Source organism: Tachypleus tridentatus, chromosome 8, assembly GCF_004210375.1.
Source record: "Tachypleus tridentatus isolate NWPU-2018 chromosome 8, ASM421037v1, whole genome shotgun sequence".
NCBI classification, from domain to species: Eukaryota; Metazoa; Arthropoda; class Merostomata; order Xiphosura; family Limulidae; genus Tachypleus; species Tachypleus tridentatus.
The window spans coordinates 25,756,687-25,828,775 of record NC_134832.1 but is presented as its reverse complement, the minus strand read 5'-3'; the positions used below and the strand labels follow the sequence as shown (position 1 = coordinate 25,828,775).

At 32.0% G+C, this 72,089-nt stretch overlaps 1 long non-coding RNA gene across 7 annotated transcripts; it reads right to left on the bottom strand.

Moving 5' to 3' along the window:
* Positions 1–15,733: 15,733 nt before the first annotated feature.
* On the bottom strand, positions 15,734–41,244 carry LOC143258713 (uncharacterized). Of its 7 annotated transcripts, none has more exons than XR_013032540.1 (4): positions 40,895–41,244; positions 34,038–34,153; positions 20,262–25,364; positions 15,734–17,004 (listed from the first exon to the last, which is right to left on the bottom strand). It is a non-coding gene; the product is annotated as an uncharacterized LOC143258713 (long non-coding RNA). The 7 variants fall into 7 exon arrangements; XR_013032539.1 differs by lacking the exon at positions 15,734–17,004 and having other exon boundaries at positions 19,595–23,228; positions 24,281–25,364; positions 40,895–41,243; XR_013032543.1 differs by lacking the exon at positions 15,734–17,004 and having other exon boundaries at positions 19,595–22,188; positions 24,281–25,364; positions 40,895–41,243.
* Between the last annotated feature and the right edge of the window lie 30,845 nt (positions 41,245–72,089).

Genomic DNA, 72,089 nt, shown 5'->3' with positions numbered 1-72,089 from the left:
TAACAGACTAGAAGGAAGGCAACTGGCTAATACCACTCATGGTCAATTCTTAAGCTATCCTTTACCTATGAAAAGAGGTATTAACAATCACATTATAACACTTTCACAGCTGAGGGAATTATCATGCTTGGTAATGGAATTTGAACCTATGAGTTTAACACCATAAGCACCAGACTAAAAAGCTAAGCATTAAGTATTTTTGTAAAAAAAAAAAAAAGGTAGAGGGTCATCTACCTCAGTATAGCTATACAAATATGACATATACATATTTATCATCCACATATTATATATAAGCACAGTGGTTACTGATGACAAGCTGTCTTATTTGTATTTTTCTTGAAAAAGACCATACTAAGATTGAAGTAGCACTTCCTCAGCCCCCCCCTTTTCAAAACTTATTTTTAGTAAAAGTACTGTAGTGTTGAAATACTGAAATTTCTTTTAAATAAAAAAAATCACCTATAAATAATAATGGTGGTAATTTATTTACTTAGCAATATTTCAATTAAACATTCCTTTTTTAAGTGAGAAACAAGCCTGTTAGTTAATGACAATTAAAGAACATTTTGATATGAAAATTTTTAAACAAGCCTACTTTCTCTACTTTATCACATTTGCATTTTTTACTTATACATTAATATAAATATATTATAAAACTAATCTGATAATTAAAATAAATGTTTTAAGTGCAAGAGCAATATTATACACTTGTAGACGTAAGATGTGTATTATTTGTCAAAATCTGACCTAATTTTATTGTGAAAGATCTAATTTAACAGATAATTAAATGTATAAGAAGCTTCAACATTTTTATGAAAGAATTATAGCAGCAAATATCTGATAAAATTGAATAATAAAGTTATAGAAATAATTATATTTATACGTCATTTACGTGGATCATGGTATCATGTTAAAAACTGCTTGCATGACAACACCCTGTACAACTTTTTGAACAAAAAAAAAATAGGCCCTGTTGTGCAAATGATTAAGAGTAAAGAAAGGTTGGCACTTACTTAAAAATTAAGTGATGTATATATATAAGACAAAAATAACAGGTTATATTAAACAAAAATGAAATTATGTAACAATCTGTTTTAAGCAATTAATTCTTTCATTTCAGTATTTCTGCTGGTATGATTATATCACTTCTATTGTGCTGATTCAGCATATTTTTTCTTATTTTTCCAAATCTTCTTAAATATTTACAACTAACAGACTATAAGTTTCATTCAGTGCTTTGTATTTCACTAATTTCATCTCTGCTTGATGTTGACCCTGGAAAAATAAAATTTCAGTGAGTTATTTCTAAAATCTGGATGCTTTATGTATATATTCAGAAGCCTTGATATGGGGATGAAATACAAAACATAAAAAATACAAGTACTAAATATCTGTGTTAAAAATGGGAGTCAATCCTCATAATGTTTACCTAACATGATTTCTCATTTACAAATACATATTACAGTCTATAAGAACTTAAGTTTATTTTATAACAAGTTTAAACCATAAGCAGAAAAGTTAAGGGTATATAATAAGATTAAACTTTATTGAACAATTTCTATAAACCCTGTATTTAAAAACATCATTACATAAAAAATGCCTGAAATACAGTGGCGGCATGGGGGGTGCTTGAGGCAAACCCCCCTCAGCCCCCCAAATACTGTTACCTACATATTTTCATAAAATATGGAAAATACAATCGTCGTTGTTGCTTACCAATTAACATCAAAGAGACATAAATCTGTAGAACTCAACATCTTCATTAAGATGAAAGACAGTTAACCTGATAGCAACGTTACTTTTCCTCAGTGTATTAACTTCACATGGGATAATTTGTTTCTGCTGTGTAAACTATGTCTTTATGTTATATTTCTTTTGATTTGTAGCTTTACTCTTAATGGTATATTAAATGTTAAATCTAAGCTAATCTTGATTTTCTTTATTATTATGTATTACCTTGGATGGAATTTAGGTGAGCTTCCTCTTTTACATATATGCATATTTTCATAAACAGATTATTCCTAATTTCTAATAATGAATTATTAATCAGAGTACGAGTTTTCAATGCAAACTGGATTGAAAACGCAGTTCAAAATAGCACACCTTTCTGAAATGTACCTTGGTATTTACATTATTATAATTTACCATCTATACTTTATAGTGATGGCATTTTGGGAAGCCCCTCCACAGTTTACCTCAGCCCCCCCAACAAAAATATCCTGGTGCTGAAATAAGCCACCAAAAAGAAATAGCGAACACTGTAATGACAAATTAAGAGGTTCTTCCTTATTTGAAGAAAAACTAATCAAATAACCATATAATTCTACTTTGAATACAAAAAAATAAAACCCACACATCATTAACCTCTCTTGAAATATATATTGATAAAGTGCTACAAAACTGTAATATTTAAATGAACTTAAAAAATTTGTTAACTTGTAGCAATTGAAAATTCAGTTACCTGATAAAAATGAAGTATACGATTGTTTGAAAGAAAAGTTTCTAAATCAAAACACCTTACAATTACATTTTGCCAGTAAGTGCAGCAAAGTTAAAAAAAAAAGTTTAAAAAGAAGTGTGATGTGTTGTTCATGTGACATGTAGGTAAGTTAGAATGATGATGACTGGGGTTAAAAATTTTACATTAAAACAAGTTTGGGGCTTCACCATACTGTCACAGTCCATATCACCATGTCTGATCATACTCTATCTCAAAACTGTGCATCCACATTTGCAGGGTAGCTTCTAGTGCAAAATACTCAAAAACATGGCTGTTAGGTTTAAAGAAGAACATCGTTCCTTTCATGCTTTTCATAATCCACCTAGTCTACAAGAGCAATGGTTTCCTAGTAAATACATAAGAGCTGCAACTAGCAAATTAATCAGTATGTCTTCACATTGAACAGATACCCATTTCATTTTCCAGGACCTTGAGATATCTGACTGTTAACTAAGTTGCAAACTATTCCTGGAACATGTAGATGGCTTTTGCTATTGACTACTGTGTTCATGGATACTCAACTGTTACAAGATAATTCATTTTGCTTACAACAGCTGACGTTTGACTTGTTACAGGTCTTTATTTTATTTATTTTTTTTATATTGATGGTACTGGTACTCCAACTTGACCCATATTCCTTTTCTTACCAATGCCATTAAGTATAACAGATGTCTCGTTTTGGAAAATTCAAAATCCTCAATCTCAATCTTTATGACCCAAGTGTATGAATATTTTGTTTTGGGAAGGGGTATTATATATCCTTTTGAAAATCAAACAATTTTCTGATAACATCACACCACCTACAAAATGCCAAACACCACCAAGATGTATTGTTTGCACATTCTAATCTACTGTAACTTTATACTGGCTGAATAAATTTGTTGATATGCATATTTAAAATCAGTTTCCTACAACATATTCAACCACCTATATTCACATAAGTGTGAATGTGCACTTGTGTATATATATATATATATATATAGTACAAAACCATTCTAAAGATTTCTACATAAGTGGTTAACCAGACACTCATAAAAAAACAGAGTACCTAAAATCAATCCACTAAGATTACAAAATTTTAGGTACACAATAAACTTAGAATATCAAAATCTTCAAATGCTACTTGTGGCAAGAAAAGATTGAGCATCTTTTGATAAAGTCACATCTACAGTCTTAGAAGTATTTCTACAAAGGTTGATTATATTCCACTGAAATTTCATGTAATGATGTGATTACACATTTGTCAAATACAAATATATATTTAAGTTCTAAAAAAAAAGAACACATAACTAAGATTATTAAAAAAAAGTCTGTGATAAGCTATTAATAAATTCATAAACTAAAAATAAAATACATGATTTTACTAGATGAACAATAATACACAATGAATCCAGCAGGTCAAAATTGAAAAACAAAAATAGTATGCATAAACACAACCTATGAACAGTTACAATAAGCAACTTGCTCTTGAGAATATATTATAATGTTAACCGTTTTTACTCATTATTTTCTTGGTCATCAATGATGTTTTCCTCAGCTGTCTACTCTGTAAACTTTTCAATGATTATATTCAGGTCAGTTAACTACAGAATATATTTGTACATTCCTCAGTACATTCTTGTAGTATTTCTTTTTTTTGTGAAAATATTAAAGTACAGGCTGTAGTCATATTATTAGGATTAAAAAAATATTGAAGCATGCTCTAGACTTCAGTTACAGTCTGTCATCCAAATATTTAAAAGCTAAAATCAAACAAAATTATGAAAACAATTTACTTTTAATTCTAAAAAGGATAAAAGAAGTAATGTTAAGTAACTTAATAGAACTCTAAATAAAAATACTTCAATATATAGTACAACATTAAAAAAAATTACATTTCACAGTAATAGAAATAATCCACACACAATAATTACAAACACTAACAGTAACAGAAATTAAGTGGTGAATCTATTAATAGTACAAAATTACCAAAGGAAATGCAAAAAAGAGAATTGAATAAACTGCATAATAAACTAGTATTTTGTAATTTTAACCTGCTGCTTCATGAAGAGCCTTAAAATTTGTTTCTATGCTGCTACACAATTCATCAATACACAATATTGTAATATATTCCAAATGTCCTGTATTATTCCCAACAGTTCAGACAAGTAATTTGATTGTCTTTTATCTTTTCTGTTTTCATAAAAGCACATATGATTTCAACAGTCCTGTGTGCTTGGGATCACTGCTTACTGAAAGATGAGCCATGTTCTTGAGAGAAAAACATAATGAGTCATTATCTGTCTGTACTTGTAAACAATGCTATCAATTTTATGTAGATCACCAATATTGTCATTTCAATATATCCTCAAATTTGTACTGATTCCACTCCATGCTTTACTGTAAATCTTGTACATTGAACAAACTGTCAATGATTATTACCAATCAATATAAACTGGGATTCACATTACATCTCCAGCTTTGCTCATTTCCCTTGTTTTTATTTACCTCTTCTCAGCAGTGTTTTTTTTCAAATAGCTATTCATCAACTGAAACCACTTTATACTATTCTGTAACTTACTGTTCACAAGGTAACATTCACACCTATATTTACAGCCTTACTGTTTTGAATGACACTTTCACATCAATCCTAGATCTGTACCTGATAATCATGTATCTTGAAAAGAACATAACCAAAACACTTAAAATCACTCTCAGAATGTTGTGGATTTCTACCTTGATTACTTATTAAAATTAAAGTTTAATGTAATATCTCTACAAACAAACATACTGATTCTAATCAAATAAAGTCTTGTTAAATGTTTTGCATGAATTATCCTTGATAAACTAAATCTTTAAGTACATATTTGTGAGACATTTAAGTCATTACACAATTGAGTTCAAACTTCTATACAATCTAGAATAGTATGACTGCTTATACTATTAAAATCTTTAAATTGGAATGTCACTTTTAATTATGACAATCAATAGGAATGTAAACTAACACCAAGTATCATTACTCTTGTGTTGTTTATTTACACACAATAAAAGATGGTGTCATATAATAGTATTGCATATTATAGTTCACCATATCAATAATTATTTCAAACACTTAAGTCCTCAAAATACAGTATGCTCCACTCATATAAAAAAAATCCTGTAATTTACTTGAATAAATTTCTTCTCCAATTTTAAGTTCTATTGTTTTGTAGAAAAGTAACTCACTTTCTTTGACACATCCAGTGCATTACATTTCTGATGTATTATGAGATGTTTAAGGTAAAAATGATCCTTACAACTGGAAAAAATTAACATTCTGAGGAGATACCGTTAAACACTTCTGATAACCTTCAAGTTGAGCACTAAACAAAAGTATGACATCAATTACATTTTCAATCATGTATGCCATATGCAAACTTAATATAACAGGGATAAAAATATATAATAAATTGTTCTAACACTATAATGATAAAGACGTGAATATTGATAACCATGCTCTTTATGAACATCCTCACAGCTTGAATTAAAACTTTGCAAATTTTCTGCAACATCAATATGATATGGACAATTACTTTTAATTAATGCTTTCACTAGTGGTAATTAGACTCATAACAAGACAACTACTAAAGACTGTTGAATTTTAAAAAATGTAAACTATGAAAGAGTGCAGCATCAACAAATGTTCCAAATTTCATACTGATAAAGTTGTCATGTTATTAAGTTGGTGCCTCAAGGGAAAACTAAATTTTCAGAAAATAGCCATGAAAGTAAATGTAAGTTTTTATTAAATATTTGCATTTATTTCATTTAACACTTTTCTCAGCATATACATTTGCCTAGTTTTACCTTAAAAATCATGAACTCATTTTATTTGGTTTGTAATATACCAATTTCCTTTCTTTATGTTTTATTTCCTTTTTTTAATTTGTCACAGATTAGTCTTGCTTTTTTTCTTTTTCTTTTACAGCAAGGATAAATGTTATTTCCTTTATTTTATAATTCTTATATTTATTAGTCATATGCAAAGTTTTTAAAGACACTAACATTACATTCCCAATCATTGATCTCAGTATTTATGCTAACAAATCAATACTTTCTATGTATTTTAATGTGCATCAAAATAGGCAAAAGATTTTGTATGAAAATATATTAAACTTTTTTTAGTATTTAACCAAAATATACATGACACTCATTATGTAAAATGAATGATGTTTTGGTTTCAAATTTCCATGAGCACAAACAATTTAATAAAAATAAAACTGGATGTGGACTTAAAAATAAAAAAACTCTCAAAATCAAAATGGAAATCATCTGTATCACTAATTAGATACACTTTTCTTGTATTTCTACTTAAGCACTTACAAAGTTTAGAATGCAATGTTTTATCAGTTGAATATTATCTTTATTGACAATATATTCTACAAGCAATTAAATAATTGCATTATAGATATTTCTACAATAATTTAAAGCTTACTACTATAATTTTCCTACTGTTTTAGCACAACAATTACATAAACAACACATTTTTGCATGTATTGAATGATAGCAAACTGTTTAACTCCAAATTACCTGCCAAGTTATGATCAAAAGTTGAAAAAAAAAAGTTGCTCAATGAAAAAACAAAGCACAAGTTCTTCTGAAAAAATAATCAGACACATACATACATAGTTACTTCACACTTAATAAAATAAAATACTGTGAGTAAATAAACTCTAGATGAGAAGCAAGTTATTAGTAAATTCTGTAAAACACATGGTAGTATATGCAATATCTTTTAACTTAAAAAATATTGCAATCAACTATTAAAACCAAAAAAATTGTTTAAAATTTTTGTTAGTTCTTCAACCATCTAAATTCTTTTTTGAACCAAATCTAATATAATATTACTCTTCAAATCTGTTTTTACCTTACTTTTAGGTTTACAGTTCACTAGAGGTTTGCACAGGCACTTTTAAGCCCTGGTACCAGTTGTATTTTTATGTACTACTAGAGTGTCTTTCTACCACAGTTGGATCATTTACTTACTTAATGGTTTAAAGATAATGTGCAAACTACAAAAAGAATACAAGTGTAAGCATAGGTCTTTAGCCAGCACAATAAAGTTCACAAATGCTTTGCATTAATATTGGAGTTCTTTAACTGACAGAATATTAACTTTTGAGTAAACAAGAACAGATAATAGTAAGTACACTACAATTCTAACAAAAGTAGCAATACACATTGCATTTGATGCAACAGTTGCAAGTTTTTTAACTAACTTTACTAAAGTGAACATAAAACACTAACAGCAAAATATGTCCAGAACACTACAAAAGAATCCCACAATATGGAGTGCATGTTATATTAATAGTTTTATTCCATCTGAGGTGACTTTTATTATTATTTATGTCACTTTCAATACTCAAAAGGCTATTCAAATCTACAGATCTGAAATGTATACATTCAGCATTTAACTACATATCATTCAGTTGAGATACTAATATGCATGATCAATATAATGCAAGTTTCTATTACTAACCAAAAGTAACATAGGTTCCTTGTTCTAGATTTTCTACCAATGCCACACATTTTATATCTCACACTATAGAAGGAAACTTGTAATGTTTTTGACCACAAACATTTTCCACCAAGTTTTTTCCAAAAATAATCACTAATGTTACACTGCAAACTATACTTTATTATCAACTATACATTTTGTACATGTTACTGTAAAAGTAATATCAGAAGAATTTTACAAAACATACTGTGTACAAAATCATGTATAACATGTATAATACTATATACATGAAGATGAAAATTAATATTCTTGGGCTAAAACTGTAAAATCTTCTCTCTCAAATATGTGTAAAATAAAAATTCTATTACATTTTCTAATTAAACAGAATCAAATTTATAAAATATAACCTGTCTTTGTTATTTTCAAAACTTTCTAGAAGTATTTGGTAAATAAGCATGGTTAAGTGAATTCTTCCCATTTGTAACAAACCATTTATTTTTGCTTTTATGACATTCCAAGTTGTTGTTTCTGGTAGGCTTTTATCTTTGCTGCTGAATATTCCAATTCAACAGATGAATTTATCATGACATTTCAAATAATCTTTTTTAGTAAACACATACTTTAAAGCATGTCACATTTAGATGAAAAAATACATTTAAGCACTGAAAAGTATTTAAAAAAAAAAAGTGAAACCCTGTCACAGATGTTTAAGTGCTAACAAACAGAACTGGAATGATTTAGCAGACACAGAAATTGCTAGTAACAATTAAAATAAATGATGGAAAAAATTCACCATTTTAATCTCTTAGAAATATAAATCTAGGATTTTTTTTCACCAACATGTTTATTTTCTGATGTATTCAGATATATCTCCTTGTTTATACAAAAAAATAAACAAACTATGTTGGTTACCTTGTCTTTACATTTCTTAAAACAGAAATAAAGGAAAGAAAAAAGAAGTTAAAAACAAGAAACATGTCAGAATAAATCTTTTCTGATTAAAAATTAAACTATTGAGGTCATCATAAACCTGGCTTAAAAGTTATAATAATAAAATAAACTTAACACAGCTCCATATACTGAATCAAAGAGCATCTACAACCTCTAAAAATGAATACTGCATTCTAACCACAAGTTTCATTGCTGGAATAATTTTTAAGGTGCAAATACATTATTTAAATATATAATAAAAGTTTTTGTCAAATACCTTGCACGCTTCTATACACTACAATGCACTCATTAATATATATACCAATATAGCCGACTGATTAGTGGTTCAGTAATAAATAAACCAGAAGATAACATTTTTTTTCAAAATTGTTTAAATATAGTTACAATTAACACATAAATATGATTTTAAAATTTGTGCTTCAAAATAATTTAGTGACAAAAAAAATTAAGAACCAGAGGAAACCCCATCATCAGACTTCAAGTGTAATAATTCAGAATTAAGTTCCTTTTTTAATACGAGGGCTGTTCAAAAAATACGCGGACTGTTTGAATTGCGCAGCTCCAGTTGGTTCCAGGGGAATCCGCTTGGTGTTGCTAGGTTTGCACAGATCAGCTGATTACGACGCCATTTCCCGATTGCAGATATCTTCATTTGTGTATTAGCTACGCGGTTTTAAGTGAAGTGCGATTTTTTCGTTTGGCAGATTTCAGAATGAATGACCTGAAGGAGCAACGACTTGCTGTGAAATTTTGTGTTAAACTTGGAACATCTGCGATTGAAACTTTTGCTATGCTTAACACGGCTTATGGTGATGTTGCTATGAAGCATACGGCATGTTTCAAGTGGCATGAATGTTTTAAGGATGGTCGACAGTCCATTGAAGATGATGAGCGTCCTGGACGTCCTTCCACGTCGACAAAATCAACACCCTGGTGCGGGCAAATCGACGTCTGACTGTCAGGGAGCTTGCTGAAGAGTGTGGGATATCAGTTAGATCTTGTTACGAGATTTTGACCAAAAAATTGAAGATGCACCTCGTTGCTGCGAAATTCAGCCCTCAGAACTCGTGAGTTTTTGGCCAAACACTCGATCACTGTTCTTCCCCACCCCTTACTTACCTGACCTTGCTCCTTGCGATTTTTTCTTGTTCCCCAAACTCAAAAGACCCTTGAAAGGAAAAAGATTTGAGACGATTCCCGAGATTAAGGCAAATGCGACGAAGGAGCTGTAGGACATTACAAAAGTAGCGTACCAGGACTGTTTCAACAAGTGGAAACACTATTGGGATAAGTGTGTGCATTGGGGAGGAGAGTACTTTGAAGGGGTTCCAGACCTGTAACTTCTAAATACAGTACATTTTGTTTTATGACATCTGTCCGCGTATTTTTTTAACAGACCTCGTAGTTGTATAGGAACATATGTCAATCATGAAAATTACACAATTGCATTATTTAACGTTTATGAGAATGAAAGAGTTACAAGACTGGTTATTCCAGACAATTAAATATTCTTCCACATATTAATAACTGATTATGACAATATTGGGGATTTAAATGTTGCTTCTATAGTTATGTAGTTACTCAAATACTTTATAACCAACAAAAACAAACTAATAACTCATTTTATTTACTAAGAAAATACATACTTAGCTGAAAGTAAAAAACTAGTATTTTTTTATTATTATTTTACAAATACTGTTATGGTACAAACACTTTTTACAAGCTGATAAAGTATGATCATGATTATCTGTGATGAAAAAACCCTGATGATGACCAAAGAAGGTCAAAACATTGTTCACTCCTCTACTTGTGCTTTCACTTCCCATACCAGCTGTTTTTAAATATATAATGATCATGATTAACTATACTTGTGAAAATACACTATGTTAGGTATATTACAGTTTTAACACCATATTCTTAATATAGTTTCTTAGGGATTTTCAGTAATTAGAAGAGTGTAAATTAATAGTATTCCAACAACACTATATTTTTCATATCCAGAATCAACACTGTGTGATTAACATATGATAAACATCATGGTGGTCAGAATACTATTTATATGAATTATTTATTTCCACAAGAAGTGTTATAGTGAATGTCTACAACAGGCTAGCAAAGCATGTCATGAGTTTTCAGTTTCTTTTTACATAAAAGAAGACACTTCATCTATGATAATACAGTATTTTGGACTGATTAATGCTAGTCATATGGACCTAAAGTAACATGAGAAAGACAAACTAATTGAAAATATTTTGTAAATGGTCAGCTTGGGTTATAATCCAGCAATTTCAAAGCTTATATCTTTATGCCTAGAATGTGGTTATTAAAGTTTATATTTCTTAATAAAATTATTATTTATAATTGCCTTTAGATTTAAAAAAATCATAGCATTCATTCATAAACAAAGCAAATGTTTTTAAACAATTTTTAAAGGGTTGGTACTTATACATGCATTTTGAACCTAACAAGAAAAATATATTTCTTCTCATGAGAATTCTAACATCTAACCAATAACAAACTGATTCTGTAACAAGCTGAAAAGAGCTGCAGATGTACAAAAAATTATAACTAAAAATATTTACCACAACAAAGTTGAATTGATCTTTATATGCATTAGTTGATGCCTTATTTGGAATGCTAGAGACTCCCACTGTGTAGATCTCAGAATACCTCAAAGTTTTTATAATAATTAATAGCCCAAGCAAATCAAAATACTGACATCTAATGTTTTTTTTATACTTTATGGAAGTGCAGAAAATTTTTTGTTGTTTTTTTCTATACATTTATCAAAACAAATGGGGAAGTCTGGACTTTTTGCCCTACATCTGCAACTGCAGGAATACAGTTACTGAATCTGGTAAAAACAGTCAGACCCACTAGAACGTTCACCTAGATTTGCTCCTACCTATACAAAATTAAGGAATACAGTTACACAATTATAAATTAGAAACATAACACAATGTAAAAACATATCAAACTGATACTTTATTTAACATTTAAATAGCCAAAGAATTGGCAGCAGATGCTGTCAACTGGTTGCTTATTTTCAAATCAGCAGTTCAAAATTAAAGGCCCTAAAATCAGAAAACACCATCCCCTCTGAAAACTCACCAGGTCATGCTGGTCAAAACATAAATCAACTTGAATTAAACAAGAACTTATAATGCTGAAAGAGGATTTCAATACCCCATAGTGGAAAGACAGTTTATAATGAAACTTTATACTTAACAACAAATAAATATGATGGAAATATTTTTATTACTTGGATGATTGAAATAATTGAAAGTAATAACAGTTAAAAACTAATTTTGTTTGGTTGATTATTTTCAGATGTAATTTAGATTAATTTACTGTTGAAATAATAGAAAAGAGTAATAACCAGGAACATTTAACTCTGTTTAAACTTTTATGAACATAAATAAAATAATGACCTATATCTTGCTAAATATTTTATTACAGTTTTTTCAGGAGCTATGATTTTCCTACAAGTTCACTGATCCAGTTGAATCTAAATTGGAACACTGTTAACAATAAATCAAACACCATATTTAGAAAGTTCAGATCATGTTAAAGTAATATCAAATATTTTTGAAATTAAATCAATGAAAGAAATCAAACCAACAATGCTAAATAAATAACATGTATGAATCAGAACCTGTTAAAATCACTGGATTTAGAAGAGGATACTTTACATGTATAAAATACATCTTTTTACTTATATCTGTAAATATTATTTCACCTTATATCAATAATTTTGGATGTCACTTGCATGTTCAGATATTCAATTAAGTTCAGGTCACTAAGTTTCTCCTATGTACGGACTGGAACATGTCTCAAGTTATTTCATAAAAAAATGTTTTTACTATGACATTCACCATGTAATCCATATTTAGTGATTTTACAGCTATTTTTCATGCATCATGTTTCTTGTATGTGGAACTTGTTACTATTAATGATTTAAGAGATACCTGGTTTTGTGCTATTTTAATAGATAAGTGTGCTCTAATTATTCTCTTTAGTTTTGTGGTGATATCACATATATAGAATCATCCAAGTAGCCTCAGATTTCAATGTTTTTATTGCTGTTTCTATGGTTCAAGAGAACATTTATTTTTATTCTTTTCTGCCTATCAAAATTTTGTATTATATTTTATATAAATTCTCACTGATAAATATTTCTTTTCATTAGGAGAGTCATTGATTACCTCTAACCTCTTCTCCCATACTTCTTTGTTGTTACAGAATTTATCAATTCTATAGAATTAGCCAACAACTACACTTTTTTTTTAACTGCAAGGAAATGATGTTAATTGAAATGCAAACAGAGTTTCAGTAGGTGACTTGCTAAAAATACCAGTAATGATTCCCCCCCTTCTTCAGATAAATTGTAGTACCTAGAAACAGTAAGTTTCTACCTGGTATGGCATATGCAGGTGTAAATGTTTAAGAATGGACAATAGTATTCAAAAACTCATGGAAATTTAAAAAAAACTAAATTCATGTTCAAATATGCCATCTGTGGATCTGTACCCAACTGATGGGCCTACATTCCAACCTCTTTTCCAAGAACTATGTGCTTTTAGTTCAGGCATATGCACAAATATTACAACTAAAACTACATCTGCAATATTACCCAAAGTTATTCCTCTGGTCTGTTTTAAAAATTCCCAGTTAGGTCTTACATACACCAACATGTCAGTGTTTCAACAAATTCTGAATGGTACAGCTTTAATGTGGAAGGCATTGCAACAGATCCATAAATAATTTTAGCCTCAATGCATAACTTCATAAACATAGAATTAAGGTGGTATATATCCAAATCCTGAAATGTGAACAAAGAATGCAGTATACAGACACAACCTGACTTAAACTTATACTGTTATCTGCTATTATCTATTTACCCCCTGAACTAAATTTTATCCCTATTGTCAATCCAGATGACAATGAAAACTTGTAAAATGGCAGTGTAATACCAAATAAATAGAACTTATTTTTTTTTTAAGTCAAAGGTGGCTCTGTATATACATTATGTCAATTATAAAATAATAATTGTGTGGCATTTCACTTTATTCCCATAATTATTGCTCTTCTCACAGCTGCTTGTATCATTAATGGATTAAACTTGCATTTCTTTTTAAAACTGCATTAATTCAAGGAGAACCCCTTAAGTGTTAAACTAAAACTAAATCTTTCAGTAATAGGATAAAATGTTTCAATTAATGAACCACTCAAAATGAGTCAGACTACAAATGGATTTATCTAACCAAACTGAAACCTCAGGCAGGGAAAGGAAAGCACCAGATAAACCTATCTCAACTGTCATCTACCTACTTTAAACTGTGTTTTCACTTGAACAAACTAAACATAACTGTATATTAATGTTGATTTCTAATGTTTACAGTTCCCTTATAACTGTGAAAACACTTTCTGTAAGCTTAAACATAACACTAAAGCAATATTAATAACAAAGCAAAAATGCACAATCAAGTATCAACACAATGCCATTCTTCAATTCCACAATTTTAAAAAAAACAATTAGATTGAATGAATTAATGATCAAACAATGAAATGGCCAAACCTCAATTACTGTGAACTAATTGCAAATGCAAAGGAAATCTTTAGTTAATATAATTTACAAACAAAATGTTCCTTGCATAATGCAAAAAACACACAAGATACTTTACTTCCAATGACCTAAAACTCACAAATATAAAGAGGAAAGCTATGTTCAGCCTCAGAAGCAAATTTCTTTCCATCTACTTTAAGATCAATCATAATTAATCCACATGAATTTTTTTAACACATTGTCACTAGGTATATATGTCACAATTGGTATGCACGTAAGCAAACAATACCAACTGAATTGCACAATAAGTTATCTAATTTAATACATATACATATATATATATATTTACAGAGAAAACTGTTTTATATGAATAAAATTCTCAATTTAGTTCCTGTACAATACATAAAAAATGTATTACTTTTAATAATTGACAATGACTAACACTGTTCTTGTTGCACAAAACATATATAACCTCTTTAAACCCTATTAAAAAATTCTCCTAAAACATTTTTCTAAATATTTTTGTTTGAATTAACATTAACAAATTACAACTTTACATCTGATTTTGTACACTAATCACCAGATAAAACAATCATATACTAAGATCTCCTAAAGTACCATAAAAATAAGCAAGGGGTTACAATTTTAAATGAGCAATAAAGGCACATCCTTATTCAATTACAGTAATCTGTTCCCATCACATTCTTCCACAGTGTTCCTTCTCTTTTCATACTACACATTAACCTATGTTGTTGCAACACCTCTGGCCGACAGTAATCCTTATGACAATATTCACAGATGAATCTTTCCCTAACTAAACCTGGTGGCCTCTTCTTGCAGTGGTATAGCTGATGTCGCTCTGCATGACTTTTGTGAATAAATGTTTTTTGGCACCAGTGACAAAGAAATCGAGTGTTTGTTCTCATCATACCTAGTAGATAAGAAAAGGTCTGAAATTACAACAAAAAATAAATAAAGTATTTTCTCTCACCATACTTAGTAGATAGGAAAAGATCTGAAATTATAAAATAAAAACTAAAGTATTTGAAATAATTTTTCTGAACAGCTAAAGAAATGTAGATCACTATTACTCTTCTACTGTATAGAAAAACGAAAAGAAAAAAATAATGTAATCATCATTAAATTACTATTTTAGCCATAAGATAATGTAACATTTGGTTCTGATGTCTGTAAATAAACGTGCAAAGACTTGTGAAAATGGGTCAGTTAACAACTCTTATTAAAACATATATTCTTTATTTTTTCACAGAGTAAGACAGCACAAAATCACCAATAAATTAGTTACATAAACTCCCCATTTGGTCAAGACTTAAAAAAATATCTAATATCAAAAACTTTGCTTGTAGAAAGTTTTAATTAGTATCACACTTTGTGCAAGAAAACTTAACAAAAATTTATCACAGCTAACAGAAATCTTCTGTAATAATGTTGAAAACAAGAAAATAACTGTTCTATATTCTTATAATCCAATTCAAATGCAACAAAAGCATTTTTTGCTTGTCAAAAACACATACCTACTTTGACCTACTATAACTAATATTAGTATATCAATTTTTTCCAATATAAACTTGTATACATATAATCACTCATTTGTATGAAAATATATTGTTAATATGAAAGTCTAAATAATCTACAAAATAAGTCAACTAAATATTTGTTGAATCACATGGGTTGTTGTATTCCAGTAACAAATATGTCTCAATTATGCAGGAGTACAACAAAGTCATTAACAAAAATTGCAGCTTTCTGACAACTAGAAGTCTAATGATAAAAACAACAACTAAGTACGTTTCATATAAAAACAAGAAATTAAGGGAAGATTTTTGAAAGAAAAATTACTGTGTACATCAACTGTCTCAAAAGTCACAATAATTATTTTTACCCAAACATTTTCTCTTGTTTATATCTTAGATACAAAACAAAATGTTAAATATGTAACTACAAAATGCCATGTAACAAGTCATAAATACTTTTATAATTTAAAACAATTACTTAAATTTTAAAAAATGATGAAAATAGGTATTCCATGATAAATACATATACATAGCTTTCACAAAAATATCCAAGCCTATACAGAAACTAAAGTTAAGATAAACACAACAACCTTAATAGGCATAGACTATTAAGCAAAGAATAAATTAACAGGTGATTAACACTGCTATATTTAACATATTTCATTGTAAAGTTTGTACAAACTCTGAATTAACTATTTTTCTATACGAACAAGTTATTTTACCTAACTTTCAGTTGTTATTGACTTTGAAACCATCACAATATTTCTACATTTTAATGGTACATAATTTTATGTTGTTCCAACAATTCAGGTCTACAGTATTCTTTCTTTCAAAGTTCACAAACAAACTGCTTTTGAAAATTGGTTGGTCTCATTTTACAGTGATAAAACTGGTGTCACTCTGCATGACTTTTGGGAAAAAAACATCTTTTGACACCAGTATCACTGAAATCAACATGCTGTCCTTTTTGAGGCATCTAGCAGAAATACAAAAATTTAATATATTAATATACATAAAACAAAAATACTCAAATATTTTTATCAACAAACAAAGCTCCTTAAATTATTGTAACATGAAAACATGAATAACAAAATGTCCAACTACTTTAACAACTAAATTTTCTGCTTCCAAGTAAACCATTTTTGTATACCATGTTATTTGCAAACATGAGGAAAAAGTCCTACAACTTCCTGATAGTAAGGAAACTAACAATTTCTAATTAAAAGTAATAAATTAAAAGGAAGGCAGTAATTCATCACCACCAACTACCAACTCTTTTACCAACAAATAGCAGAACTGACTATCACATAACATCCCAACAGGTGAAAAAGAGAGCATGTTTTGTGTGACAGAAATTGAAACCCATGACACTCTGGTTACACGTCGAGCACCCTAACTCCTGACCGTGCTTGGCCTGTTGCCTGAACATTAACACCTGAAAACTGTCATCATTACCACATTCACTGCAAGGCAGATTTACCCAGAACTCTCACTCAAATTAAAGGGATTTCTTTTTTTGTGAAATAAATGCAGTCACACCTAATAAACACATTCCAGTCTTTAAATAAAAATAACAGTAAGAGCAGAAGCAAGAAAGTAAATAAATTTGGTATGAACATGTCGTTTGAATTGCCTAAACTATACAAGTGTGTCAAAAATTTCAGTGAGCAATAAAACCATTTGAAATAATTGTTTTGATAAAAATTAATTTGTAAAACTCAAATTTGTTAAAATATTGTGAGAAAAATTGCTCATTCAAATGTGTTACTTATTTTTGTGAAATTTATGCTGTATTTAAAGCTCATTCTCTACTTAAAAAAAGGATACCAACATTCAACTAACTCTACTTGCATAATTACTAATTACTTAGTAATAACAATCCTTTTTTTAGTAGGAAAATTTGTTAATACAAATTCATTTTTTTTTTAGAAAAGTCAAAACCACATAAGCAGTATCTAAGTGTTTGAGGCTGCTTTCAGCAAATGCGTAAACTTATACGAACCACAAACAACCATTAAATGTCAGTGGCCAACACAGTTAAAGAAATACTGAACCATGTCTGCCATATATGGTTGACATGGCACATAGTGAGTTTTGCCAAACTGTTTATTTCAATATTAACAAATGAGAATACAGTCAATATGCTTTCAAAATTCTACACTCAGTTTAATAAGGAAACTCAAAAACTAGCATACACTATAGTTAAAATACTGACCACATTAACAGAAAATAAATAACCAATCATTTAAAGGTGTAGTTTTTGAAAACAGGTAGTCCATTATATTTCAATCCTGAAACTGCTCAGGTTATTAAGTTTCTTGAATTGCCTCAGATTTTAATTCAAGTTGTAAAAAGAAACAGTGTGTAATATATTTAAAGGATACTTTAAAATTCTTGATAAAACAGTAGTAGTATGCCACTTGATGATTAATATAGTGATATAACGGGTGCTCATCTACTTCTCTGTCGGTTAACAATCATAAATTCCAACCCTCACAACCAGTTTAAAATCTATCCTTATTCAGATCTTTATAATCTTCCTGTAATTGATCTACTTGTAGAATTAAGTTTTTGTTAATTAAAAGCCAATAGATCATAATCATGTACTCATCCTTTTCCTCAAATAAGAGAGTGAATGTGCCAACAACTAAAAACTCATAGTACTTTGTCTCTCTCTTCTCCTGGAAAAAGGCAGCAAGTCCATCTCAATCGAAAGCACACATACTTGTTCAAATTGGTATGAATTAAAAATTTTTCTTTCCTATAATTATTGAAATACTCAGTGACATATAAAGTTTTGGCATACCATGCTTTAACAACTGTTTGCATTTAGACATCAAATAAGACTTCCCTTTGTCTTTGTCCTATGTGTATGAATGCATTAAATCTATTATTTTTACCACAAAAGTAGCAAAAAAGAATAAAAATTGTTTTTCTTGATTTGAAGAATGTTCATAAATTATAGCACAAAACAATGTAATTTTTTCATTCATGTCATATTGTATTTAATCCCCTGCTCTACAATAATTTGTGGCCTTTTCTTTCATATCTTTCTCATTAGGCTTCTTTTTTTTTTTTTAAGTATCCCCAGTGCCCACTTCCAAAAATCCTATTTTTTAACCCCCTCATAATCAGAAGTGTCACTGATACTCTGATTTTTTCCTCTTCATACAGTGGAACTTAAAATACAAGGTGAAAAAAAGAAAAAGAAAGGAGTGACCAAACACTCACTCCCACCCATATTTTAAAACTAAGAATGATGGAGTATCAATATATTTTTATGAGCTTAGAACATTTTTTAAACAAATATTTAAAAACTGCTCATAGTATTTTGACTATTAATGCACTTTTGCATAGTTGTACCACAAAATATTAATCCTCATTTCTAAGATGTATAATTTTTTTTATATTTGCAAATCCATTTCATACCTCACCTATAAACTTTCAGCCATTAAACACCCTAACATCAATTTGTATGAAGGTTTTCTGATGTGTTCATACATAAGTGGCATTTTTAATGCAATTATTGTATTTATTAAATATGAAAAAGACAAATCACATAGATAAAGCATCATAAATATTTTATTCATTTAACACAAATACAATTCAATAACTCTGAAATATGAGTCATGCACTGTATACAGAGTAAAATTTTGCTCAAGGTTGCAAATAAAAATTTAAAACCTATCATTTTTCAGTTTCATTTATGGTCAACCAACTAAAAAATTTCTACATAAATAAAAAAAAACAAGTCAAATGTATTAGCTTACTGTAATTACTTGTTTTAAATCTATTTATTCATAAGAACAAAGAGAAATACTTAAATAAAGTTAAACTGGTTCTCATTTGAATTAAAGAATTTAAGGTATTCACTAGAAGATTGTTTCTAATACTGTTTAAATTTGATGATATAATTAAGAAGCATGGGCTAAAAAATTTTAAATGACCACTAGTTTTCTTTATATATTTAAGATGGAAAAATGACAAGGTTCAATATGTATGCTATCAGCAGAAAGAATTTGTTATTTTTAAAATATCAATTGGTACAATAGTTACCTTCCCTGTTAAAGTTAAGGTTGAGGTAGCATTTCTTCAAGCATGTGCACTATCAGAAAGACAAATCTACACAGTTTTCCATATTAAAGTTAGATAATACACAAGTTCAAATATTTAACCAAATAACATGTCTACTGCTATATTTAATATACAACACTACACTGATAAGGCACCTACCACAATAGTTGATGAAGGTTCCAGTAGTGACAACTTGGTGCTTTCAAATCTTGCATGTTGTAAACATTATGTTCTGTCAAATGTTTCCTCACTCATTAGTTTTATCACCACAGGTTTGGTTACAAAATATGTATTTGACATTCACTTTGAAACTAATTTGCTTCTTGACTGCAATTACATTCTTTTTTTTTTTGTAAACATTGTTTCAATCACCCAGTCTGCTCTACAAAGTTAAAACATTAATGTATTTATTTGCTTCTTTTTATAATACTTGAGCATTACTGTAAATTTTCAAACTGTTCAGTAAAACATAGTGTAATAATCTAGAATTCTAAAAAGGATAATTTGAAATATAGTTTACAAATGAATGGGTTTGAACTATGACTTTGGATTTACTGGTTGAATGAAATATTCATATTTTTCTATAAATAGTTTACAAATGAATGGGTTTGAACTATGACTTTGGATTTACTGGTTGAATGAAATATTCATATTTTTCTATATATAGTTTACAAATGAATGGGTTTGAACTATGACTTTGGATTTACTGGTTGAATGAAATATTCATATTTTTCTATACAATTCTCAACCATTTATAATATTCTATACAATTTTCAATCATCTATACTCCTTTGTTGAATTCTCAATGAACCGTATTTATTTCTGGCATATTCTAATCAATTCTTAGAATGGAGATTTTTTTTTAATATATAGCATGTTCTTTTCATGTAACCAATCAGTGTTCCAAGTCAACAGATTTTCCTTTCTCACAGTTCAAGCTTACAACATATTTGAAGATCACATTGAATGACTGGAAACTTTTTGAAGTAAAAGAACAAATACAAACTGGCACAACTTCAAGAGAAAAAAAAAGACATTAAACTTTCTCTTTATATAAAACAAATGCAATTTGCCTATACAGTGGTAATAAAAATTTCACTTTTTTACAAAGCAATAAAAAGAAAAATGCAATACAAAACTATTAGAGAAAGTATTAATAGCAATTTAACATTCCATAATAAATAAGGGAAAAATCTTGAAACTTGTTTTGTGATGTGAAACTTAAATTACTTAGTTTAACAAAATAATTAGAAATGAGGATTGAGCCTTCAAAATGTTAAAAATTATTCATTACAAAAAATGGAAAAATTTAACTCATACCTGTGCACAGCTTTTTATTTACCAAGACTTATAACTTCATATATGCCACACACACCAAAACAAAAATACACAACTACAACCAGTTAATTTTTTTATAGTAATTCATAAAATTCTCTTCAATATTTTATTTACATTCTTTAGATTATTCCATCCATTAATCATTAAATACATAATACTAACAAACTAAACTATAAATAAATCTAAAAAGAAATAAGATCATTATATTAGCAACCAAATACTCTTATAAACTAATGTTGGTAACACTTATGAACTCACATGAGAATTTAGACATCTCTACTGATGTATGATTATACTGTTGAGATCTCGTAGCATTTCTCTTAAATAGTAATGTTAGTGTGGTATGTGAAATATAGCAGGTATTTCTTTTCCTTTAAGTTTAAAAATGTGAATACTATTTGTTAAAGAAAAACAATTGTGTAAAGATTTTATTGATGTTTATTCATGCTGAACTGAAAAAAGTTACTTACCATACAATTACCATAAAATTTCATGACATCTATTTTATTTCTTTTATTTAAAGTATTTTTAGTGTAACTCACTTACACGTTAGAAACTAAACCTTATGGTTTTGTTTACCTTAGAATATTAGAGACTAAGTTAATAAGAAAAATTCTGGTGCAGTGCCCAAAGATCTGTTTTCAAGCATTTATAATTGACTTGTTTTATGTACAACTGGAGTCTTATAAAATGTACATTACACTTTTTTAATGGCATAAGAGATGACATTTCAAAATGGACAGAGGACCTATAAAGAAAGAGAAAAGATACAATAGTTGTATTGTGCTCTTAAACACAATAAGAGAATAGTAAGGGTGATGCAATAATGCAAGAAGAGTTTACCTACTCAGAACAACCAAAGCAATAGTATCAACTACAAAGATGCTGTACTTAAATTAATCAGCAGTTAGATTCTTAGTATGGTTGTTTTACATATATAACCAGACAGGTGTGGTGAAGACAAGCTATATATGCAATGATGACTTCTAGTGGGTGGACACCATAAATAACAAATCCACGAATGTGGCAAGATGAAAAGTGATCTTTGCAGATGGGAAATACACTGTAGATTCAATAAACATATGAAGCGTGCATGACCAGTTGCAAGCGTAGGATCGTGTATTGCAATGAACCATGTATGCAGAGCTCTTAAGTGGTGATAGAACTAGTGGTCTCAAAATGGACTTCAAATAATCTTAAGAGTGACAGTCACCATGAAGTGCTATGCACTTATGTGGTTTTTCTTAACACATTATCATCAAAACACACAACCTTGTTTGCTGCTCAAAGGAAAAGCTAACTACAAAGAAATTTTAGGCATTGTTCTATATCTTGCTTCAAAGATATAACTGGCAATCTTCTGGAAATTGATAAGTGTTGGTTCTTATTAATTACTTTACCAAGTGAGCTGAAGCCTGCCACATGACTAATACTTCAGTTGGTTCAATCATTTATATAGTATCTTAACAATGTAAGCATGATTCAGAATATGAAGATTTCCAGAGTTTTAGAATAGGTCAAAATGCAAAAGTTGCAGGGTTGTGCTGAGTGATGTGTGATAAAGAAAAACATTTCACTATATCATCCTAAATATGATGATTTGGCTGAACAAGTTATATAGAATATCAAGTGTATAATTGCAAAATTTATAATTCCTGAACAAATATAATGTAATGAACACCTACCACTCACCAAAACGACATACAGTGAAACAGAGCAATTTAGATGAATAGCCAATATGACATTAGAAATTGCATAAATTTGCCAAATGGTACACGCTTCTCATTTCTGAAAAAGTTTAAAATGTAAGGAACAATGTATAATTACACAAGAATGTATTCTTCACAATGTTTAAATAAAATCTACTTTATATATTTAAACATTATCATAAGAGAGAGACAATAATACTCATTTTATTAGTGAAAATGTACTATAACTGACTCAATACATTAAAATGTTTTTACTATTTCCATCTTTAAATTTATAATATCAATCAACATACTGTGAAGTGATAGATCTTCCACACTAAATGAAACTTATGCCTTTGTTGCTAGTTTCTTTCAGAAGGTTCTTTATTCTTTTCTGCTTATATTTATAAACTCTAATTACTCTGAGGCATTACACTTCCTACTTCTGTATTTTAAATAAATATCTTATCTTTCAACTAAACTAATTAAGAAAACACTTCACTAAAACACAAAATCAATAAATTAAAAGAAAAAATACCAAAAACTCAAGTGATTTTGAACAGTTAATTATTATTCTTCAGGAGAATAAAGAGTGGTGATTAATAAGAGCAGTGTAATACACAAAGGTATTTATCCCACATAAACTGGATGTTCCAAATGAGTTTAACTTGAAGACAAGCCAATCATAACTCAAGACATTGCAGTTAGATATTGGTAAAATGTAATGCTTATCCCCTGTAACTAAAATGGCATCACAAAACAAGGCTTAATTATTTCAGCTTACAAAGCCATTAAAATTTAAAGGAAATGTTAGTCAGAATATTTAGCTACAATTCATAATAATTCCTTACCATCTGATAAAACAGACAGGAATATCCAAACCAAATTTACTATTATGTAGTTTAAACTAACTTACTTGAAATAAAAACATTAAAAAAGTAAAAAAGACTGCAAAGGGAAGATGTAAAGTACAAGATACAAGATTTCTAACACAAGCGTTAAATGAAAACTAACTGTAGAGAACAATTAAACTCTCACTCAACTAGATATTTCAAATTATGACAAACTTACTGATGTATCATAATGTCTGATTTAGAGAACAAACCTTACATTATCTCAGTAATTACTATCAGTAACAAAAAATGCACTTACATGTGGAACTGGAAGTTTTTTTTAGCTTGGATTCAGTAAAATCAGGTGGTACTATGAGTTAGTTTAGGTTTTAGGTTTTTTGGCACCTCTCTCTCTGGTGTGAGATTGCAGTCATATAGTTTGAAAGAAAAACATAACTAACAAAAAAATTATTAGCTGGAATTATATGCCAGTCCATACACTGAAAAGATGTTGGCAGAGAAATTAAGGATTTCCACTAATTGTTGGTTATGAGGTCTAAATAACATATCTCACAGAGCATACAAATGACAGTATCTGCAAAGACGTAAATTATTTGGGGTGAAGTAAAAATGGAAGTAATTCAAACTATATACCTATGTTTGATTTGACAAATTACACACAATTACTTTATCTACTTTGTCTTCAACATTGTTTGGGACCCTTGCAAACAGAAAATATACCATGAAACTGTTAAAAGCTACAAGTAAATTAGCATTTTGTGACAAAATGACAGTCCTTATAACTAACATTCTCCCTTTCTTCAATAAATAAATTAAAATTCACACATAAAATGCCTCTAATATACTGTAAAATACATAAAATCAATAATATAATAAAACACATTGTAAACATTTTATTTTCACAAGCCTCAAGAACTCAGGGTTTCACAGTAAGTCACTGTTCATTTGAAAAAAAAATAAAAATAGTACAATTATTTCAAACTGAAAGAACTTTTCATTAAAATACTTTGGTTCTGAATATGAAGAAATTACAGATACTAAAATAAAATTATAAAATCATTACACAATGATTATACAAAGGTCCTACTTTTGACTGAGACATACAGTTCTTGACATACAAATGTTATACATGGTTCACAATTCAATTAATAGCTTCTAGGCACTTGAACACCTGCTTCAGATTTTTTTGTTTTTTAATCACCAAACTTTCTTTTACCCTTGATTGATACTCACTTTCCCTTGAAGTGGCAACAAAGAATGGAGATGTTTTGGCAACAACTATTCTACACATTAAAATATTCTGAGACTTCCCATTTCTGCTTTCTGGATGTTTTCTTATAAGTTCGTAAGATGATGGTACAGTGGATCCAAAGCATAAATGGCTTTGGAAAAGTTAAAAAAGAGAATGTTTAATCTTAAAACACTGCCAACACTATTAAATACACTACTTGCCTTTGATCTCATGTTTTCTTGCTGTTGGTTGCTGAAGTTTAAGCCTACTTTTTATAAATGATCATACACTAGTAAACATTTTTTTTAATATACTTGAACTATGCACCTAAGATTACAAAGCAAATACTGTCCTATAACTATTATGATTTAAGTGCCTTTCTAACTACAATGAGATGGGCTTGATTGAATTCTCCTTGCCGCTCAATCTGAACACCAAGAAATAAACTTTTGAATTGAAGATAAAACTAGCATTACTTTGTACTGAAAACAACATAGTGTTGCCCGTCATTTGACAAATGAAAATATTGCCTTTCTATTGGTTATAAATAACATAAAAAAACAACACAAAATGTTTTACAATTTGTGAAAAATTGATGTGACAGATGAGCACACCAAGCAGATGTGATTTTCTATTTTATGATTTTTTATATAACAATATCTATACTATGAGTGATTGCATTAAATTCTGCACTTTAGAGTGTGATGGTAAATCAATTAGAAAATGGGAAAGCCTACAAAACAAACATCACAATTGTCATATTAGATTAAAGGTTTTTAAACATTTCCTTAGAAAATAAAAAACTTAAAACTTATGTTAAAATTTAATTAACTAATTTCATTTGGATGCCATGTTTACTTGTACAAATTGAACTTAGAATAGTTTAATTAGATTTTGAACATAACTGTAAAAAAATCACAAGGTACTTGATTTGACCTAAATGTAAGCAAGGGGGTTAAGCAAAATAGATACAATTCAGGTGTTTTACAAAATAGAAATTAAAGTGTTAATACAGAATTTCCCTCATATTATGATTAACAATAAATTAACAGATGTTTAAGTCATCTACAAGCACCATTTGTTTTGGTTTTTAATAAGCTGTATTTCATTTTACTCATAAAACATTTAACATTTTGCTAATTAATTATCCAACCTTTTAATTCACAAAATAGTATAGGGAAAACAAAATATTCTGATACAAGAAAGGATGAGAAGATGAACAATAAAAAATATTGATATTTGATAATAACCAATTCTTAAATCACTTAATCTATCAACATTGGATTTGTTGTTGTTTGAGTCATGAATTATAGTTGTTCATATCTAAATAAATTACATCAACATTAAAAGCATTATATTTTTGTTTGTACTGCTAGTTATAGTTATTTAATTGGAGCCTTTGTTGAACATGTGAACAAGGCTCTGATGAAACCTTCAACAAGAGTAAATTTAACATAGTGAATACCAATAAATTTATTTGATCAGAGCATTAAACAATTTGTTTCACATTCTTTAAAATTGAACAATATGCCAATATCCAAATAGTTATTTCCCTATGTTACTTAGTCATAGATTAGGTAAAATACATAAAAGTACTTCATTTATGTTCTGTTTAATAATGTGTGATATATATTGAATATATATATTTCACTTAAACACTGAATATGTTAAGTTGTTAGCCTCAAATAGTTGGTAATTTGAAAAAGATGACAATCAAAGACTAAAAGCCTAATCCTGTATTTAATATTATTATCTGCAAGTATGACAACATATTTGTTTCTGAAACCCCTTTGTATTGTTTTAGCTTTTAAGTCACACTATTAACATAATTTTTGTTTATACTTATAGCTAATTTAATTCAAATTAAAAACCTTTTCTAGATTTACATATATTTTTTTCAATCATCGTTAGTTGTATAAAATAAATTCCAAAAACAGAAAATATCTAATTTTTCAACAATACAATAAATTTAGCTTAAAAATTTTACACCTTTAACAGGAATTACTATATTCCAAGTACCAAAAACAGGAAATGTTAGGGTGAAAAAAGTGTCACATGCTGAGAATCAAAAGAAAAAAGCCAAGCTTCAACTATAATTAAGAAATCAATCAGGATATCTGAATTAGTACTGAAAAAAATATCAAGAATTGGGTAAAACTAGTAGAAGTGAACTTGTAGTCTTTGAAAATGAAAAATAAGGGTGCTTCCATTGTCTGAAACAGCACTACCTGATTAAAAAATATCATTGATCTGAAAACTGATGATAAATGTGAAAATACTGAAAATATTTCTAATCCTACTATTTAAACAAGAATCCTTACAGATTCATTACAAATTTTAATAATTAAAAAGCAATCATCTAAGTCAAGTTTAACCATCAATTCACCATGTCAAACACAAAAAGGCATCTAAGGGATGAAGAAGTAAACTATACTTAGACAGTTTATTTAAATAAAAAATACAATATTCTGCTTTTGTTGCAAACAATTCAGAATCTCAAAAGTTGCCACCTTGGATTCTGGTAATAATGGCAGAGAATTTGCACTAAACATTAATGGGACTAAAAACTTCAGTCACATAAAAAATGGATATAACTACCAAGAGGATTTAATGCCACTGGCAAGAAGAGCTTGAATGATTACTTTCCATAGTTAAATTCATTGGTTTACACTACCTCAAGTTTATGAACTCTTGAGGCACACTTTATAAAAATTATAATACTGGAAATTAGCTCAAACTAGAAGAACTGATAGTGCAACTTGAACAATCACTGACAGTTTCAACTCAGTGTGACTCTACCCCCCAATTGTGGAGCAATGCCAGATGTCAGAGGATGAGACAGAAAATACCTAATTTGCCTCCATGCCAGAAATAATAATTCAGGAATTCCTGCCACATATCGGCTTGCCAAATGAAGTTTTTTTCCTTTAAGTTAAAGCTATAATTTTCCTACACTGAAGATATATATCTCCAATAGGCATTTATCTTCACTCACATAAATATTTATTCTCATTCAGGGCTGCCCTGCACTAATTTGGAACTGACTGATGCCAATGCATTTCTTGCACAAATCATCATGTGATAACCCTCCATCAATATGTGGCATACTTTCTTGATGCATATGGCTCCATTTAATCAATTCTACTGAATTATCACTTCAAATTTTGACAGAAGGAAGCACCAGTTTTCAGTTGGGAGGAAGGGTGGGAAGTGTGAATGGCACCAAGTATCTCTTAGATATACCTTTTCAGTATATGAAAATTATAACTTTTGATACAGTACATTACTTCCATTCACATAAATTAGCTAGAATTCTATACTGAATAGGTGGAGGGACAGATGAAAGGGTAAGAAAGAAGGATTCTTCTTGATCATTTGAAGGTCACCCCACAAGAAGAAATGTTCAGAATTGAAGATTTGATGTTAGAGACTGCGTCACTTCTAAACCAAGTATATTCTTTGCCAATCATGAAAAGATAATGTATATACGAGCAAAAAAAAGCACATCAAACTGAAAGAGAACTATGGTAGTATATGAATCCAAACTGTATGCCATTTATGAAAATCTAAAAACCATAAAAGAGTAAAATTAAAAGGATGTGCTCCTAGGCATAGAATGAATAAGGTGCAATGGACCATACACAGCAAACCAACTACAACCAAAACTATGCATAAGGTAGGATGAGGATCATGCTGGCAACAAGTCAGCTACAATCCCAAACCCAGCCATCTGGTGGGGGCAGGAAAGAAAATCATACAATTTTCACCTCATTTTCATCAGAACAGAGGGAATCTCATATCTCCTGACCTATGAATGTGGGACATGGTAATGTGAGAAACTGATCAATAAATCCAGAAACCTAACATCAAGCATCGTAAAGATGTCTATTTAACATAAATCATATCACTCAAAACTTTAAATTGACAGGAACTTCTCCAAGCAAAATAACCTCCTTGAAATAATAAGAACATCAAGGGGAAGATCAGTAGTAATCTGCTAGTAACTCCACTATGGCCTGTTACACAGATGTAATAACAAGAGTATAAATGAGTGAGGGAATAAAACCACCATTAATCCATGTGTAAGTATTTATGTTGATTGGTTCAGCTCTAAATCCAAAACCCAGCCACTGGAAACTGCTGACATCCACGTGAGGACAAGGAATTTCATTGCAGGGTGAACTGAAACTTAAACAGTTCACTCCTACGTTACATAATAAAGATTATTACATCATCTACACTAGCATAATATCACCTTCCTACTCTCAACCGAATGATTTTATAATCATTTATGTATATTATAACAACAATATAATGTTTAGGAACAGTAAAGGACCTGCTGGTCCATTTCACTGTCCTCTAAGTCAAACTAAAACTATTAAAAAAAAAAGGTTTAAAACAAATCCCTATCATTCATATATCCATCAAGCTTTCATAAACACTTACTCAAGTTTACTGCCTCCACAAAATCTAACGGAAACCCATTCCATAAGCCAATCATTCTATTCAAAAAATAAAACTGTCTTGACTAAAGATAGCTTCTATCCTGCCTAAAACCTATATTTATGCCTTCTAGTTCTATAATTCTTATTGTTAAGTATGAAAAATGCTGATGTATGAACATTATCAGTTTCTTTCACAATCCTAAACACTTCAATTAGATCCCCTTTCCAGCTCTTATTTTTCACGGAGAAAACAATTTTAAGGATCTTAATCTCACCTCATACCACAACTCCATCACAAATTTTAGTAACCCTCCTCTGAATCCTTTCCAACAGCTAGGTGATTTTCCTAAAGTAAGAAGCTCTAAACTGAACACAATACTCCAAATGTGGCATTACCAGTGAGTGACTTACACAATGAAATTATAACCTCTTTAAACTTTTGTAAAGCTGCAACACCCTCTTCACAGCCAGCAACATCCAATACCTTGATGTCACAGCAAATTTAAGTTATTTATTAACCATTATTTTATCTATGTCAAATGTAAATGAAAAAAGGGAAGTCCTAAGACTGAGCCCTGAGGTACCCCATTTGAAACACTAATCCAATTTGACTGACCTCCATTTATAACCACCCTATGCATTCTTTTCTAAAGCAACTTTTCTATCCAATTAGTTAACTCATCCCCAACATTTATACACACAATTATTTTCACAAGTCCTTTATGTGTCACTTTGTCAAATGCTTTCTGAGACCGTGTTGACTATCTGATTAAATTCTAAATGTTATTAAATTAGTTTGCAAAGTATCTTTATCAGACATTACCAAATTTTTCCCATTTCTGATATGACTAACAGGCCTACAGTTATTGGAACAACTTCTATTACCTCCATCAAAGATAGGAGTGACATTAGCTAATTTCCAATCTGTTGGTACCTGTCCAGTATTTAAAGACTTACAAAAAAATTGTGACAAATGGCTCACATATCCAATCCTCAACCTCAAGGAAAAATTATCTGACCCAGGTTTATCATTCTATAAACTTCCCAATTTTATTTTAACAAGTTAAGAAATTAAGCAATTGTCTTGTTCAACTTTGTTTTCATCTATCAGTTGCTCAAGATGAGGAATATTGCTTAATTAAGTCTTCATTAGTAAAAGCAGAATTTTATAACCTAGCCTTTTCATAATCATCAGATGTAAGCCTTCCTTTACCATTTCTCAAGGATACTATCCCCATCCTAACATTTAGTTTATCCTCTAATGTACTTAAAATATTATTTGTATTTCATTGACACATTAAAAGAGGATTCTTCCATGATCCACCACCCCAGTGGTTTGAAACTGGAAAGTGGAAAGGACTCTCACACTCCACTAAAGGAAAAGGAAACAGTAGGCATGGTGGAGAGTCTGGAGGAATATACAACACCAAAGATAGTACAGCAAGTAACCATGAAACCACATTTTGGAAAGCAGACCATACCTATTTATTCACAAATAAACCTACAAGTGATCCTGTTGAATATCTCATCTCTGCAGGTTGCATCATGTGGTCATAGAATCATAATATGTAAATCAGCATGATCTCAAAGTGCAGATCTGAAAGGTTAAGAAATACCTGGACAGGCATCACTCACCAATCACACTTTCATGAAAAAGTGAAAGATGGTAGTGTGACATAGAGAAACAGCTATCCAAAACACAGAATTGGAGATGAGCATATAAGATGTAGATCCAGTGCTCAATATATGAGGTACATCCAAGAAATGTAAAGGTAGACATGCAGGGAAAAGAAAAGGTGCATGATTGGACTGAAGACACCAGGAAGTGATGATGGGAAGAAGATAAGGAATAAAAGACCAATTGACTCCCAATGCAAACCCAATGAGTAAGGGGGGAAAATTCACACATAAGAAGTAGTTTCCATGGATAGAAGCATTGAAAACAATGAAGTTACCCACAGTGTACACTGGACAGAGAAAGTCCTCTGGACTCCAAAGAGAAGAAATGTGGAAGATGGTAAGAAATACAAATGTTGAAATATACTACAAGCCACTAAACTGTAGGTTAAAATAAGATCAACCCAGAATAAAAGAAAAAAGAACAAGCCAAAACAACTACAAAAATCAAAGCAGTGCCAGCCCGGAATGATCAATCATAGAGATCTAAGCCAAAAAAAAAGATATGTATGCACAAAATTATGGAGAAGAAGAATGATGGAATGATTAAAAAAAATTAATGTAAACCTGACTGTACTTAACACCCAAGGTAACTGGATGTTGAAAAAGATACTAAAAACAATAAGTATACAACTGAGAAATTATAACAGATTCAAAAACTTCACATGGAAGAGTAACCTACAGGAGGTAGAGCCACCAAATGTTAGAAGAATCAAGAGGTCACTCCTTGGGAGAAAGTGTGTCAAAATTCAAAAATCAATTAGCAATGAAGACAAAGCACCTGGAACACAACCCTCCATGACACAGATATCAAGGATGTAGGTTAAAAAAATGGCAACCCATTGTAACTTCAAAGGGAAAAAGAAGTAGTGCCCCCATAGTAACAATCAAAAAGTCAAAATAAAACAGGATTAGTCAAACTGGACAAGAAAGGTGTGAATGCTAGCGCCTGAGACTGGCAGAAGTGTCAAGGCACGAAGAACTTAAGACCTTTAGATCAGAGACCATTATTCTGAAACCTTCTACTGATAGGAATGTAAACCTACCTTTGGAAATGAGTAGCAGAGAACAGAAACAAATCAAAATAGAGAGATACATTAAGCTATCAACACATAACAATTAAGAGGAAAAACCCAAAATAAGGGTTTGGAAAAAAGAAAACACTTTCAAATGCTTTGAGCAGAAGAATGAATGGTCCTGATGTAGGGGCATTTAAAAATACTACCACCCCAAAGAGATTAGAATGTGAGATATGGAATAAGAAAAAATTATCCAATTGAAAAATCCAACTTCCTGAACCGACTGTGGGAGGAATAGAAGAGGCTACCTCCATTTGAAAGGACTGAACTTAAGCTAGACATCCAATGAATGGTGTTTGTAAAATCCCCCAAATGTAGAAGTTGCTTAAAACACAGATTGCCCAACAAATAACATGGAACCAAAACAAATCCCAAGGTCAAGACATGGAACTAGTACCTAAACACATGGTGATATGATGAATAAATCACAGATAAGAACATGTTATGTAGACATTCTCAGTCCTGCAAAAAAAAAAAAAGCCTACTCAAATGTGTTAAAGAAAATATATTTAGCCTAATTATCAAATAACCAGTATATAGAATCACAAGTATACTAAAAATAATAGCCTAATCAAACAATACAAAAACCAAAAAATACACTGAGCACTAAAAGAAAAACTTAATAAGTACATATAATGCTGGAAGAAGTTTGGATGAACATGTGTACGAGATGTGATGCATGGAAGAAAATAAGTGTGAGTGTGTGTACCAAAGTGTTTTATTGATATTTATCAGTAAAACCATATACTAGAAACCCTAACTATGTTCCTTTATAAAACATATTGCTAAAATATCTTTTAATATAAATAACATATATATCTGGCTATCAAAAAGGAAAAAAAAAAAGACAAATTTGTAGGCATAGAATTTAAGCACACAACAAAACTACCAAAGCCTTGGTATTTGTTTGTGAGAATATTTTATCATTCAAATAAACTGTTTGTTTAATACCAAACTTACAAAGACACAATCAGTCAAACACCTTCAAAATCTAGGTCTTTCTCCATCAATGATTAACTTAACTAGGATATGAAATGAATAAAGATAGCCTACATTTCATATAAAAATGGAGTTGGTTTACTGTTAGTCTTCAATTTACTTGTCTTCCTTCTCAAACAGCTTCTCAATAAATCAAAGATAGACCTAATACATTTAAGCCCACTAATCAAGTACAGAAATCCAAGTTTTCAAGACAATAAAAAATGTAGTGTTGCATGGTAAAATTATTTCAGAGGTAATAATTGATTACAATGTAATCCATTTATAATATAAATTAAAGCAGAGAAAACAAAAAAAAAAACTATTTATATCTTCTATACAGTGATAATTTGAAACTTAGAACATTGGTAACACCTAAAAGTATAAAAAATAAAATATTTATGTATAAAAAAAATTGTACATTTTACCACATATTCAACACACTATCATAATAAAGTATTACTATCTATATTTCAGGAAAAATCATCATATTTATTGGGAATTTTGAATGATTAGTTGCTATTCTGATGTCACATTTAGGACTTTAGTACCTTGAAGTTAAATTAGCACAAACATCCTGCATTTAACCAATGATTCAATAAACAAGCATGCAATTCAGATTCTAAACTTCTTGTCTAGTTTTACCTTTCAGTGTTTTATGATCCCTAGCAAAATAGTAGACAAACACTTAATCCAACATTGGTTCTAAACTCCTCCTTGTAGAGTGGATACACGATATACAGCAATAGTGTTTTCCAGCCCTGCATGAATAAAAAATACCAAAACTATCTGAGCTTAAATCAAACATATCAATACCTAGAGAAAAAATACAACAAAAATTAATATCCATTTCTAAGCAAAACCTAAAAAACCTATGCAAGATTCTGTATAAACAAATATATATAAAAGTTATTGTCATTAAACTAATTAATTTCAAAACAAAATAAGAAAAACTTGAAAATTTCGACAAAAAAATTATTTCTCACTAAAAAGAGCACCACCTGTGTTGAAGACTTTTTACTCTACAAAAGCTATAAGATTAATAGTTGCTCATTTAGATGCATGTTTCTCAAGGCTAAAAATAAAAAGTAATAAAAATACATATATAATTTAAGGACAAGGAGACCTATTATTCCATCTAAGCCACTCCATCTCCTATATTAAACTCTAAAATAAAACATTCAAAATCAGCCATTATCATTCAAATACTAATGAAACATTTCTTAGAACTCCCTTTAAAGTGTATCTACCATATGTGAAAGCAACCTATTCGAAAGGCCAATCACCCTGTTAGAAAAGGATTTTTTAGCTGAAGATGACTCCTACTCTGCCAAAATTTGTGTCTTCTATAGTCTTACTATTCTCACCATAGAGCACAAAAATTGATAATACAGAAACATTACCAATTCTCTTAATAATCTTAAAAACCTCAATCAGATTTTCTCTGACTCTTTTGTTTCCTGGAGAAAATTTCAGATACCTTATTCTATCTTTGTGTTACATCTTTTTCATCCCAATTACCATCCTTGGATTCTTTATCTGAACCCTTTCCAATAATTTAATGTCCTTTCTACAACAGGACTCCAAATGTATTCTAAACAATGGCATGATTTCTTTAGACTTGTATTCAACATTTCTGTAAATACAACCTAATTTTTTTATCATATCAACAGCAACAGCATATTGCTTGGATGACTTAAGATATTGATCAACCAGAACACTAAGGTTTTTTTCTTCCATAGCACTGTTTAAGGTTATTCCCATTAAAATTGTACTGCTGTACAGACAGCAGTTAACAAAAATAAAGGTTGAATCAAAACTTATCCAAAAGTAGATGTAACTGAAAGAAAGGTACAAAAACAAAGGTTATAATTAAAAGCATTAACAGTAAAAACAAAGTTAAATGTTAAACCAAATTAATGCAAAAAACAAACTAAATACAAATGGTAAACTAATGTTACCAAGATGGTTGCAAAAATATAAAATTTGAACTTACAATAACACTACCCAGAGAAAACATGAATGACAAATTATTGTGTGTAGAAATTAGATCCATACAAGTAAGCTCACTTAAGTTCACTGGACAAAGATACAGCTATGGAAAATGAGAAACATATTGAAAAACTTGCCACAAATCTGTGAAAAAGAACTATACCCACTGTGAAATAAAAATTTACCGACCAAACATAAGACAGCAAATATCATGAAAAAGTATAAACAATCAAAGAAACCCACATCCACATTTGGGAAATAAAAGCATCTCAAAAGTAAAGAAGTAGAAACTTGAAATTTAAACTGATATTAGCTGGTGATCAAGCACAACAAAAATTACAAAGAATGAAAAACACCCATCTACATACAAAAATTCCAATCGAGAAAGTAAAGATTATGCTGCAATGGTAGAGAGAGTTACCTGTGATAAAATAGAGGGTGCAATGGGATGGATGTCACATGTTGCTACAATGACACAAAATTAGAGGTTTAAAAGACTGGTGTGCTTTTAAAAAGTTTACCAATTCCTAGAGGGTAAAATTGAAGTCAAGATGGTACTGTTTCTGAATTTCTTTGGTGTAAAGTAAAGAAATGCAGAGCTTTCAAAATGTTGATAATTCTACTTGCTTTTTATGCTGAATTCTAAGGACAACAGGATTAGAGAATATAAGTTTGAAATTTTAAAAAGACAAATTAGTTTCTTGCTACAAGTTTTATTTTTTAACAGGTGGTATGAATTGCATAAACAGCAGTAAAGGTAAGCACTTCAGAGGAACTTAAGAAGAGAATCAAATGAAAAATAAAGGGTGGGTTTAGTTTTAATTTTCTTTTGCTTGCTTTTTGCTGTGCCAAGAGGTTAACCATGAAGGACCAAACAGTCTCTTATCCTCATCTGTTTTAGCCACCACTTGCTATGCAGCAAAGTACATATGTACAGCTACCTTCACAATTTGGAAAATGCAACATAAATACATGAAAAAGCTAAAACTTGTGCAAAATGGTATTATACATATACCTCTACTAAGTATTCTGTATTTAGTTATTCAAACAGGAGTGTATTTCCAGGCCCATAGATTGTTATACAAAATACAATAGTGATTAGTACTTTAGTTTTTTCTTTGTCTGTTTTAGCTACCACTTGTCATGCAACAAGGTAAATGTGTAGGGTTACTTTCACAACTTAGAAAATGTAGCACAGTTGCACAAAACAGCTAACCCTTTGATAAGCAGTTTCTTGTGCAAAATGGTATGCCATGCATGTATCTTTCCTATGCATTCTGTCTATTTGTTTATTTAGTAATTTAAGTAGTAGTGGGTTTCTAGACCCTTAGACAGTTATGCACAATACAGTAAGGATTAATCATTCAGCTAAGACAGTATGCCTGTTTTGCAGTTTCCTGCTGTGCTCGTCCAGTGTAATATTTGCTGATGGTAATATATCACTCTGGACAGTAATGCAAGTTTTGTAAAATTAAATAGTGTTAAAATAACTGTACATAAACATATGAAACAGAATGAAAACTAAGATACTATAATATAGATTAAGCTAAATGTCTTTTGACAATATTTCAAACATTTACAATTTTAATGAAATTTACAGTGACTTGCTTTATAATTTCTAGTTTCAGAACAAATGTGCTATCATTATCTTCCATCTTAGTAATCTCTTTGAGTGATCCATTTCAATAAACACCTCCAATGTCTGCAATCTGCTTGCCCCCCCCCCTCCTCTGTAACACTATCACTTAAGATTTGTAACTTCTCTACATTGACTCCCACCAACATGCAGGCATTACATTTACTTACCCCTATATAAAAAAAAAAGTCACAGAAACCACTGTCCCACCACATGCAATCCACAATGTTCCCTTATGAACTTGTCTGACAAGAAACACTAAACACACCCAGTCCTCATCACTTGTTTACATTCACTAAGTTTCCATGAATAGTTTTGTTTGTACACTTCATTTTTAATTTATTTTTCTTTCTTACCTTTTTATTTAATTTGAAATATTTGGTTAAAATAACACATGCATATTTTAAAGATTTACCTAAATGTCTTAAAATAATTAGCCATTAATAATCATGGTAATTTCTCTATTTACATTCACAATACACTGAAAATTAAAATGATTTATGTTCTTTTTATATATGTACATTACTTAAAATATTTATTACCTTACAGAAAACATTAGATTCATTCATATAATATTTGATCTTAAAACATTTTCCCATCAGATTTCATATTTCCCAGTTTTATTACTTCTCTGATAAAATAAAAAGAGCTGAGTTCCTTTACGTGGGTAATATAAAGGCTTGTTATGACATGCTACTGTTGTTCTTTTAAAGACACCCTATACTAACACTCAGCATTTTTATCTTGGAATCAGGAATTTGAAGGGTTTACTGCCATTTTTGTTTCTTACCCTTATTTGTAAGATTGATAAGTAACCTACAATGTGCACCTTCTGAAGAGAAAATAGCCCAAATAATTATGCAAGTAAATGTCTAAAAAAAAATTACAAAATTGTGTGGGTGATACCTTAAACAAATTTCTATTCACTTTTCAGATTAAATTTTTATTAAATTTAGTGTAATTCTGTTTTTATTTCCAAAATTGCCTTAAATATAGATTTCTAAGGTGAATATCAATTTTGGCTAATATTTCCTGACTCACTAATGTAAATCTATTAATAAATGGAAGTTGATAAACAACAACAGGATAACAGTGTGGTTTAAATTGCTGATAATTAATAAAATACAAAATTACAACATTAATGTAACTAAAGAGAACTAGCAAGCTACTCTCTACAGTGTTAATATCAATGACATTCTGGTTTGACCTCAACTAATTTAAATATGACTAAAGTTCCACTTCCAAGTAAATGAGTTAAAATTTTAATTTTGAAAGTTAAAATCCATTGCAGTTTTATAACAAAAATTTGTTTAATATGGAAGTAGCTAGTGTCAATACAGTCCTAAATTTATCATCCTTAGTAATAAGTTTCAATCATAAAAATAACCTTCTGAATGTGCATTTAAGCTGTACAGTCTAGAAACATCACAGGCCACATACTGCAAGCAGTTATTTTAAGGAGTCTTGAAGTAACTTTGTTAATTTAATATATAAAACTTCCATAGCAGAGAAAAAGTTAATCTTAGTTTAGGATGAATTGCTAGCTAGAACACTGGATGAAAAAATAATTAGAAAACCATAGAGATAAAATGTTTTTTTTTTACAAGGCTTACTAAAATGTGAAACAGTAGAGTTGAAAAGATAAACTACTGTTACAGGACAGGCAACCAAAGGTAAGATTATCAAATACTAATAGAGAATAGGGATTGTATACAGACTACACATTTGTCTTAACAACAACTTGCCTTATGTCATATCACTGGGCACAAATAGACAGCATGTTGTCATGACAACAGTTTGCTAAGCTAAGCATCATATGACTGGACATAGCTTGAGCTAAACAACATACGCTAAAATAAGTCTACAATAGAAGTGGTATGATCAATGTATCAATTACATTATGTAGAATTGGTAGAGATTATTAATGGTATGCATCTGTCAATCACAGTATTTCAACTTTACAACCAATGCAATTACAAAATCTCTCCTACACTTCCATAGGTAACCTCATACTTTATTTTTTGCATTCCTTTTTTGACAATTTTCTTTTCATTTATCCATATAACATATACCCATATATATATATATATATACACACACACACAAGTTTAAAATTGACAGATTTTATTAGAGCTACATTTCTTCTTGCATTGACACAGATTTCATCCAGTCTCAGGTTGCAAGATAAAGCAATAAATTGATATCAACCACTGACATTTTGTTAACACTATTCCAATGGGAAGGTCATGTGGTACAATTTTTAACTGTTTTCCATTAATTATTAACTTCATAATTGAACAACTAGTGTAAGCTACTAACTTGTAACTGTAGAATCCAACGGTATGTTGATTTTTGTTGTTATTGTTACTTTCATTATTTACAAATTTCCAAAACCCTCTACCTAAAATAAGGTTATTCAAAACATATTATTAAATTCAATTCTCAAAAAATTTAGAAGAAAATCTCAAAAAATTGTTTAACATATGACTTAAAAGTAGAAATTGCAGATTTTTAATATATATACAACAATCTGACTGGAAAGTGACATAAGTCTCCCAAAGAGTTTATCTTTGGACCCTTGTGTTCATTACCTGTCACTATAGGCTACATTACAAGAAATAAGATGTCTTACATTTGCTGATGCTGCTACACTGACCATTACACTAATTCTCTGGAAATTTCTTCCTTAATACAGTCTTATTGAATGAAATAATTTTTGGAAAAATTAGTTTAAAAACTTGATTTAAAGTGATGTATTGCAAGTATATAAACTTCAAAAGATCTTATGTTTTTGTGTGGGAAAAAGTAATAGTGACAAACAGTAAGAATGATTTGCATTTGATGACTGATAAAAGCTTCAATATTGATTGAATGTTTTGTAGTGGAGGAAACAATAAATACAATACTACAGGGTAAAAAAAGTCTGGGCACCTTCCTCTCCAACAGAGACAGTGTACATGAAAAAAAGAATTTATTACATATTTATGTATCTTGTATCAACACAGACTAATGAATGGTTCAATAAATAATCCAAAATGTCTGTCTGTTGGCCTTCATTTTCATGACATGAGATACATCTCCGTATGCAATGTGATATCTTCCTTAGCATATCAGAAATGATCTTTGAGAAATTTTCATAATTCTTTGTTTAAAACCATCGTTTGTTTCATATTGTTCCTTTGCCACAATCATTACTAAAATGCAAAAGCTAAGTTTCTAACATGTACTCCAAATAAGAATGGTGCAAAGACTTTTTGCTCATTCTATAAAATATATTTATAAAAAGTTCATGAGTAGGAAAGTTACTATTACAATTTATATAAAGTTTGTAAAGGCTCATCTGGTTAAATTTTGCTTCAATTTGCTTGTAAAATAAGTTCCATTTTCAAAAATCACTTTCAGATTTCCAAGTTCTGATCAAAACTTATCCAGTTAATGGCAATCTTGTCAACCATAAATTTTATCACAAGTTATAATTAAAATACTGGATGATCAAGGTTATTACTCTATTTTTTAATAGTCTTTTAAATTTAACATACGTACTACTCTCTTTATACCCACACTTCAGAAATGAATAAATAAAAAAATTTAGCTACTACCCTTTATTTGACAATGAAACAATTATTCTTTTAATTTTATACTCTTGTAAAGTGCCGGCCCACATCACTGCTGACGGCATCTCATTCTCTAATATATGCCAATCGTCAACCCAACATTAGCAAAATAAAATTGTTTTATGATTATAATCAATGTGTTACTGTTAGGCTTACGTCCATAAGTGTAAGTGGCTAAATGTATTTATTACTATTACTTAATTAGTATCAGTATCACATACAATTAAATAACTTAAGCTCAATTTAATATATAAACTTACCTCACAACTTGACAGAACAATAAATAAAAAGCATCGTTACAGCAAAATACTAAAAACAACTTCTTATTAATAAAATGCAAAATATTTTTAAATACAGAACTTCATATTACGTATTTTAACACACTATTTACTCTGGACTATCTCCGTAACATCGTATTAACATTATTAGCAACTTAGCTGCAAAACACTGACAACAGGGACAGAAAACCTGACACAATAAGAAAAAGTGACACGTGAATTTCATTCCAGCGCTGGTTGAAGGAAGATGTTTTGAATTAAGCACAAAGCTACACGATGGGCTATTTGTGCTCTGCCCACCACGGCTATCGAAACCCGGATTTTAGCGTGTAAGACCGCAGACATACCGCTGAACCACCGGGGGGCATAGCCAAGACCTGATGATTAAATAAAACCCTTTGCTTTTAACCCATCTGTTATTCCCCATTTTACTTCAACATAATTACTTTGATCGCATTTATTTGAGATTCTGACGTTTTTTGATGGATCAAGACATTGTTATAACGAACATTAGTGGATAAATTTCCACAATACCCGAGTTTACGGAAAACTTGTGGTAGTCTCAGGTAAACTCGTAACTGACAAAAATGTTTAGACTTATTATATAGATATACCGTGCATCTTCTACATTCTTATTTGAATGTAGACATTTTCAATGTTTTCTGTTTATTCTAAATATATCTGATTGTCGCGTATCAGAAGTCTAGAAGACCACTGAAATTGATTTCGTCCAAGCTGTCTTTCTTCATCGTCTTTAAAGACAATACTGCTTTTCTCATTGAAAATCTTGTTGGAATCATGTACTTTGTGGAAGTACACTGTTTTTGTTTTTTGTTTTGTTTTTTTCACCTGAGGTGTCTTTTATTATATATCATGACATATATATACACACCAAACAAACCATGGCAAATAAGTGACACTAGATAATAGTAACTCACCTTAGCTTTATGATCGCAACCCATTTATTCGGAAAAGACCTTCGCCTTTAAAATATAATAACACTGGAATTTGATTAACAATTTCTTATCATCACCTCTCATACAATCGGTACAGCGATATCATGTACTATTATTTTCATGATATTTAATAGATCTGTACTGAAAGGTTGGCAATGAATAATCAATAACTGTCTACTCCTATGAATCTTTGAAAACTTGAACTAGAAACTAATAATCTTGTTTGGTTCGCCTAACACGTATTTCTATATCTGCATCTTTCACCTTATAGTTTTGCTGCTCCAAATCACCAGTTTTAAACCTGAATGATAAAAAGTAAACACAGACAACTTATACTCTCAGGTGAAGATTTAGCATAAATTTTAGATCAACAGCTCGTGTGACTTTTTGCGTAGGAATGCGCAAAAATTTCGGTCAAGTTTTAATTGTTTTTGTTGAATTACTTGGCACATGTGGCTTGTATTTACACTAAATGAGGCTCATAGTTGTAGGTTGAAAAGATACCAGTGTAACAAATTGAGAAAAAAACTCATAAAAGTTAAGTATGTTTTTCTATCAAATAAAGCTTCCGCACTTTTCATGCGAGAAGAAAGAGGAAGACGATTCAATAAAAATTGGAGATGTTATATTTCAGGTAATAAGTTCGAGTCCAGTAAAGCAAATCCACTAAAATTGTATGACAGTTTGGATTACCACAGTCAGTTTGTTTGTTTTGGAATTTCGCACAAAGCTACTCGAGGGATATCTGTGCTAGCCGTCCCTAATTTAGCAGTGTAAGTCTAGAGGGAAGGCAGCTAGTCATCACCACCCACCGCCAACTCTTGGGCTACTCTTTTACTAACGAATAGTGGGATTGACCGTCACATTATAACGCCCCCACGGCTGGGAGGGCGAGCATGTTTGGCGCGACTCGGGCGCGAACCCGCGACCCTCAGATTACGAAGCGCACGCCTTAACGCGCTAGGCCATGCCAGGCCCGTATACATACCACACCTTAAAATGTTTGCTTAAAAATATTAATGCTGGAAACACGAGATGGTCTGAAAGCTAGTGAGAGTTTTGCCATTCGTTTGTTAAAAAGAGGCTAAATAACTTTTAGAAGGAATGCTTCTTCAGGCTTTAGTTCTGTTTTGTAGTGTTTAATAAGCGTGATTAAGTTCTATACAGAGAGAAAGCTCTATGAGAGCAGATTGCATGTTTGAATTCTCATCATTAGCTTTGAGTTAATGCTAGTGATCTGCTGGACGTGTTTAAAACATATACAATCTAAACAAGGATAAAATAATTTTGTCCTCATATTATCTGCTATGCTGTTATCCTTACGTACATCACTTGCAGTTTGAACCACAAACTCTTCCATGAATTGTTTCTCCTTTGAACTGATGTTTGTTTGATGTTATTGTTGTTTTGTGTGCGTAAGCACTACTGTTTCTTTAATATATTTATTTTGACATTTCATTTGTACTTATACTTTTTAAAGCACTGCACTCTGCTTCTTTTAAATTATTTTTTTTTACAAAATTAAGGTTTTCGTTTTGAAGCAGTTTATGGAACTCTCTGTGGTGCCAAGGAGAGAATGAAACATAAACAAGCGGTATACTGTAAGAAACCAGTGCAGCTTTGCTAACAGACTGATTGTTGTTGGAGCTCTTCATTTTCAAAAGGTAATGTGCAACGTTCAGGAAGTTTGTTATTAGCACAAAAACAAAACATACCTGGCAAGATCACCGAGTATATTCTCTGATCCAGTTCACTTTGTTTTAATGTGAATTGTGCTTGGTCATTTATCAATGTATAAACTTTCTAGGCCTGGCGTGGCCAAGCGCGTAAGGCGTGCGACTCGTAATCCGAAGGTCGCGGGTTCGCGCCCGCGTCGCTCCAAACATGCTCGCCCTCCCAGCCGTGGGGGCGTTATAATGTGACGGTCAATCTCACTATTCGTTGGTAAAAGAGTAGCCCAAGAGGTGGCGGTGGGTGGTGATGACTAGCTGCCTTTCCTCTAGTCTTACACTGCAAAATTAGGGACGACTAGCACAGATAGCCCTCGAGTAGCTTTGTGCGAAAATCAAAAACAAAACAAAAATAAGCTTTCTTGTGTATTAAAAACTGGCAGTTTTTATTGATTTGTATGTGTGACAGAGCACCAGTTTGAGATGGTGGGTGTAACAATAGACATCAATAGCTCCTGGATGGCATTTCTGAAACCTAGCTTGAATATTACCATTTATTTTACTTATTACAGGCCCACCATCATACTAATCCAGTGATTGAATCAGCATCAAAATATTTTAATTCGTTGAATTTCAGAAAATACTCTTTCACTAAACTACTTTTTGTAACAATATACTGTACACATAGTGGGTCAACTGTTCTTCACGTGTGTCCCTTACTTCGTCTGCCATTATTGTATACTTTCTTGATTTCTTCAATTTACTAACTATGCTACATGTCACTTGTTCTGAAAAGCGTCGAATAACGCCATTCTGAAAAGAAAGAAAAGCATGACTAGCATTGACTAGTGCTTTGTAATTTCAAAGAAATGGATCAACTTTCGTCAATAAATTCAAACACTCGATACAATATCTTCTGTTTTGATATTCTTCAGATTCATCATGGCCTCTAAATAGTATTTCTTCTTTCAAGAGAAATTGTAAGACACCAATAATATGCTGTAAATACTATCGTACTTCCCTTATTTCATTTTCTTTTGCTGCTTGTAACTTCTTTATTATTGCTGTGCAACTTCCATCTAAACTAGCATGCTTATCTTATTAACCATTGCCTTCTCATGCCCATTAAAGAAATACTTCAGGAAAGTAACATTTGGTTTAAATAATCTTAATGGATTACAAATGAACTAGTTGGTGAAAAGACATTTCGAGGGAAGAAAGTCAGTTATTTTCAGGTAAAGCAGAGTTAACTTTAAAGAACTGGGATAGGTTTGCTTAAAAATAGATTTGGTCAAGATACCAATTACAAAATTATTATAAATATCTAAAGAGTTTAGTTATGATATTGAAACTGGCCACAACATGAAATATCAACTAAACTATCCTCATTACAACAAATGTAAAACACAACAGTATGTGTACCAGCTTGTATTCATGGAATGACAAATTAAATTGTATCTTCAAACTTCTTGTCCTTTAAGATCATGTTCCAGACCAACTAAATCCATAATTTCTGAGCTCACAAGAAATTTCATCTTTATCCAGAGTGACTATCACTATCCACGCAACTGATCATTCTCACTCTAACATAAATACGGCCATAACTTCGGGATATCACGTAATTGACCATAGGACGACATTTCTGTAAACATTTTTTGTACAACTTGTATTATTGAACTAAAATCTCATGTGTAATAGAACATTATTTTTTCTACTAGAAACAACAAAGGTACTTAAAAATCAAGTTAACAGCTTCCTCGACCATATGTTTTGAGAAACCTGCACTTATACAGAATATGTAACAAACTGAAAATAAATATTACCATATTACAAAGAGATAGACACACATGGCGTATTAATATACCAAACTTTCTTTCCTTCATCAAGCATATTCTTAAACTGACAATTGATTTTAAATCTAAGATAAATAAAATCTAAATTTTCACCTTGATTAAGGTGTGCATTAACTATTTCTCATCTCTGAAAATGTCACAAAGATATTATAACCCTTTAAAATCTTTTAATAATAAAAAAGTAAAAACTTAACACATATGCAAATATACAAACACTGGCTTAAAGTATTTTACAACGAGGCCCGGCATGGCCAGGTGGTTAAGGCACTCAACTCGTAATCCGAAGGGCGGGAGTGCGAATCCTTGTTACACCAAAGATGTTAGCCCCTTCAGTCGTGGAGGAGTTATAATGCACGATCAATCCCACTATTCGTTGGTTAAAGAGTAGCCCAAGAGTTGGCAGTGAGTGATGACAAGGTGCCCAACTGTGATAATAAATCTCCATTCACATATTTATTACAATTTTTCGAACAAAAACAAAACAAAACGTAAATATTTTAACAGGGTTCAACCTACATGCATTTATGAAACAAAGTAATAATTTATAAAATAAAACATACTTCATTCTTCATAATGTATTCAAAATTGTACTTTTTACCCAACCACTACGATGCTTTGTACAGAGCATACATCTCGGAAAGCAAACAACACTAATATAAAAATACTTATATCTTACCTTATAGAATGAACAAGTATCACTGGAGTCCACTCCTTTTCACAGCTATGTTGGTTACTCCATCTAATCTAAGATCCATAAGAACATGTATGTCTATAGATCCAATACTTTTTTCATCGCTACTTGAGCAATGTCCAGGTTGTTAGGGTGCTCGTCTCGTAACCTGAGAGTCTCTGGATCGAATCTCTGTCACACCAAACACGTTCTCTCTTTCACCCGTAGGAGTGTTATAATGTGACGATCAGTCCCACTATTCGTTGGTGAAAGGGTGGCTCAGTAGTTGGCAGGGAGTGGTGATGACTAGCCGTCTTCCCTCTAGTCTTCTCCTTGGTGTGGATTCCTGTACGTGGTTAGGGGACCTCCTATGGAATGTTCTGTTCTTTCAGTTTACTTCCTATGGGATCTATACATCCACCCACGTGTTTGCCGTGCGTGGCAACCCGTGAAGGGGAGGAGAGGATCCTGGTGGTTGAGGAGTACAACCCTAACACAAAGCTTTGGCCTTGAATTCCTGTAGACGAGCGGCCTTGGAGTAGCCCCCTTTGGGTCAATCGGCTGGTTCACTTGGGTTGGGGCCAACCAAGTACCAGTGTTGAATGTTCTCAACAGGTGTTATGGACATTGTATCTGATGCTGGTATTTGGGTATAGTTCTCACGAAACCCTGGCGTTGCTACAGTGTCCTTGCTTGATAATGTAGTGCGTCCCGTCGTAGGGCTCCATGGTGGGTGGGGTCGGTGGGCACCAAAATTTTCCTTTTTTATTATCGATACTCCAACAAAAAAATTAATAAAATAGTGAAAAAACAGTCTATAGGTAAACGGCCACGTCTTGAAGATTCTGAGCAACAATCATCACCACCTGTACAATCTGTTGTACCTCATTTGCTTATACTACATTCACTTTCAGACAAACCTGGGACTAGAGGGACTTGCTGGCTCTCCAAAGTCAGTAAAGAAGCTTCGATCTGGTGACATATTAGTGAAAACATCCACAACTCAACACAGTGAACACCTGTTGCATTCAAAGGCTATTCGGGATATACCTATTGAGGTTACACCTCGTGCTACTTTGAATTCATCATGAGGAGTTATTGTTGAGAGGGATTTGAGATTCTCGCTGGTTTCTCCACCAAAGGAGTTTCTGCAGAGAGGCGTATATCCTCGCAAAGATGAAGTTATGATGCCGACCAATGTCCTCATGCTCACATTTACGTCAGCACGTCCGCCTGCCACTATCAAAGTAGGTTATCTTAATTGCAGGATATGGCTACACATGCTAAGCTCTCTCAGATGTTTCCAGTGTAAGCGGTGCGGTCACTCGAAGACATCATGTCGTGGTTCCATGACGTATCCTCGTTGTGGTGGCAAGGACCATGATGCCTACGAGTGTGAAACATACCCTCATTGCATCAATTTCAATGGCTCTTACCCGTCCTACTTTCGTTCTTGCCCTATATGGTTGGAAGAAAAAGAGGTGCAACGTTTCAAAACGATTCATAACATGACTTATCCTGAGGCTCGCAAGTTGCTGTCCACCACTTCATCTAGGACATATGCTGCTGCACTCCGTTCCACTACTACAGTAGGAGTGCAGACGGATCTCTCTGTGCCTCCAAAATAATCGTCTTCAAAACAAATGAAACGTCTCTTGATCTCCATGGTTAAAAAAGTTGATGAATCAATATCAACACCCATCTCTGTCCCTTTCATACATTCCAACAAATCCCAAGATTCCCTTCCTTTGGTTTTGGATACAGGCATTTCCTTGGATACATCACGATGCAAAACGATCATTCATTCACGTCCCCAGTCACTGAAATCCTCTTCCAACAGCAAAAACCTGCCCAATCGACCTAGGACACGATCCATGGAGGTCTATCGACCTCCCTCGAATAAAGACAGTGAAGAAAAAGACGTGGTCACCTACACCTTGATACAATGGAATTGTCGAGGTTTACGTTCTAATCTGGATGACATCAAAACACTAATTCTTCCTACCATTCTGTATGTCTCTCTTTACAGGAAACATTTCTTAAACCTGTCGATACAGTCACCTTTCAGCAGTTTTCTTTGTACAGAAATGATACGCTGTGAGATGGACGAGTGCATGGAGGGATGGCATTGTTGGTTGATCAGCATGTTCCCACCCTGTCTTTGTTACTTGACACACCCTTGGAAGCTGTAGCCATCCGTGTTTCCTTGGGTCGAACCATTACTATTTGTTCTCTCTACCTGTCACCTGGAGAGACCTATGATCAATCAGATCTTGATGTTATCATTGAACAGTTGCCGTCCCCCTTTTTAATCCTATGGGAGTTTAATGGACATCATCCTCTCTGGGGATGTGCTAACGTTGATAGCAGAGGTCGCTCCATGGTGCATATGCTCTCTTATCAGAACCTTTCTCTTTTCAATACTGGGGCATCTACTTATTTTCATGCACCTAGTCAGTCCTTTACTGCTATTGACCTCTCAATTGGCTCCCATTCACTATTCTCCCATTTTTATTGGAGGGTTGACAATTATTCACGAGACAATGATCATTTTTTCTATAATTTCAGAGAGGTTGGAAGTAATCGATGCCACCCGACCCGCGTGCCCCATTTGAAGCTGGATCAGGCAAATTGTCCCTCTTTCACTGCTCTCACAGAACTTGATCCTGCCATCGTCTGTAAGCCATCAATAGACGACTGTGTGGCAGCAGTAACTGAGTGTATTATACAAGCAGCTACTCAATGTATTCCTAAAACTTCGACACTTTTTCCATTATATCCTCGTCCGTGGTGGAATCCTGCCTGTCACATGGCACGGAAAGCTCAAAAATGGACCTGGAATACTTTTCATAGGCATCCCACTTTCTCGAACTGCATTGCTTTCCAGTGGGCCCATGCACATGTTCGGTGTGCAAGACTTCAAAGACAGAAGGAATCTTGGATTAAGTTCACAACCAGCATATCTTCTACCACCAGTTCCAAAGTCATATGGGACAAGATTCAAAAGGTCAGTGGGCAATATAATTCTGTCCTCCTCTCGATCTTTCTCTCTGATGGCCAGGAAGTAGTTCATACCCGGAGCATCGCTGATACTTTAGGTGAAAGTTTTTGCCGGGTATCTAGCATTACTGCTTCTTCCACCACCTTCTTAGTCATCAAGACTCGGACAGAGCAATCACCTCCTTCCTTTCGAGCTGATTGTCTCTATGACTATAATCGTCCCTTTACACTGGTGGAACTCAAACTGGCCCTTCATCGGTCTGGCAGTACATCGGTTAGGTCTGATAATGTACACTATGACATGCTGCGTCATCTATCTCCTGCTTCTCCTGCTATTTTTCTGATTGTTTTTAACTGGATCTGGTAGGAGAATGTTTTCCTGATGCCTCGCGCCAGGCTATTGTCCTACCTTTCTCTAAGCCTGAGAAGGATCCCAAGATTCCTTCAAACTACTGTCCAATTGCTTTGACGAGCTGTCTCTGTAAGACCTTAGAGAGGATGGTTAATGCTCGTCTTGTTTGGTTCCTCGAATCAAGCGACTTCCTCTCTCCCACCCAGTGTGGGTTCCGATGATAGCGCTCCACCATGGACCACCTGATTCGACTTGAAACGTCAATCAGAGAAGCCTTTCTCAAACGGCAACATCTCGTATCAATATTCTTTGACATTGAGACGGCTTATGACACAACATGGAGGTATGGCATTTTGCAAGACCTTCATATATATGGGTTATGTGGCCATTTGCCCATTTTTATTAAAAAATTAAATGAACAGGAGATTCCAATACGAGTGGGTTCGACACTTTCCTGTTCTTTTTTGCAGGAACTTGGAGTCCCTCAGGGCTGTGTTCTGAGCGTCACACTTTTCAATATAAAAATTAATGCCATCACTGAAGAACTCCCTCTCACTGTTGCAAACGGGCTCTATGTCGACGACTTTCACATTTCATGTCAGTCGTCAAACATGAAGTACATTGAGTGGCAGCTACAGACTGTCCTCAATCGTTTACTGAAGTAGACCACAGCAAACGGCTTTAATTTTTCTGTCTCTAAAACCGTTTGCATGCACTTTTGCCGCCAACGGGGTATTCACCCTGATCCTGAACTTTGTATTGGTGAAGTTGTGTTGCCTGTGGTCCATGAGAAAAAGTTCTTGGGGCTTATCTGTGACCATAAGCTGACCTTTATACCACACATCAAGCAGCAACAGGTCAAATGTGCAAAGAGCACTGAACATCCTCCGTGTGCTCTCTACCACCACTTGGGGAACAGATCGATGTTCTATGCTAAATATATATTGTGCTCTTATACGATCGAAACTCGACTATGGATTATTGGTTTATGGCTCTGCCAGACTCTCGGTCTTAACGATGCTGGACCCCATTCACCATCAAGGACTTCGGCTTTGCACTGGGGCTTTCCGCACTTCCCCAGTTCAGAGCTTTTACATAGACTCTCATGAACCTATTTTGCACCTCCACCGTTTGAAACTGTCTTTACTATATTCTTCGAAACGTCGTTCCTTACCAAAGCATCCCACCTGGGGTTGTGGTTTCCTTCCTTGGTTGGCCATACCTTTTCAGAACAGACGATCTGCCATTGCTCCTATTGGCCTTTGTATCCAGGCGCAGTTGAATGAATTGGGTCTGTCCTTGGATAACGTTGCTGTATCCCCTGGTCAGCCCATCCCACCATGGCTTATTACAGTCCCCAAATGTGACCTTTCTTTAAGTCATCTAAGTAAAGCAGATACTCCTGATGGGAGGTATCATGTTTTATTTGCTGAACATCTTTTAAACCATCTTTCCATACCTATTTATTCAGATGGTTCAAAATCAGATGATGTGTGGGATCTGCCCTGGTTTGTTGCGGCTCAGTGGTTGTGCACAGAATCCCCTCTACATCTTCTATGTTCACTGCTGAACTGTACGCCATTTCTCTTGCCCTAGGCCACATAGAAGCTAAGCAATACTCAAACTGCACTATTTATACTGACTCGCTTAGTTCTCTACTGGCCCAAGAATCGCTTCATATTAGTTCACACTCTGTTCTCGCCGATATTCAAAACCGACTGGCCCATTTCTCTTTAACATTTACTTCTATCCAGATTTTCTGGATACCGGGCTATGTTAGTATTCGCGGGAACGAGCTCGCCGATACTTCAGCTGAATCTATCTGCTCTGGCAGTATCACCACTGTGCCTATCCCATACATGGATTATGGTCCTGTATTGAAGGCTCGTCTCCGTGATAGTTGGCAGTCGACTTGGAATCAGCAACGTGAAAACAAGCTTTTTCAGATAAAACCCTCTATTGGACTTTGGCCATCTTGCTTCCGTAATGATCGAAAAGAGGAAGTTTTTCTAACTAGACTACGCATTGGACACAGTTTTTTAATTCATTGTTTTCTTTTATCTGGGACTGATGCACTAGTGTGTTGTCTGTGTAACACTCAGTTCACAATAAGCCACATTTCACTCTCTTGTCGTTGTCATGACTCTCGACGACAGCACCATTTTAAACATGTTCCGTCCCAAGGTGTATCCGTAACGTTACACAGTGTTATTGTCTGAATTTTTGTACACGTCCTTCTACATATTTTAGTCATTAAAGCCTTCTACGAAAATAGGAATGATGATGCACTTTCTGTATTAAATTTTCGGACATAACTTACAGGATGACCTGATAAAACACACTGATTCGTTTTTGTTATTCTGGAGAGACAAATGCCAGGATACACTGGTTTGAATATTGGCAAATTTTGCAAGAAATTAAAAGCAGTTACAAAGTTACTCTCAGTATTTGGGATTATGTATACAATTTTGTCATACTACTTAATATGGGTAATAAGTATGTTACTGTATAGCGACATATGAAGTTTACATGATCTATGACGATCATATCTTGCTGTTTGGTGTCACACAGATACAATAAGTCTGAAAGATATGCAGTGTTGATGTATTATATATATATATATATATATATATATTACTTGTGTGGATGGTATTGCATGCATGTCCTAACATTATCTGTGAAATCTTTCAGTGTTTCTGTATCATATATATACAGAGAATGCACGTGCGAGGCAACGAATGAATGAAAAATAAAGGATTTGATCGGAATGTTATGGTGGTGATATATGAAATGGTAACATTGTTATTGAATTATGCTACATTATGGAAGATTTGGTGAACTCTATGAATTTATATAATAAGATTCAGTGTCTGTGTGTCACGTAGTTTCTTCTCAACCGCTGATCGCGCTGACTTCTAAGTGATATCAAACGGATCATCTCGGCAACAAGGATAAAGGCAACTTACTTAGATCAAAACTAAAAATAAACTCATTAATGAGCATAGCTAATTAAGTACAATTTCTTACAATCTTATAAAAAGTAGAATACATTGTTTCATCAGGTGGGTGTTTATGCTGTTAACGATATTTTCCGCCATAAACTCAAAGCTTGGCATAATTAGGAGAATTAAACTATTCCTGAATCCATACACTAGGGTACCAATGCCAAAAAGTTCTGGTATAGAAGTTGGATTTAATATTTATTATTTTGGACACAGTTTTTTAATTCATTGTTTTCTTTTATCTGGGACTGATGCACCAGTGTGTTGTCTGTGTAACACTCAATTCACAATAAGCCACATTTTACTCTCTTGTCGTTGTCATGACTCTCAACGACGGCACCATTTTCTGTCCTAAGGTTTGTCAATAACGTTAGGCAGTATTATTGGTGATGGTGACACTGTCCACCTTGGTAAAGTTTTTAGTTTTTTAAAGGCCATTAACCTTTTTAACGCCATTTAAGTTTTTAAATTTATACATTAAACCTTTTTAAATGTGGTTCCCTTTTAAGAATCAAAGTCCATCTTGTTCGATTTGAAATTAGAAAATGGCCGTAATAACTCCAAACCAGGACTGGAAAGGCCAACTTCAGGTGACCAATGTTGCTGTTTGAACTACCCGTTAGTCATCCTGGCGAGTTATTATTAGAATTTTGCTAAACGTCTTTTAAAACTTTTATTATTTTATTTTTCTAAAATGGCCATAACGTCCAATAACTCGGAACCAGGAGTGAAAAAGCCAACTTCAGGTTATGATAATTACAGTTATGTTACAGAAATTCCTTTACGACTTCTATTACTGCAGTTGTTCTCTTAACGTTGTAGACTAGATGTAAACATCGGTTTTATGCTATTTATGTTTTTTTAACTTTGTTTTGTTTTACCTTAATTCCCTTTCATGAATTTTACTAAATTTACTTTAATTTTACCTTTTTACCGAATGTTCGGAGCAGATAGCCTAGCTACTTTGTGCCATAAAACATTAAATCAACCAACCAACCCCCTAGTCCTTCACTGTCAGATTAGGGACGACTAGCTCAGATAGTCCTCGTGTAGCAAATTCATTGCTACTTAGTCGTTAAGTGACGACTCATGAATCAGAAGTATATTACGGAGTAAATGATATCGCTAAAGCTTCCAACTGTGATATCTTGAGAAGTCCGAGCCCACAGAAAGATTTCATACTTCTAATGCTGGTATTCTTTCTGATGAGTGTAAAGAGTGCGCCAGAAATAATGAAACAGGACACACTGATTTTCTTAAGGAACCAGTCTTTAGTTGAGATCTTTATAGTTTTCAGAAACAATAAAACACTACCGTTAAATACCGTTTGTTTTGTTTGTTTGTTTTTGAATTTCGCACAAAGCTCCTCGAGGGCTATCTGTCCCTAATTTAGCAGTGTAAGACTAGAGGGAAGGCAGATAGTCATCACCACCCACCGCCAACTCTTGGGCTACTCTTTTACCAACGAATAGTGGGAGTGACCGTTACATTATAACGCTCCCACGGCTGAAAGGGCGAGCATGTTTGGTGCGACTGGGATTCGAACCCGCGACCCTCGGATTACGAGTCGAACGCCTTAACACGCTTGGCCATGCCGGGCCCTGTTAAATACTAGACAAGTGATCATGTATGTAACCTAGGCTATATAAAAGATAATTTCAAACAAAGTGTTCCTGAATCAAAATGTCACACAACAATGTTAATGCTCCCCTCAATATTATTAAATAAAGCAACAATACTGTATGCCTTTAATCAAACCCATGCTACTATGTGGCTCCTTATACACTATTTGCTCACCGGCAAACTTAAACAAACACTTAACTAAATTATTGGCGAAAGTCAGATGTTGCCAGCACAAACAAACTTTAAAATTATAAGAAAATTTGAATACTTCTATGAGAGTAAAACTATATAAAAATACGCAAATGTGTTATCAGCAATAAATAAAAAAACGAGAGCTTCAAGAATTCTCACATCGAAGTTAAAGTGATAGAAACATTACTTTAAGTCCAAAATGAATCGTTGTTATTCTACTAAATTCTATTTAACATCTTAACAAGACCTGGTAAAAGTGAGGTGAAGACCTCGTAAATTCTATGGATAATCTGCATACATTCTGTTAAAAGTCAACGAAACCTACTTTCTGTTTTATATACGATTAAGACTTTCGAGCTTATGACACAAGAAAACAGTGATTGGTGCTTGTTAGATCAGTTGCCCAATGAACAGGGGAGATTTAGGACAATTCCATCCTCAACTACTGCTAGATTTTTCAACAAGAATAACTCAGTATATTAATTGAAAAACACATTGCTTATTCCTGTAAGATAACCAGACAAGGAGTCACCTAATCTCCGCTTGATCCAATTTGCCTCCAGAGAAAGTTAAAATTAGAAACATGTTTGAGCAATACCATGTTCTGAACTTTGGAATTATGACGAAAAAGAAAAAAATAACGAACTTAGCTAAAGGGAGTGGAAAACATCTATTACAGCCCGATACTAAACAACTTAGGAATAAAATGCTGCTCACAAATTACAAAATTATTTCTTTCGTATTTATATGACTACAAAATTCAAATTTTATACGCGTGATATGTAGGTGTTTCTTTTCCATTTAAATTCAACAGGTGACCATGAATATTATTTAGTATATTTGAAACTTTTTACGCATATACACGTGAAAGTTTCTAGAATGGCATCAACCTTTTCTATTTATATTGCTATATGTCATCCGCTATTGGTGCCAGTGCATTTCTCCCTCAGTTAGTTCATGGGCAGATCAGGTGTTTTCTACATGGAATGACAACGAACGAAGGTAGCAAGAACGAAATTAAGTTAGTGACTTTCTCGAACACGTGTTATGCAAAAGCAGCACATAACTAAAATAAATAAAAATATTTGAAAAATTTCATATTGAAATAAGAAGATAGGAAATGCACGGTATGTCTGCATACCACACTAGAACAATACATAAGTAACTAAAGTAAACTTAGATAGAAATCTCAGATTGTTTTTGAACTGATACAAAGCCAGTAAAGCTGACTGTTCACTGCTAAATTTGCGGAATTGAATAAAGATTATTTTCACTGTGTATTTTACATTTGTGTTCAGTCACTTTTGCCCCCGGCTGGTACAGTGATAATATGGATTTACAACGCTAAAATCAGGGGTTCGATTCTCCTCGGTAGGCTCAGCAGATAGCCTGATGTGGCTTTGCTATAAGAAAACACACATGCACACTCAGTCACTTTCTACCTCAAACTCAGTTTCATATTCATGGTAAATATCTTTTCGGCTCTCCTGTTATTCAGCAGAAATATCTTATTTGCTTTTGGTGAAAATTAACTTTACCTGAGATTATCACACTCTAAACGTAAATCAAGTTTTTGTAATTTCAATAACTTGTGGCCCAAAAGCATTAAAAGTGCAGAGTTCCCTTTACTTATGGGATTTTTTAACTAACGTATCATTCGACTGAGTTCTGTTAAGCTGCCAAACAAGCCCCTGTCTTATCAATACCTGAATCTGTGTTGGGTATGTAGAGAAGGTTTATGCAAGTTTACGTGCCAATGGCTTAGGCTACGTCAGCTAACTAGTTGCTGAGTCATAGCTGAAGCAGCTATTATCTTTATTTCTGATGTGGGATAAGAATGTTCCATCTGTTTCTATCTTCTTCAAGCACAATATTTACAAGGGGCACAACTCTTGCTTCGCGTACATTTTTTTTTTTCCGTTTTGGTATTCTGTAGTTAAATACCACGCACTTACACAGAGAGGATTTGACCGAAGTCTCTGTTTTTGTGATGCAAATAAATACTTCCACATGTACGTTCATGTGAATGTTTAGCATCTGGTGACCGCCGGTTTAATAATTACCTGAAGTATACACCAACCGGGTAAAAACAGAGTGCTCTAACTTTAATTCATTATTATTATGACACTTCTACTAACGTTGAAACTGTAAGTTATTTATGAACAAACACCCTAGAATAATAGAGCATGCTAAAATTTATTTTAGTAATGAATATATAACTATGTACTGAAATAGCTAATACACTATTGTCGTACAGAGTTGTTTAAATCATAATATAATTTAACAATTAATAACTACTCTGGATGTGCACAGTACATTACTTTACTAAAATAAAACATACATATTTACGCAAATTTAAGTCTAACTCCTTATGTTGTGTTATAACAGAATAACGATTTGTTGTCTTTTCACTGGATGTTTATGGATTTAATCTCATAGCACTTTTTTTTTTACAACTTCATTGGAAGGGATGTATTTGCAAACATTCTGTGTACGGGCATGAATACACATTTTTTAATAAAATATAAAAATAATGCTATGTATCTGAAGTAATAACAACAGTAATCTGTCTAGATCTTTCATGTAAGAGGTAAGATACATAGAGTTTGAATGAATCAGACCATCCGAATGACTGTGAGGTTAAACCTATTCCACAACATATGAAACCAACCAAACACCTCCAGTACTAAGGCCACTTTGAGTTGAATGGTCTAATCAAGACAACAAACCGATAGACTTATCTAAAAAGAGACGCTAGATCAAGCATTGTTTTCTAAACCTGGGTATCATGGGCGAGTGTTGAAGCCCAACAGGATAATGCTAAGTACTGTAAGTGTTTATAAACAAATGAAAAAATTCACATACAAACCTTAACACACACATACACTACTGTCTGAGGTGAGGTTCTGAAGAAGGAAAGATCCATACCCCAAATATTACCCTTTGTAATGCAAATTACTGTCTGTAGTCTATACCCCATGTCATATAGTGACATCGTTCATACTTCCTTATTCGTAATTTCATTTTTAGTGAATTTTCAAAAGCTTCTCACGTTACTCTTTTAATTATATTGATTTTGTATTTATTTTTTCTTCTGAGTATGTAAAAGTTTTAATATAAAACATGGTCAAGTAAACCGTAAACTAGGTCTTACTCCCAAAGGTAGGCGTATTATGTTACTTTCCATGGAAAATATTGGTTAATGCGGCCCAATGTAATGACCAACAAATTATTTTGACTGTAAATGTGCTGAGATGATACTTAAAAAAACGTTAATTTAATACCATGCAGAAGGTTTCATAGTATTTTATTGTTCCTAAAATGTTTGTATTTTTATTGTATTGTTCAAAGAATGTTTTGATGTGTTTGTTTTTAATTTCGCGTAAAGCTACACGAAAGCTATTTGCGCTACCATTCCTAATTAAGCAGTGTAAGACTAAATAGAAGGCATCTAGTCATCACAACCCACCGCTAACTGTTGGGCTACTATTTTTATCAACGAATGATGGGACTGATCGTCACATTATATTGCCCTCACAGCTAAGAGGGCGAACATATTTGCGTTGCCTTGCACATTAAATACTGTGGTGCAATATATGTATAGACATACATATATAAATATACATATAAATAATTATCAGTGTTAAAGTACGTATATATTCTTGTCATATTATTTTTATGAAAGATTAGCTATTTTTCATGCTGTATTAATTCATTATTTTTCAAATGTTTATTTCTGTAGCGTTTTGAAGTAGTCGCATTAGGTTGTCTGCTGTGTTCACAGCAGAGAATTGAACCTCTGATTTTAGCGTTGTAAGTCCATAAATTTACCGCTACCTAACGGAGTATCTAGAACGTGTGATCGCTAATTAAGTTGAATGTTGTTCATGACTTCCACTCTTCTGTAATTAACTTTTTCTTTCTTTTTTTTACATTTCCATTAGGTTTCTCCATTTAATCAATAATATCCGTATTTATCTTATGTTATTAAACATGATTGTTTGTTCATAAGTTAAGCACAAAACTACTCAATGAGCTGTCTGTGCTATGCCTACCATGGTTATCGAAACCAGATTTCCGTCCACTAGGAGGCATTAAACACAAATTAATCATCTTCCATACGTGATTCTGATTTCATTTTTTTAAAGACAACACAACTGGCGACTTAAAGCATTGTATGTACCAAAGCAAACAGTGAAATTGTGGGACACCTAACAAGATACTAAACTAAACTAACGTGGCAGGGGTTCAGTTTAGAGAGAGAGAAATCCGAAGAGTTCTCTCTCCAACTGGGGTGTTCAGGAACTTTGTAGTTCCTCTTCGTCCCCTTTCGTGAATTGTTATTAGGATTAAGTGGTGGTTTTTTTTTTATTATTATTATTTTAATAAATTAATTATCGTTATTATTCTTGACTTTTGGGTGGGAATGTCTCACTAAATGGTCTTTGGGTGGAGGCAAAGGTAGCAGTGGAAAGAAGGAAAGGTCGGGACCTGTCTCGAAAAGAAAAGTTGGTAGATGTGAACATGAATGTAATTCATTCAAGTTCAGATCAAATCAAACGGCCCGATTCTGGGTCGGGCAAAAAGGTTGCCTGGGCTGGGATCTAGAAATCCAATGCCTGAAGATTTTGGTGTGGGGGGAAACGGGAGTACCCCGAGAAAACCCACTTTCACACGACAGGCGCCGAAAGTTTTGCCTGTCGTGTGCCCTGTACCTGAAAAAAAAAGGAATTCATGTTAATAACATAGTTTTTATGTATTTAGACTCTTTGTTGAGTGGATTGTGATTCTTGAAATATGTTGTATGGTGATATGTATTTTGTTGGTGCACTTGATAATTTGTGTAGTGATGCCGTTAGTTTGTTTCTGTTTTCTGCTTTTCGATAATATTTCATAGAAAGTTCTGTTATTCTATCTCTTATAGTTGGTAAATTACTAATTTGGTGTAGATAATTTGTTGGTGTAAAAGATGGTAAACTGAATGCGGATTTTAATATTTTGTTTTGTTGCACTTGGATTTTTTGGAGTGTGTTGTTTGACATGTTGTATGTTACTTGACATCCGTACTCTATTAGTGGACGGATGTAAGCCTTGTATATTTGTATAATGGTGTTCGGTGCGCATTTTGATTGTTTACCAGTTATAGTCTTTAGATATGTAATCCTTTTCTTATTGATGAGTGTATATTGTTTATGTGTTTTTCCATGTTAGTTTTGTGTCGAAAGTGACGCCAAGGAATGTGATGTTTTGCTCATGTTAATGGTTGTGTTTCCAAGTGATAGATTTATTTTTTCTAGATTTTTTCTTTGCTTCTTTAGTTTTCTATAGAAGGTGATTGCTTGTGTTTTTGTCGGATTTAACACGACCCTCCACTTGTTGCTCCATGTTGAGACGTTGTTTAGTGATTCTTGTACGCGAGACATGGCCATTACTGGGTTTCTGGAGGTGCTCCAGATTGCGATGTCATCTGCGTATTGTGAATTGTGTGTGTATGTTAGATTTGGAAAAGGTATGTCACTGACGAAAATTATGTAAAGTAGTGGAGAGAGGACTGATCCTTGGGGCACTCCTGCCGTTATATTAAATAATTTGGATATGGTTTTATTGACTTTTACTTGTGCTGTTCTATTGGTTAAAAATTTGAAATCCATTTGACTATCGTAGGATTTATTTGTAGGTGGTTTAGTTTGTATATGATGGCATTGTGCCAAACGCTGTCGAATGCTTTTTTGACATCTAGGAATACCCCGATGGTTACTTGATTGTTGTTGTAAGCTTTGTATATTGATTCGGTGAGTCGTGTGAGGTGATCTGTTGTTTGTCTATTTTTCTGGAGGCATTTTGAGATTCTGGAAGGATGTTGTTTGATTCGCAAAATGGAGGAGACGGTTGGAGATAATTCTCTCCATCAGTTTGCCAAGGCAGCTTAACAGACTGATGGGGCGGAAATTATCTGGATTTGTTCTGTTAGTTTGTTTCTTGGGGATCGTTGTTATGATGGCTTTTTTCCACGTGTCAGGGTAATACCCTGTCGCTAATGAAATGTTCATGATGTTTGTGAGGTGTTGTAGTAAGAGAGTGGAACTTTTTTTTGAGAATAATATTTGGTATTTGGTCATGTCCGGGGGAAGTGTTCTTCAAGTTTTTGATATTAATCTTTAGTTCGGTTATGGTTATTTTTCTATTGATTGAATTTGAGTATGCTTCTAGTGTCTCTCCGGGAAATCCTGGTGAGAATGAAGCTTGGTTTGCATTTATGTAGTTGTTGACATGGTGTTGGTGTTGTGTGTCGAAATCTACTGAGTTTAAATCGCTAAAAGCGGATTTGTAATAGTCAGCTAATAAGTCAGCTTTCTCTTCGTCCGTCCTTGCGATTTTATTGTTGTGTGTGATCCTAACAAGATTCTAACTCGGGTACGTATATACACACACACACACACATATATATATATATGTATGGGTTAACATCATAGTTCTGCCATTTTTCTTTTGACTTCTCTCGTTCTTATCTTCGATCCTAGCAATCAAATAAGTTATATTGAATAAAAAGTCCAGCAAATTTGCGTGTCAGTATAGAATCTCTTTTCTAAATTCATTTGTTTTCCTTTTATGCAGTGTTCAACTCATTCTTCGTTTAATAGTTACGAAATGTAATTTTTGAAAACGTTTGTTTTTCTGTCAGACATCAACGAACCTGAACACTAGAAGTATACCAGAGAATATCATAGTTCTAAAATTAATAATTAACTACTCATTACGTTTTTAATAAGTTTAATAATTTTTCAAATGATAAGTGTAGAAAGAAGCATTTAAAATTGTGTGTTCCTCAAAAGGTTTACCTTGCGAAGTTGTAACGAACATACTAAGCAGAACACATTCTGAAAAGAATCAGTTTATTGACACTCCAAGAAGTACATTTAATATATTATATCAACTGTTCTATAGATACGTCAAAAATATACTACTTTCTGGGTGAAAACAAATTTGCAAAAGAATTTAATTGTACATATTTAGCAAAACAACTGTCAGTATTATGTCTTGATTTATCAATTACAATTTATAATAACAATGAAGTTTCACAATCTTTTCTCTCGGTGTTTTCGACTCCAAAACGTTTTTGCTCTTATTTGCAGATTTGTCTTTTATCGTAAAAATCAAAATAACGATTGTAAAATTATGTAACAGCTTTGCAAGACTGTGTGGTTTAAATCTATCTCAGCTGTAACAACATGCTTTAGATCTTACAGATTACCATTATTGACAATATAATCCCAGAAAATGTCAAAGGGTCAATCATACATTTTTCAAGGCAATTTTAATATGTTCGATATCACTTTTTACATCAAGGTCCTTTCCTACGAGGAGAAATTAAACTACACGTTCTAAATAACAGTGAACCTCAAATAATAGGTTTCTATAAATTTAATTTCTAAACGTTTAATTTTGCATTATATGTTAATCAGCACAGAACCACAATGATTTGACATTTGCAATATACCTTTTTCAAATTAAAGCTTTCATGTAGTTTACAATATTTTACATATTATTCTATCAAAATAAATTTCTCTCAGTGACATTGAGCTTCCAGATTTTGGAAAGCACTTCGGTGTCTCATAGTTATATTACTGTATAGCAGTTCATTCAGTGGCAACAGAAACTGGATTATACTACCACGTGTATAAAGTTATATAATATAGCTCTATTATTCCGTGGGTGTTTATAAATAATCGTTACTAACAGGCTGAGATTATGTCCATTCGACCTAATTCAAATTATTCCATCAACAAATTCCATAATACACTATCACCATTAATCTGTTGTACAAGTGACATATCCCTTTCTGAAAAATACGCATTACTAAACCTCTGATATTTGTCTAATTTCATCTTTTAATCATAAGACAATATCACCAGTTCACATCTATACCATTAATTATTAGAAGTTAATATGACGCTACTATATGTTGGATGAAATTATTTTGCCTCATGTGAACCTTTAAATGAATTCAATTGTTCTACGTCCCACTTCTTTTTGTTTTTACTTTTTCCTTCTGGTGAATACACAAAGAAATCCAACCCTCAATTTATAGAAATATTTCCTTTCTACTAAGACATTGCAAACAGCTCATTACTTTGTATGTTATACCTTCCCTTTCATGCTGTATTTTAATCTGGACCTTGAATGTCACACACAATTGGATGCTGCTGTTTCATGTGTGCTTTTAAGTTATCCTTTCTCGTGTAACTACGCGAGCAAAACTTGCAATTAAATACTGTTCGAAACGGTGCGTGCTGGTTCTTGTGTCTATTCAGATTGCTTTGATTATGGAAAGTTTTATTACAGAACTGACAAAGAAAAAATCCTCGATTTTCTGCACTTGTCTCTGAAACATAATTGGCCCATATAGTTTGTTTTCTTCGTGCACTGGTAAAATGCAAATTCCTTTTTCTTACTGAAAAATACAACTTCTTCGAGAACTCAGAATATCCTTCTGCAAACGAGAGAGATAAAAATAAACAATAAAACATTATGGCCATAAAATATTATACTATTATGTTACACAGAAACTCGGGATAAAATCGTTATAAAAATAATATGTAAGTACACCAGATACATAAAATGATTTTCTTTTATCCTGCAAAGAAGATTTAACAATAGTTTATAACAGATTTTGTTCTACCCTGAGTACAGACTATCGCTTCATTTGATAACCGAAGAAAAAAAGTTTCTTTGTTATGCATACATTTTAATATATTCAAATATGACTCTTTTCACTGCCTTTCTAAACGCAAACTTTTCTTACAGCGTGCACAACATAACTTACACATTTCCCAAGCGAAACTCACCAAAACGTATCTTACTTTTTTAACACAATTTAATAAATATTTAGTTTCAAGTAGCCTCAATACATATTCCTTACTTACGGTCTTTTTATTCAACGCCTTTTACTACCTGTATATTATGGCGGTTACATTATTTCTTTTACTATACAAACTAACCACCATAATATACATGATTATTAAAGATAAGAGATTAAAAATTACTGCAGAAAAATAACTTCTAAGGACGATAAAAGAAGCCTGTCTATTTGGAATTCGTGTATTTATAAAGCCTTTGTGTGACGACAACGTTAAAACTTGTATTAATGTCATAGTATGATAAAAAAATCCATGAAAAACACCCAATTTAATGTTAAAATACAGTAAAAATTCAACAGAACTTTTTCAAATGAGCTTTTATTAGTTGTTTAAAAGGTAGCATACTTTTACTCAATGTCGACGTTTTTCCTCTTATAATAAATGGTATAAAAACAGTCACAAATAACTCACACGTGAAACTGCTTCAGACGTTAATATCGTTTTCTCTCAGTATAGTATGCCTTAAGATTAATCTCCACGGCTTGTTATGTCAAACGCGTATCACAAGCACATGCAACTTGCCCATCTCTCCCATTTACCAAATATTTTAAATATACGTGGTTAGTGACATGCCGAACTCATGTTAACAAAAGAAAATCTACAACTACATATATCACATGCGTTAAATAAAACCTTTATTAAGTTATAAACTTATAAAGTTGTTATCTTTAAATTTTTAATAGTTGTATTTTGAAACTCGGATTGAAAATGCAGTTATTTTAATTATCATATCCAATTATTACACGATTTACATAGTAACAGAACTAACAGGTGACGTAATATGGCCGCTTGGAATGAAAGAAATGCTTATTTCTTTTCATATAAAACACATCCTAAAAAACACTTGATAAGCACTTAATAAGGGCCCGGCACGGCCAAGTGTGTTATGGCGTTCGACTCGTAATCCAAAGGTCGCGGGTTCGAATCCTGGTCGCACCAAACATGCTCGCCCTCCCAGTCACAGGGGAATTTTAATGTGACGGTCAATCCCACTATTCGTTGGTAAAAAGAGTAGCCCAAGAGTTGGCGGTGGGTGGTGATGACTAGCTTCCTTCCCTCGAGTAGCTTTGCGTAAAATTCAAAAAACAAACAGCACTTAATAAACACCGAGAGTGGATGGACAGTGACGGATAAAAGTTCGTGAGACTTAACAAAATAAAATTGATTGGACTGACCGTATTTGTGAAAAGCAAATTGAAAGTTGCCGATAATATATAAACTTAACTGTTAACTGTAAAGGAAAATATGGCAAAATGCATAACATGTGGTCGACGGTAAAACTGAAACACAGAAAAACCAAAACGGTATACACATGTATGGCCGTAGTCTCTCCCTGTGGTAATAACTACCCAATTATTCAAATGTTTCATAATAGCGAATAATGCAACTAGATTTTCTCCTAAATAAGTTAGAATCTAGGGCTAAATACATCATCTAACATATTACAGCTTCCTGTTCCTGAATTTATAAAACTTCAATATAAATTACAGAAGGACTTAAATTTATGATACCTGACTACCACACGTCACGTTTTTCTTTTCAAATTAACTATGAATATGATGAACAAATCGAAACTAGCTCAGTTATATATAAATATTACATATGGTAAAACATACGCTGTAATCAGCTTTAATACTGTTAAGCGTGCAACTTAATGCATTGAAAGCTGACAATAATCGATTCAGCAGTCTAAAAACTTCATATGTAAAAATTAAGTCATGAATATCTTCCCCAATTAGCTACAGTACAAACTCGTTTAGCCACCAATCAATATTAAAGCGAGCCTTTAACTTCAATAATTGTCGTAAGTGTAAACAATACAAATTGTTTTATTGGTCATTTGTGATATGATATTTAACAACACGTATTTATACGAACTTTGGACCATCAGCAGCAAATTACAACTCTGGCTAAAAATTACGTGATTTTTTTCCCGAAACTAGAAAATGCATATGCTATTTTCAGTATTAACTCTCACACTTAGCTTTATACATTACTTAAAATGTCAAATATATATACTGTTTAACTGCAAATTACCTGTAGTAAACGTAGTAATATTACAAATAAAGCATTTTACGACTACTACTAGTTTGATAAATACTAATTGAGCTATCTAGTCTTAACTGTCTCTTTTGAACAAAATGCATTAAATATTAAACTGTAGTATAAATTACTGCCTTAATTAATGAAACGTTCATACTACTCCAAACCAGATTTTTTAATTGTTTTTTCAAGCAATGGGTAATGAATGCACCGAGATTAAAATACACTTATGTATTCAAGCCGACATACATGGTTACTTATCAGCTCGTCACTTTTATGCTTCATTGAGCTCTTCGACAGTTGTGCAGGTTAGTGCAAGTCTTCATCACGTATAATTTCCAGCAATTCACACCCAATACCAGTTACCAATAGCGCTGTAGATTGAATGATTTGGTAGTACAAAATTATGAAGCACATAAAAGTATATTTGCACACTACTTTAAGTATATTTCGTACTTGTTTTGCTGACAGCTATCTTAATTAAATAAAGAATTACAAGAGTCCAAATTTTACAGAATAAAGTATATACAGCTACTTTTCATGGTCATATAAAACACAAACAACAAAAATACAACTAGCATAGTTGTATAAATCTATACTTAAAGGTTTTAACACACACTCGCATATCTATACTATTACACCAACGATAATGTGCATGAAGTTCTGTAATTGTTCCAGTAGGTCATGAGAACTAATAATAACAGCGTGGTTCATTTAAACTTAGCAAAACAACAAGTTAACACTGTATGACTGAACGGTTATTTCACATAACTGTTTCTAATTTTGGATAGATAAGACTATGAAGAAAGTAGCTCAACAAAATACAACAACTCTTTGGCAACCTGTGGCTGATGAAATAGTGAACCTTAGCTCTTACTCTTATCACTCACTCATGGCTCTAGAGTGCTGAGGCATTTTTGCAGCAGCATGTCACAAGCCATGAATCATCAGATTCATGGTACAGATGCTATCTTCTATGGCTATGCCAGACCCATTAAGAATATTTCAAATCCTCCATGAAATAAAGCAAGCAAAAACCACCAAAAATTTGCATAATTATGATCTGAGTTTGGAGTAAGCTAACACACACAAAACAGGTATCGTTTAATAAACTATTTTGTAAGTTATCTAGTTCTATATTTTAAATGCACATGCATATATTATTTTGTTGATTGTTCTATACACTAATATTGTTTTGGCACAATCACTACATGACAACTGCATTATTATATAAATTTTCCATCATTTCTATCTGAAATACTGACCAATAGTTCATGTCAGCCTGGCTAAGTGATAGAATATTGTCACACTTGCTTCTTCATTAATGTTAAGTCCTTGAATGATAAAGCAAACATATCACCAGACACTTCTAAATTTATTCTTAAGAACTACTATGAGGAGAATCAAAAGACACTAAATTTCCACTTATCACCTCTAGGATTTTTTTAATACCTGTTTTCATCATGTAATTTCAGTTATGTACAGGATCATCCATGGTAGAGAAAGTGGTACAAAGAAATAATATGTATGCATACCACATACATGTGATCAAAGCTATTTTGTTTTCCTTCGACCAAAAGCAAGGTTTGAAACTCATTAAAATGTCAACAATTATGAAAAAAAATATTAAAGGCTCTTATTTTTTTACATACTGTAGGTTATACTTCTGGAATAAGCAGACTTATTTCAATACATCTAGCAATATCACAGCTGTTCATATATGACTTAAAATACTTATGAAATATGAAAAACCTTTTCATAAAGACCCAGTAATCTCTAAATTACTGCAACTGTTTATTGTCTTGTTTAAGTTACAGGAGAATTTAAAACTACACACATCCAAAACACAATGCATATAATCACTTCAGTATCTCAATACATCAACAACATAAAATAACAATACTTAATAAATACATCACTGTCTGGACATTAATCAGTTGTTAAACAATAAATCTGTTATTTCAGCTGTTATCACAAACTCTTTATTATACATTAAACACCAGATTTTGGGTTGAAAACAATTCAGGAAATATCTTACAATAGCATTTGAAATAGATCATTTGTAAACCACTTTTAATAATTAAAAACACAATTATTAACCAAATAATTGAGTTTCAGGTAAAATTATTCAAAACAAGTGAAATTATACTCTAGTTTTCAGTCTCTCATGATTTTGTTATTTTGTTATTTCTTTGGATGCTTATAATTAAATTACAAATTACACCTGTCTATTCAACTAATCATCACACAAAATTAAGTTTTCAATAAATATCCTTAATATATACACAACAGAATTTTTAGTATGATGCATTTAATTTCCATAAATTTGTACAATGAATGTAGTTTATTCAATATTATTTATCAAACAGATTCAGTATAAGTGATTTCTTATTCAATCTCACACAATATCAACATGTTTTACTTTGGTTGTTATTTAAAATGGTCTTTAACAAACACTGTTATATGTTAATACACATACACTTATACCAGATTATCAATTTATGACTGATAAACATTTAACTGACATTTTGTTGACATAATTTTGTGTTTAATAGCATGGACCATCATAGTTTTTTTTAGACTGAAAATTTTTCCACAGTGAGGACATGGGTAGCTTCGGCTGTCATAGGAAACACGATTGTGAGAAGCCCAGTGAATTTCCATGTCATCTTTGCTGGCAAACCAAATTCCACATTGAGAACACTGAATGGCAGTTGTAGAAGAAAAACCTCTGGATCGTAATCCTGAATAAAAAAAAACAAGAACGTTTTTATTCAAGTCCTCAGCACTAAACTTAATCAGTATATGAAGTATATACACACAAATATAACCTTGTAAGAAATTAAACTAACATAAGATTAATATAATTTCCACATCACAATGCCAATATAATATAGTAACACAACTAACAAGAACAGCCTCTTTACTTCTGTTATTTGTCTGAAATAAATGTTTCACTCACTGTGGAATATTCAACAAGAAATAGAAAAACTCTGCAAAAAGTACATAAATTAATCAGTATATAAAAAACATGTATTCTTATTACGACAATTACATGACTAAAATTTCCAATCAAAATATCTTCAAATACTTCATATGAGAAATCACAGTATAACCTCAATTTCATTTCTCCTCGTGGTCAGTAGAGCACTAACTAATATTCCAGAACACAAACTCATTTTCAACGTATATCACTTGATAAACAAAAAATCAGTCCACTTTACAAAACTTAAATAAATGAAAGAGAGAAGCTTGCATACAACTTAACCATTTAAACTGTTCACATGCTTATGATTTATATACCTCAAGACATTCAAAAATATTTTCTCAAGGAATTATATAAAACTTTTATTAAACTTGACAATAAATACATAACTTGTACAATGTGAAGCCATATTGTATGACATTTGTTTTTGCAAGCTGCATTATGTATTTAGTACAATTAGGAATTCAAGAAGCTCTAACTTCTTTAAATAAATTACTACATAAATAAACCACAATAAAAACTCACACCTTCTGCTTGTCTGCAGAAAAAAAATTAAAACATTGAAGTTTCAGTTTGTATTAGACCATGATTATTCAAATGTTTTTTTAAATCTCCTGGCCAGTTGAATATTTTGCTACACTTCGGACAACCAAAAGTTCTTTTTACTGGCCTGTGCATCAGTAGATGCCTCCTCGTATTATATCTGTTAGAGAATACTTTTAGGCATAAAGGACAAGTCTTTTGTTTGATGAATGAAGATAAGTCTTTCTTCCATGAATTCTCTAGAGATTTTTCCCATAAGGCCACAAGTTGACTTTCACTTCCTATAATAAACAGTAACTGAATTAATTTTTCTGTAGTGTGTGTGTGTGTGTCTATGTGTGACCCTTAACATGATACAAAGTGTACTATTATTCTATGATGTTTCATTAAATGTCTATTAAACATTAACATTAATGTAATTAAAAGCATAATGAAATTAAAAATAAAGTAACTTAAAGAAAAATGTGATAATTTTATAGTTGGTATACTTCATTAATAATTTTCTGTATGACTGTTTTTTGTGGGTTTTTTTTTTTTTTACATTTACAACAAGCATATACACCACCTGAATATTTATGTAGCCCAGATATATGGATTGAATCATGAACATAGAAAATGTGCTAGAAAATTTCTATTTGTTTTGCAATGTCTTACACAAATAAGAAAATTTATCTTCTAGCACAGTTGGCAATGAAGTCATAGTTATGTATAAGTACACTTTGATGACTAATTAGTTTACCAGTACTGTGAAGTGCAAGTTAAATTTTAAAACTTAGAAGACTGACAACTCATTTATTCTAGTTACAGAATAACTGTCTCTCCTCTCAGCCATAATTTTGTAAAGTACACAGACATGAGAGTAAGATACTGAAAACTATATCATCAAAGGCTGATATATTTCTTCAAGCTGAAATGAATTGGACAATAAAGATTATAATAATAAAAAAAATCATTGACTTAGTTTGTGTCATTTTTTTTACTCCCACAACATTTAAAAAATATGCAAGGTATCATTCCAAAAAATTAAACTTACATGCACAAATTTCTCTGAAAACGTAATATCCTGCAGTTCTTGTTATCAATGTTTTCTAAACAGAAAAAGTCTAATTTCTTGCTTCATATTTAGTTGAAATGCTATATCCAAGTGTTAAAGGGGGGAAAATGTTCTAAGTCTTAACATACATTTCCATTCAAAGTAGAATTTCTAATGATATTCACATTTTCAAGACCTCTGTCTTATTTCTTACTTTCTTTACACATTAAGCACAAAATGGATAATATCGGTGTTTATTTCGGAGTAATTCTCACACAAAGTACGCAAATACAGTAGAACCCCTCTAAAGCAGCCACCTTCGGAACTGAGACAAACTGGCCTGATTAGGGAGGTTCCACTGTAACTCCTTTATTGTACTGCTATCGTATACTGATAATATTAACTTGTAGTTTCCAGAAACATCACTAAAATAATTCACACTGAGTTCAAGCATACACAACCTTGATAAAATCTACACTAACAAACTCACAGCCATCATAAATATAACAATGTTACTTAAAATATACCTTAATGACACGTTACAATCATAGACGTCTTATCCACTTTTTTAGATTTTATGCATTTTTATAAAAAAGGAAAATTACAACAGTGTAGAAGACATACTAATTCACGTGTGTCATATATAAAATCACATTCTTGTACATTCAGCAATAACCTACTTTGGGGCTATTAACTGTTCACATAGAATGTCAAGTACACTATAAGCATACTTGTGTGTAAAGTTTCTCCCTTCCCATTCCTCTAAGACATCACCTTATGTCTACTGCTGGTGAGAAAGAACAAGGTGTCTCTTCAAGTGAGCTTTCCTGGTGTAAGAGCGATTACAAAATGGACATGGGAAGTATCTCCACTGCTTGTGTTGAAAGTACTGGTGGGTTGCTAGAGAGGCTTTTGATGACAATGTCCGTCCACATATAGAACAGAATATGCTTGATTTTCCACTGACTTCTGGAAGATGTCTTCTAACTGATGAATCTCCTTCCATAATAGCTCCTGGAACAATTAATGTTTCTTCAAGCTAATTCTCTAAAATAGTTATAAGAAACTTACAAAAAATGATGAACTAAATGCCAATAATCTAAATCTTGAAATAAAACAAAAATATTCTGAAAAAACACATTAAACTTATGATTTCACTGGTTTAAAGGAAGATTTTACTAATTTTTAGCCTTTTACACTATTTTTAAAGCAGCAGCTGAATGTTTTGTTTAATCTTTGGGTCAAGTAAATATTGAGTTGTACAAAAAATAATAAATTATCTTTGCTAGAAACCCAGTAAAAATAACATAATTTAGCTTGTATTTAAATGTACTGAATTAAGGCCTTGTTATGAAATTATAATGAATGATCAGTTATATAGATGAAAATGTTCATCCTCATACAGAAATAATAAATGGAAGTGTGCCTAAAATTTCATGAAATACTTTCTTTTTTTTTTAAATAACAGTTTCACAACTGAACATGTTTCTCCTGAATCACAGGTTCAAAGTGAACAAAGAACAGTAAATACAAGTGTTATACACTTCTGGCTGATGTGAGTTACTACAAAATAATATATTAAGTAATCTGCATTCTGTCCACTGCAGGGAATCAACCCTTTATTTTAGCATTGTTTGTAAATTTAGCAGTGATCCACTGGGAGATCAACAATTTTAATATATATAATTATTATACAGGTTTCACTGTTCATATTTATACTTACTTATACACACTATATTTTCATTTAACTAGAATTTTTTGGCCTAAAAGAAGAAGCACACAGTGTCTTGATAATAGCCTAGAAATATTTTTTGTTTTATTAACTTTAGTTTTCTGTTACTTTCTCTTATTTCATATTACAATTTGTGTTTCTTTTTCATACACTTGCTACACTAATTTTTAAGCTTCACCTGGTGAGCAACACCATCACATACAATATTTTAAATACAAAGCTATACAATATGCTGTCTGTGCTGTAAAGGCCTGTGTATCAAACCCCAATTTTTAGTACAATTTTCTGAATCATTTTAATAAGCTTGCTATAACTTCCACTAATCACAAGAACATAAGAATTATGGTAATGCAGCTAACTAGAAAAAGGGCATATGCAACAAAATCAGTATGTAATGTAAGGAAAATATTGTTACATATAAAATCTTTTATGAAGATAATGTTACCCATCTTTGCCTGGAGCACTTAAACAAATCAAAAAAACCTTCTGTATAAATAAAACAAAAAATACCAAATTTAAAAGAATAAAAAAAACAAACTTACCAGTTGGTGTAAGCAAATTACACAGACAAGTTGTTTGTCCAGAGCAATAAAAGAACAAATAA